This window comes from Rhincodon typus, chromosome 29, assembly GCF_021869965.1.
Source record: "Rhincodon typus isolate 14 chromosome 29, sRhiTyp1.1, whole genome shotgun sequence".
Lineage (NCBI taxonomy): Eukaryota > Metazoa > Chordata > Chondrichthyes > Orectolobiformes > Rhincodontidae > Rhincodon > Rhincodon typus.
Window position 1 is genome coordinate 22979585 of NC_063360.1, and position 72089 is coordinate 23051673.

The 72089-nt window shown below is 38.8% G+C and overlaps 1 protein-coding gene across 3 annotated transcripts; it reads left to right on the forward strand.

Moving 5' to 3' along the window:
- Window positions 1-6928: 6928 nt before the first annotated feature.
- LOC109917664 (BTB/POZ domain-containing protein 2-like) lies at window positions 6929-46418 on the forward strand. 3 transcript variants are annotated; one of them, XM_048614101.1, is made up of 9 exons: window positions 6929-7455; window positions 16649-16865; window positions 19550-19723; window positions 26207-26312; window positions 29696-29893; window positions 36783-36975; window positions 38386-38473; window positions 39982-40128; window positions 41054-46418. In XM_048614101.1, exons 1-9 carry the CDS (start codon window positions 6989-6991, stop codon window positions 41213-41215), a joined length of 1752 nt encoding a protein of 583 aa, XP_048470058.1. In that variant the 5' UTR covers window positions 6929-6988; the 3' UTR covers window positions 41216-46418. The 3 variants fall into 3 exon arrangements, with proteins under 3 accessions (XP_048470058.1, XP_048470059.1, XP_048470060.1); XM_048614102.1 differs by lacking the exon at window positions 19550-19723 and having other exon boundaries at window positions 6951-7455; XM_048614103.1 differs by lacking the exon at window positions 19550-19723 and having other exon boundaries at window positions 6964-7455; window positions 16649-16805.
- Window positions 46419-72089: the final 25671 nt, after the last annotated feature.

Sequence of the window (72089 nt, forward strand, 5' to 3'; positions counted from 1 at the left end):
TTCATTTGCTGTTTTGTGAAAATATTCACGGCCTTGATAAGATAATGCTGAAACAGTCTGCCTAATTGTATCATGTAGTTAAAAAGCAACTCGCCTTCATTTGCCTACTGCACTACTTAAAATGTGATATTTGATTTTAAAAAGCAATTAACTGTAGTTACCAACAGGTACGCCCAATGTCAGCTACAGCAATTAATCCTGCTATTCATTAAGTCTCCTTAAATGGCACTTTCCAAACACAGAGCACTACCATCGAAAAGGATAAGAGAATACTGGCAAGCTCCCTTCCAAACCACTCACCATCCTGACTTGGAAACATATTGCTGTTCCTTCAACATCATTGGGTCAAACTTCTGGAAGACACTGTGTAACAGCACCACAAGTATACCTACACTAAATGGGCTACAAAGGTTCAAGATGATAGCTCGCCACTACTTTCTCAAGGGCAGCTAGAGATAGGCAATAAATGCTGGCCCAGGCAACAATGCCCAGATCCCAAGAATGAATGAAAACAACTTGGATAGGTCTGTCCATTAGATCAATCCATCCAGACAGCCTTTGATGTGTATCCTATTTATCAGGAAATGTATACGAACATAAAACATTTAAAGGTGCAAATATTATGATTTTTTTAAAAAAGTGGCTCCAGGAAATGCAGCTCTTGTCACTTTCAAATACAGTATGGGGTCAGAAAATAGAGATAACATAGTGTGGAGCTGGAGGAACACGGCAGGCCAGGCAACATCAAAGGAGCAGGAAAGTTGACGTTTCAGGTTGGGACCCTTCTTCAGAAATAGGGCTAGGGCAGAGTAAAAGTGTTGGTTGAGGTTGCGAAGAATGAAAAACAGGAGAGGTCCTTTACAGGTCTGGGAAAGGGAGGCTCTGAGCTGGGGTAGGCTTGATTGTAGGGCCAGAAGATGCCGGCGCATTGCTGAGAGCGTGTGCTTGAGGAGCTGCAGAGAAACCCGTTTTTGGAGGATCTGGATTTTATGTATGTAGAGGTTGTCGCGGTCAGGGCCAAATTGGGATGGCCCCAATGTAGATTGGAGTCCACTGGGGATGATCTGGTTCTGTAGGCAGGTACTGAGAAAGGCAATGTGGCTGCAGTACCTGGTTTGCTTCAGTATGTGGCCGAGCAGTTTCAGGGCCGAAGAGATTACCAGAGGGTTGCAGTGGGAGAGAGATCCACTGAAGTCTTTTGGGAGGGAGGAGGATAACTTCTTCAAGGTAGGCATCCCTAGAAGAGGCTTCGCAGTGGGGTTATAACTCACTCAGAGATAGTAAGAACTGCCAATGCTGGAGTCAGAGATAACACAGTGTGGAGCTGGAGGAGCACAGCAGGCCAGGCAGCATCAGAGGGGCAGGAAAGCTGACGTTTTGGGTCAGGACCCTTCTTCAGAAATGGGGCTCTAGGGTCAGAAAATATACATTTCCCCAAAAATAGAACTCCTGCTCCATCTAGTGGCCATTCTAAACAGCAATTTTTCTTTTCTGCGTAGTCACGTTGGGGCAAAAATTGCCAGGCCACGCTGACCATTTACATTCTTACTAGACCTGGGCACTGAGCCAAGATAAATTAGGCCTTTAAGACTGTGTGATTCTGCGTCCCTCAGTCTGGTAAAGCTTTTAAAACAGGAGTGCCTCATAATTTTGTTGTAAGATTAGATGATATCGAGCTTCTTTTTAACAAAAGAAACATTGATACCTTTTTGTAGCCTTTTATATCATATTTAAAGTAATACGTATGAGCAATTTTGCATATGGCATCTTTTCCAATTTGAATTAGTTATTTCTGATTAGTTTCTTCTAATTGGTCATCATGAATTCTGAACAATGCTTCTTTAACACTTTGGAAGCAGCTAAATAGCTGCATAAGACATTGAGTTAAAAGAACTCAAAGACTAGCACAAATTAAATTACTGGATGGTTAATACCTGAATAGATCAATGATCTAAAATTAAGCAGGTTAGTTAAAAAAAAGGATAATGCATTTTTAAAGACTACAGGATTTTAAAAATGGAAAATAATGTCTGCTTTCCTCAGCTCATATTATGACATGCCCATAATATATATTCAATATAAAACACTAACAGGTTCTGTAGTTTAGTGGTAGTGAAACTGACCTACTAACTCACAGGTAATGACTTCAAGTCCTATTTCAAACCATACAATTGAATTCAATTGAGTTTATAAAAACCAAAACAACTACGGATGCTCTAAATCAGTTGCTGGAAAAGCTCAGCATGTCTGGCAGCATCTGTGGAGAGAAATCAAAGTTAACGTTTGGGTCCAGTGTTCTGAGGAAGGGTCACCGGACCCAAAACATTAACTCTGATTTCCCATCACAGATGCTGCCAGACCTGCTGAGCTTTTCCAGCAACTTCTGTTTTTGTATTAATTAAGTTAATGATTACTGGACTAACATCAGAAACTGATCAATAGAAAACCCCAACTGCTTCATTATGCTCTATGTACTAGTCTCTTGACCCTTCCGTGGTAGAATTTCTGCAGTGTTTTCCAATCTCTTGCTTTAATATTGACAGAATGTTGAATGTCTCTTTTTTTGTCTTTCACCGAAGTTGGTAGCTAAAGTGGAAACTCACAACCTCCCACCATCGCCATTACCATGTGAATTGGCAGAGCAAACATCCACGTGCCAAGAACAAATGTTAAAAAGTACAGATTTTACACAACATAGTGTTGAAAATTAAAGACTGTCAGTGTGCAGTGTTAATATGATTACAATGGTTGACACTTGTGGAGACAGGAATGTTTATATCAGCATTATTAAGCTAGAATATGACATGGCCACAATGTTCATACATAGAGATATGAGAAATGAAATCATAATAATGTTTGTCCTCTGCTGAAAATATCCCAACAAAGAAAATGTAATTGTGTATCAAGTGCACAAGATTTTAAATTTACAATACCGGGCATGTGCCATTTTTGTAACTGGATGAGAGAAATAAGGTGCAAGTCAGTGATTGGGTTAGACTATCCTCCCTGACCTTTATACGTAGAAGATGTACACAATGGGATTATTAAGCGCAGAATCTACAGAGGTCTTCAAACATGAGATAGGATCTATTAACAAATGCAGATAAGGAAGGGGCAGGCTGAAGAAACTATTGCAAATTGGATGGTTAATTTTACATGGCAATTGAAGCTTAAGCAATTGTTAAATTTAAATAAGATATTAACTGACGCAGCCTAACAGAAATTTGTTAACCACAAACTATTCAGGGGTATAGATTAAAATTGAGCATTTAGAGTTAGTTCACAGATCAGCCATGATTTTATTAAATTACAGGACAGAACTAAACGGCCACTCCCACTCCTATACTGTGATTAATTACTACATTTTTCCTTTCCTTTAATGGCCACAGGCAGTTGTATAAGAGCTGATCTCATGCCAGATTTTCTGATCCTCAGCCAGTTGTACTAAAAGCTAACATTGTTGGGAAAGCCTGTCATCTATTGAAGTGTATTCAATTAAGTGGATAACTTGCCAGTGAACAATTGAGTCTGCAGTGCAGGGAACGACAAACTTGGCAACTGATGGTCTCAGTTTCATTTTTTTCTGGTTTGTGGAACTTCCTGTTGATTTTCAATTTTCACATGACTAGTCCAATGTGTTCCACATGTAATCAAACATACCTGAGAACTTCAACAAAAATATCATCCTTAATATTGGATAAGACCCTAAGACAAATGAGTAGGTCATTCAGACAATTGAGTCTATTCCACCATTCAATTAGATCATGGCTGATTAAAAATCTGGTTATCTCAGCCTTGAATAAATTAAACAATTCAGCCTTAACAGCCCTCTCTGGTAAGTTGAGAGAAAAATAATTCCTCCTTTTCTCTGTCTTAAATGGGCACCCCTTACTCTGAGGTAATGCCTTTCTTGTCCTAGACACTCCCACAAGTGAACACAAACTGTCTGCAGCCACCCTATCTAGCCCCCTAAGAATCTTAAACGTTTCAATAAAGTCTCCTTTCATTCTTCTAAACTTCAGTGAACACAAGCCCAACCTACTCAACCTATCCTCATAAGAAAATTTTTTCATACCCAGGATCAAGCTAGTGAACCTCCTCTGGACTGTCTCTGATGCCAACATATCTTTCCTTGGATAAAGGGACCAAAACTTTTCATAGTATTCCACAGGTCTGTGGTCTTGCTAGTCCCTTTTATAATTTTAGCAAACACTCCCTGTTTTTATACTTAATTCATCCTGAGCAGGGCAACATTCCATTTGAATGATAGAATCTTTACAGCGCAGAAAGAGCCTGTTCAGCCCATCAAGTTCACACTGACCCTCCAAACCACACAAACCCAGCCTCCTACCGTATCCCTGTAACCCTGCATTTCCCATGGGTAATCCACCCAGCTTGCACATCCCTGGACAGTATGGGCCAAATTTAGCATGGCTAATCCACCTAACCTGCACATTTTTGGACTGAGAAAGGAAACTGGCAGAAACCCACGCAGATACAGGGAGAATGTGCAAACCCTACACAAACAATTGCTTGAGGCTAGAATCAAACCCAGGTCTCTGGTGCTGTGAGGCAGCAGTGCTAACCACTGAGCCACCACGCCGCCCTATTGCCTTCCCTATTATCCCTGTACTTGGGTGCTAGCTTCTTTTTTACTCATGCACTGGGACTCCCAAATCCCTAAGTTGTTCAGCTATCTGCAGTCTATCTCCATTTAAATGATATTCACTTCTTCTATTTGTCCTGCCAACGTGCATAATCTCATTTCTTCCCAAATTATATTCCATCTAATAAGTTTTTGCTTATTCATTTAACTTGTCTAAATCCCTGAATATCTCACCACTTGCCTTCTCACCTACTTTTATGTCATCTGCAAACTTGGGTATAGTACAATCACTAGCATCATCCAAGTCATTAATATATTGTAAATAATTGTAGCCCCAGAACTGAACCCTGCCGCACTCTACTTGTTACAGGTTGCCATCCTGAAAATGTCCCCCAGATCACAACTCTCTTATCTATTAGTTAACCAATTCTCTATTCATGCTAACACGCTAGCCCCAACACCATGGGTTCTTACCTTATTGAGTAGCCTTATGTATGGTACCTTAGTGAATGCTCTTTCAAAATCCAAATATAACAACTGGTTCCCCTTTATCTAGACTGCATGTTATCTTCTCAATGAACACAACCCATTGTTCTAGGAAACTATCACACATAGATGCTATGAATTATTCCTCATGGCTACTCCGCCAATTTGATTTTCCCAATCGACATGAAGATTGAGAGAAGATGAAGATTAAAGTCACCCATGATTAATGCCCTGCTTTTTTTGCATGGACTCATCATCTCCTGATTCATTCTTTGTTCTACAAAACAGCTACTGTTCGAGGGCCTATACAATATCTCCCTGAATGTTTTCTTCCCCTTGTTATTTCTTACCTCCACCCACACATCATCTGACCCAACATCACCTTTTACTAACGTACTTATTCTATCTTGTACTAACAAAGCTAGCCCACCACCCTTAATTTTCTCTCTGTCTTTTCAAAAGGTCACATGGCCCTGAATATTCAGACCTCAGCATCAATCTCTTTGTAACCATGTGCCATAATGGCTATAAAGTCATAACCATTAACCACTATTTGTGTCATTAATTCAGTTATTTTGTTCTGCATACTTTGTATGTTTCAGACCCATTAATTTTGCCTTTTTACTGTGAATATCCTACCACACGAAGTAGATTACATTGAATGGCTGCATCAGTGAAGAGAGAAAAAGAGTTAACATTTCAAGTCCAGTATGAGTCTTCTTCCAACTCAACTTGTTAACTCTGATTGTCTCTTGACAGATGCTGCTAGACCTGGTGAATTCCTTCAGCACTTTATGTTTTATTTCAGATTTCCAGGATCTGCAACATTTTGCATTTATTAAATCGACCACCAGTGGATTTACATATTATGATTTCAGAAGAAGGGAGCTGTGAGCTCACTTATTTATCTTGTATATTAAAATGATAAAGATTTATAATTATTTATGCTTAAATGGAATGCAGATGATAGACATAATGTTAGAGTTGAACCAGAATGCAGTTAAATAGAACACCAGTGGATTTATAAGTGATAATTTCAGTAGATGGAGTTGAGGGAACTCTACCACCCTTTGAATAGATAAATATGGCTCATAATATTTATTTCTTATTGAAAAGAACAGACATAATAGAAGTGGATGGAGGAGTGTTGTTTACCTAACAGAAAAGAATATCAGTGGATAAATGATAATTTCAGCAAAGGGACCAAAATCATTTATCATTGCACATACTAAAATAATAAATATGGTTAATTATTCATTATTTGTGATTGAAAAGGGCAGAGATAATGGAGAGATTGGTGGGAGGTTGTACCAACAGCAATGAGAATGGAATTATTGAGTACCAATAGATTTACAAGTAATGATTTCAGTAAATGGAGCTGAAGTCATTTATCATCCTACATATTGACATGATAAATACGGTTAATTATTTATTATTTGTAATTAAAAGGACACAGCTAATTGAGAGATGTATAGAAAAAGCTGTAACAACAGGAACAAGAATGGAATTATTGACTACCAGTGGATTTACAAGTAATAATTTAGGCCGGGGGGGGAGTGGCAAAGTTATTTATCATTCCATATTTTAATATGGTGAATAAGATTAATAATTCATTATTTGTAATTAAAAGGGGCATAGATAACAGAGAAATGAGTGGGATGCTGTAATAATAGCAACCAGAATGGAATTGTTGAGTACCAATGGATTTACAAGTGATAATTTTAGCAAAAGGAGCTGGGGTTAGTTTTTTTTTAAGGGGACATATGTATTTATGTTTGTGATTAAAATGGAGAAATATTCCAGAGGAGGGTGGTGTATTAAGTGGGGACTTTGATCTGGCTTTAAGGAGGGCCATGCTCTCAGCAGCTGCTGTTTGTAAACAGATGCCACTTCAAGATGGCGGCGGGAGGGAGCAACCTCAGCGCCTGTAACCGAGTCAACATCCCTAATGGCGGCGGAGGCGGCGGCGGCTCGGGCAGCCCGAGCTTGGGCACCAGCTCCTCGCCGCCTTCGTCGCTGTCCGGCGGGGTCGGGCCGGGAGGAGGTGGAGGATCGGCGGCGGCGGCGGCAGCAGCAGCGGCGGCCGCAGCCGTAGTCATTTGCCGGGAGCCCATGTACAACTGGCAGGCCACCAAGACGACGGTGAAGGAGCGCTTCGCCTTCCTGTTCAACAACGAGATCCTGAGCGACGTGCACTTCCTGGTGGGCAAGGGGATGGGGACGCAGCGGATCCCCGCTCACCGCTTCGTGTTGGCCGTCGGCAGCGCCGTCTTCGACGCCATGTTCAACGGCGGCATGGCCACCACCTCCACCGAGATCGAGCTGCCCGACGTCGAACCCGCCGCCTTCCTTGCCCTCCTTAAGTGAGTGCGGCCGGAGGGGAGGGGCGGTTATTCATCAAATTTACGCCGTGGTTGAGGCCTGTCTGGATCATCTCTGCTCCAAGAGGGATGCCGGCCCGTCCTTCAGTACTGGAGAAGTCTTATGCACAGATTTATTTTATTTTATCCCCCCCCCCCCGCTATTTACGGCGTTTCCCTCCCCGCGTGTTTAAAGATGTTATCGTAGTATTATGTTTAAACTCGCAGTCGGGAAGGCGCAGGCTGAGTTTTTATAAGATGGTTCACACCCTTTTTTTGTTGGTGTTTGTGGTGGGGGAGGCTGGACTTTTGTAGCCTAAGGGTTTCATTCATAGTCAGCGGAAGGTTGCAGCTGCGCTGATCTAGATGGTGGTGATGCCTTCTTGAGTAAATGGGGACTAGCTTAAGACAGACTTGTCCTTTGTAAGGTACTAAAATTGCATCGCATCGCTTTCGGATTTTCGGGGGAGACGAGGTTATGTTTTGTGGAGGATGATGCAGCTGTACTTCTGGGTATTTCGTTTTTGGTTTGTGGACCTTCGAAGGGTCTCATTTTCAGTGCTCATTACGCAGGCAGAATGAAGGCAAGATGGCTAATGCACCGCAGAGCATTTAAAGCTTTTGCACATCATCAGTCAGAAGATGAATCAAACTAGATTCCTGTGAAAAGCTCAATATCTGTTTTACGCTTGGATTTTAGCAAGTGTCAGCAACATGTTGTTTATTTTAAAGGGGGCAGAGATTTCTGTTTATTGCCCCACCCAGTTCTTTTTCCACTGATGCATCAATATTTGGAATTAAAAATCTAATTGCTTCCAGATTTCTGTGTACCCCCCCCCATCACCCTTTAAATTGTAGCTCTCAAATTTTTGGTGACAAGTCTGTTTAAGCTGCCTGTTTTTAACGCAGCTAATACAAAATGCACATTATAACTCTTTTGCCAAACTTGTGCTGGGTTAGAGTTTTACAATCCTGTATTTTTTCTTGCTGTTGGTGCGCATCATCAAGTGAGATATTGTGCAATGATGCACAACTTGACATAATAGAGCCCTTACTGTCTTTGAAAAGTGACATTTTGAACTGACTGTCAAATCTGTATGGCTTTCTTGCTTATCCCTCTGGTTATTTGGTGCCAGCCTTTCAATAGCTTTTTTACAATATCTGTTGTCTGTGGTGCTGGAATGGTGGCATTAATCCCATGAGGGCTTGCATGTAATACATGTAATTTTTTTTTGTCTGAGCTGTGACATTGTGTTGCTAGGTTGTTCAGCAGTTGAGCCTGATCTTGCCTAATGTTGGTGCATACTTTCTAGTAGTGTACTATTAAATAGTCAGCCGGAACTGAAATGCCGGATAATGCATCCTAACCGGAAAAGGGAGAGGAGGGCAGCAATTAACCTGAAAAAGAACCCCTGTGACTTTTTCATTTTCTAATCACTTGACAATACTTGGGAGATGGTAGCATGTTGGTAACTAATGCTCTGGGGAATTTGTTTCAATCTACAGCAACCGGTGGAATTTAAATTTCACTTGAGTTGAAATCTAGACTCATTCAGGTGAGTGTGACACCATTGGTTGTCATTTTTTTAAAAATCCTGAATGGGTCACTTCCTTCTACCATTTTTACCTGCTCTGGCTTCCTTGTGGATTTTGTGGCATTATTCTTAAAATTATAACCATATCTGATTAGCTGATCCCTGTTAGGAGCAATAAAAGAATGCTTTGAAGTTACAAGTGGCTTTCTTGGTCAACCACAATATTCTGCCCTCTCGTTCTGAAAGTGGTGACGTATACCTGGATACAATTCATGTGAGCACTATCCTCCTGTCAGGGCACAGTTTCCAATTGTGGATTAGATAAGGCCTGATTGTTGGTTGAAAATGTAAAAGCATTTTGTTTTCACCCAATGTCTATGCAGCTATTATCTGCTGACCAGTTAATCTAGTCACTGTTCTGACAGAATGCAGCTCAGATCAGCAGTTAAGAGTTCTGAGGAAGGGTAACTGGACCCGAAACGTTAACTCTGATTTTTTTTTTCACAGATGCTGCCAGACCTGCTGAGCTTTTCCAGCAACTTCCGTTTTTATCCTAGCAATTACGTAGTTTCTCTTCAGTGTAGGTCATCACTACATAGTACATTTACCCATCAAACCACTGTTTTAAGGGTTGGTTAGCTCAGACAGTTGGTTCGTGATGCTGTGATACCAGTTGCAAGGGTTCAACTCTTACACTGGCTGAGGTTACCTTGAAGGACTCTCCTTCTCCCCTTATCTGAGGCATGGTGACCCTCTGGTTAAACCACCTGCTGATGTGTATCTCTAATGAGAGAGCAAACTGACAGTCCAGGCAAACTATGGTGACATTTTTTTTCTTTAATCCTTGTGGAATGCATGAGAATTTCCTGTCAAGGTTCTTGAAATTTTGTTTCTGATTTTTTCTTTTTTATTGTAAACTAAGTTGGCTTTGATCGCTGTACATATGAATTTGCTGGGCAGAGGTGTTCTATATCTTTGTTTATTGTTCCATGTGGTTGTTAGATTCAGCAAAAAAAACACGAGTGGAACATCTGTTTTGTGATTTGTAAGGGTTCTTTGAAAGATGGTAGACTTCAAATTCAGTGGTCCTTTTTTCAAGCGGATGAACCATTTTTGATTTATGACATGTAACTCCTTTAATCCAACATTCTCTAATCAGGCAACTTCTAGTCTATTACCTGTAGTACGATTCCAGTTTTTGGTTTGGTCTTCTGGTTAAAAGAACCGTATTCATGTTTAAAGCTGCAAAGTGACTATCCTGGTCGCAAGTCAAACAATATTTGTTCTGGTGCAAACTTAACAGTATACAAAACAAGCCAGTAAGCTTAGCAGCTATTGCTAATAGTAAAACTGTTTATACTAGCTGCAGCAAATACTTAATTAATCCTATTCAAAGTTTTCATCTCACCACCCTGTTCCGGCTTGTATGGATTGTTTTCTCCAGCAGCTAGCTCACTTGGCTCCAATCTCCCTCAACTAGGATTAAATAAAACCAAAACTATTGGATTTTGTTAGATCTTATTTTTTTAGATTTGTTTTTTTCTCCCAACATTGAATGAGGGCTGCAGCATAAGACCATAAGAAATAGAAATAGTCCATTTGGCTCCTTGAGCCTGCTCCAACATTTAGTAGGATCATGTCTGTTCTAACATTCCTCATGTCCACTTTCCTGCCTATGCTCTGTAGCCCTGATTCCACTAGTGATCAAGAATCTATCTATCTCATCCTGAAATATGTTACAAGGATTCTGCTCCCACAGCTCTCTGTGGCAAGCAGTGCCAAAGAGACTCAACCCTCGGAGAAGAAATTCTTCCACCAGTTAGTCTTAAACTGGTGCCCCTTTATTCTGAGACTGTGCTCTCTGGTCCCTGAGGGGAGACATTCTCTCAGCATTTATCCTCTCCAGCTTCCTAAAAATCTTGGGTACTATGTCTCATGTAAAGTACCCCCAAGCCCCTTTGTATTGCAGCTTTCTACCATTTTTCTCCATTTAAATTATGCTGTTCTTTTGTTCTTCCTTCCAAAATGGACACCTTCACAATTCCCCACATCATACTGCATTTGCCAACTTTTTGTCCTCTTACATAACCTACCAATATTTCTGTAAAAACTGTTTGTATCCTTCACAACCTGCCTTTCCACCTATCTAGTAAAATGACTGCAACCTGTGCAAAGCCTCTTGATTTTATAATTGAAATGGCTCTCCTTGCATATTTGTGCATTGTGATATACTTAATTTGTCACAACTTTACCAATTATGTTGTGCATGAATAGTTAGTAATTTGTAGAAGCACTTTGCTTGCATGTCATCTTTGCCGTTAATTATGGAGAAGCTGCTAAAATAATCTACACTTCTGCGAGTGGAACTATTGACCACATCAATTGTGGGGAGCTTTGTTAGAATTATATGAAGTGACCATTCTGTCTGAATTTTGCAAAGACTAATTAAGACATTTTCTGTGACTGAATTATTGATATCACCATCAAATAACAGCATAATGCCTTTACTTCATTTTCTTCCTTAGTGTGGCAGTTCTGTCACGGTTTCCAGCTTTTCAAACTCTGATCACTTGCATTGCTTTTGTGATGCTTTTCCATTCCTCTGACTTAAGTTGCTGAAAGGCATCTTGTGTGCGTAATTTTTTTTAAAAAGTAGCAGGAATCAAACTAGAAATATGAATCAAAAGTACATGACTTTTAGTTTTTGTTTTGAAAAAGTAATTTTTCAATCAGTTGGTCAGTGGCAGGTGTCGCTGATACACAATATCCAAACATACAAGTTAAAAGCAGGAGTATTCCTTTGACTATTTTTCCAATCAACCTGTTCAGAGCTATTACAGACTTCTGGAGCAGGTAGACTCCCAGTCCAGGGTTTGGGACATTACTGCTGAGCCACATGAGGGCTCTCCTTTGACCCTGCTCCACTATTGAATAGAGAACTGATTGTAAACTCGTGCATTCCTGCGTACCTCTGATAATCCCACCTCATCAAGAATCCGTCTACGTCTGCCTTGAAACATTCAAGAGCTTCTACCACTTTTCTGGAGGAAGAGTTCAAAGACTCTTGATACCCTTTAGAGATGAAATTTTACCTAATCTCTGTTTTAAATGGATGATCCCTGATTTTTAAGCAGTAACCCCTTGTTCTAGAATCTAGCTATTCCCTTAAGAGGAAACATTTCTACATCTAAGTGTCAAATCCCCTTGGGATTTTTGTTTCAATTAAGAAGCATCTGGATAAGCACTTAAAATGCCAGGGCATTCTAGGATCCGGACCAAGTGCAGTAAATGAAATCAGTGTAGTTTGGTGATTATTGGTCAGCATCAGCATGGTGGGCTAAGGGGCTTATCTCTATGCTTTATGACCTTTTGCTCTTCTAAACTCCAATGGATGCAAGCCTAGCCTCTCCAGCCTTTCCTCATAAGACAGCTCTCGCATTCCAGGTATTGGTTTGGTAAACCTTCTCCAAAGCATTTACATCCTTCCTTTAAATAAACTGAACAGTACTGTTCACAGATCCCCAGATGTGGTCTGTTGGTGCCTTGTACATTGGAAGCATAACTTCCCTACTTTTGTATTCAATTGTCTTAGCAATAAATGATAACATTTTGTTAGTTTTCCTAATTTCTTGCTATAGACCTTGCAAAAAGCTGCCTACAATGATCTACAAAATTTGTGGTATGAACTTGCCGAATGTAATTTGGTTGTGGTGCCAGTTGAAGGAATTCTGAGTGTCCAGTAAGTCATTTTACCAAGCAGGGTAGGCAGCCACTTTGCACTTTGCACTTTGCAAACTTCAAAAGTAAGAAACAATTGGACATGCACAAATTGAAAAAGATGCTGAAATGCCACGAACATGTTTTAAAAAATTAAATGTGGGATTTCTTATAGTAAAGACATTTGATATTCAACAAATGTAAAATCACTTTTTCAAGGTCATCAAACTGTTTTGCAGCAGCAATGAACTTAGGACAGTATTAAAACCGAGTTATATCTCCTTTTAATAATCTGTAACTTTTTCAAGGATTTTTTTACAGCAATACAGAGAGAATAAGAGTGGAAGTTCTTAGTGATTTTCTACTTGATTGCAGTGTAGTAGGCCTTCAGGAGAAGTGTAGATTATTTTAGCAGCTTCTGGATTTTTCCATTTAACTTCACAGGTGTGGACTTTTTAATTTGTTCGTGGGCTGTGGGCATTGCTGGTTCGTCCAGCATTTATTGCCCATCCCTAATTGCTCTGGAGAAGGTGATGGTGAGCTGCCTCCTTGAACTGTTGTAGTCTTTTGGGTGTAGAGACAGCCATGGTGCTTTTAGGAATTGAGTTCCAGGATTCTGATTCAGTGGCAGTGAAGAAACAGTGATTTATAGTTCTGTTTTAAGATATTGTGTGAATTGGAGGGGAACTTTGTAGTTGGTGGTATTCCCATGCATCTGCTGCAGTTATCACACTTCTCCCTTTAGGAGCCACTGGCTTAAGATTGTCACTGTCTGAGAGCTGAAAACATTGAAGTATAAACTTTAGTAGTTTTCTCAATGCCTTTTAATAAGAATATAAGATGCTGTTTTGGCAGTGTTAATGTCATTGAATAGCATTCTGGAGGCCCAGGCTAATTCCTCAGATATGGATTAAATTTCCCCACTGCAGGTGGTGGAATTTAAATTCAATTTATAAAATTTGTTTTGTGGTCACCATCGGTTGTTCTAAAAATATCTAGTTCACTTTTGTCCTTAAGGCAAGGAAGTCTGCTGTCCTTGCCTGGTCTAGCTTGCATATGATTCCAGACACACAGCAATATGATTCCTAACCACCCTCTGAAGGGACCGAGCCAGCCACACAAGGGGAATTAGGATTGGGCCACACATGCTGGCCTTGCCAGTGACATCCATGTCCAGGGGAGGGGAAAAAAACTGTTTTTGAAAAGGTTAATGCATTTTTCTTCTCTAGAGGATTGAATCCTAGTAACAAAGGACAGAAGCTTAAATTACAAAGACCAGAGCTAGTCTTTGCTTATCAAAGGCTAAATCTTATACGTATCGTAACTGTGGTTATTTCCCCTCTCCTAAGGCCTTTTTGGTGGCCAGAGATGGAGCCATCACTGTTCATTGGGATTCTTGAACATGGAGATGAACCTAAAGATACTTTACAGTGATTTGCTAGGAAATGTTTATCCATTCTGAATTATTCCTATTGATTGTGCATAAAATTTAGCAGAATGCACACTCTGCAATCTGACAGTGTTGTTACAATCTTACTAGAGAGCTGATTCCATTTGCTTTGTAGTACCGAATTTATTTCCTCTTCATTGGTGACTGACTGGTATATTACGGTACCATCCTGTCATGGCAGATGGTGGAATTTGAATTCAATAAAAATCTGTAATTCTGAGTCTAATCATGACTATCGATTGTTGGAAAAACTCATCTGGTTCGTTAATGTCCTCTAGGGAAGAAAACCACTCGTTATCTGATCTGGCCTGCGCATGACTTCACACTCACAGCAATAGTAAGAACTGCTGATGCTGGAGTCTGAGATAATCGGGTGTTGAGCTGGAGGAACACAGCAGGCCAGGCAGCATCAGAGGAGCAGGAAAGCTGATGTTTCGGGTTGGGATCCTTCTTCAGAAATCAAATCATTCAGAAATCATGCCTGCTGTGTTCCTCCAGCTCCACTCCTTGTACACTCCCAGCAATGTTGTTGACTCTTAACTGCCCTTTGGGCAGTCACAGATAGGCAATAAATACTAGCCTAGACATTGACGCCCTCGCCTTGTGAATGAATTTATAAAAACACTTCAGATGTACTAACTGGTTTCATACTTAAGGATATCCCAAAACGCAATGATTGATCCAGTATTGATAAGTAGGAAGCAAATGGAGAAATTCAAGGAAGGTTTCCATATAACTTAGGCTTGCATCACCCCATTTTATTTTGTCTGTTTAGAAACTGAAATTTGAACTTGTTGCAGGGATTTGAGTTTGACCTAGAAATTAAACAGTAATGAAGTACAGCAAACCTTTTATTAACTGGCACTTATGGGACCAGGAGTGAGTCGGTTGATCAAATATTCTGGATAATCAAGCAGTACACATAACCATAGTAAACCTTGTCCAAGCAAAGCTTTGAGACGTCAACATCACTCAAAGTAAACTATTAAAACATTAAGACACCACCTAAAATCATTTTAGCAAGTAATAGAGACATAATGCAGGAGGTATACACATCGCTGTTCTATTTTATTTACGTCATAAATACTTGGACAAAGATATTTGAGATACATCATTTTTTGCTAGTTTATCTAGAATGTCGGCAGATTCAGACTCTGCGGTTTAAATATTTTAAGTATGTAGTTATCCAATACTGTCTACCCATGTCAATCTGCTATTTAATTTGAATTATTGAGTAAATTAAATAGCACAGCATATGTTTGAATACAATTGCATAATTGGAGTAATGGGAGCCAAGAGTTGCCTGTTATGGTATTGATGACCTTCCTGTTTTAATGGAAAGTCATCTTTTGGGTGACACTAAACCAATAAGACGATTTGGTACTTTTTGAAACTGTTGCATCCTCTTGATGGATGAACTATACTTGTTAATTCCTGAAGCATATAATGTATAGAGTAGCTAAAAAATGGAAATCATACAAAAGCATGTCAACAAGCAGTGGATAACAGCTTTACCTGTAAATGGAAAAGCATTGAATGGTTGGCTGTTTGGGAACAGGCTTTGTGCGTGAACACTGGCTATGAATAATGTTCTTTGGGAAACCACACATGCTTTCTGAATAAGGAATTATTGAAGAGGATGTTGTCAATAAGGGAAGTATTAGGATTTCTGGGTTGGCATTTCAACTGTTTAAGAGTTAATGGTAACCAGGCTTGTGCATCCAGTAATTCTAATGTATCTTTGATAGGTAATCTGCAAATTTGGTTCAGGAAAAATGTGATAAAATGCCACTGATATAGTATGCCAATGCATTGTATGCTGCATTGTACAGACAACAAGATCGAGGTCAGTTTCCCGTATGTGCTGAATTATTAGAGCTTGCGTGAGGCAACAGTGCAAATGCTACAATTGGCTTCAATGATCCTAAATTGGGGAGGAGAAAACTTTTTTTAAATGTTCCTGTGCCACGCCATACTTAAAACTTTGTATGGATATCATTGGCCTTGGCTGATGCTCCCATCTCCTCTTGCTATTTGATAGTTGCGTGTGTTCTACTTAAGTGGCCTGGCTTTTCTTTGTATTTTGTCTTATCCTGGCCCGATGTTAGCATTACATTGTTCTCCAAATGTAATGAATGTTCTCAGCTTTGAAACTAAAGTCTGTGCATAAAGATCTTAAAACTTGCTCCACAATCCAAGCAGTTTTTAAATAAGTTCCCTTAGCAGAACCTTTAGAGATTGGGCAAATTGAAAAATCTGAATTTTGACAAAGAAGGCAACCATATCATATGTGAACCATCTTATGCCTGCTTACGAATTGAAGAATTACCAACACTGTTTTGTGCAATCAATATAAATTCCAGTCAGATTTGGTGCATTTAGATTAAACAATCCATTGTCTATTTTTAAGCATTAAATTAGTGTTGTGTACCAGACTGAACATTGTGTATATTTGAAGTTCCAGAAAAGTGATTATGTATTTGTTTTTCTCCAGATTCCTTTATTCTGACGAAGTCCAGATTGGACCAGAAACTGTTATGACTACACTGTACACTGCTAAAAAGTATGCAGTACCTGCCCTTGAAGCACACTGTGTGGAGTTCTTGAAGAAGAACCTCCGAGCAGACAATGCATTTATGCTTCTTACACAGGTACGTTGGAACATTCATGTCGTGCATGATATCTGTCTGCAGAAGGAACTAAGAAGGATGGTAAGTGTTGATCCTATTACTCCTAAAGTATATAAGCCTTCAATTTTGTCTTTCTTCCCCCTCCCCCTTCCATGCCAAGAAAATTAGAACATTATAAAAACTTAAAATGTGCAGGTGTTAATTTCACTCTGAAGGTAGATTGCATTAATTACTATTACACTTTTTAATCTACCTAGCTGCGTTATTGAATTGTGGAAATTTTAAGGCAATTTCTGGTTCAAACACGACTGCTTTAATTAAATAAATCACTGGATGCAGTCTATGATTCAGTTGTTCCTATAGTTTAATAAAGAAAAGTCTCGTTCGTTATTCACTTCATTATAAGGATGAGCAAGCTTCTCGAAGCTGACCTACTTAAACCACCATGAGATTTTTGATTGGGAATGCATGAGACATTTTTAGTATTTAGTGATTTAAGTCCAATGTTTGGAATGAGCAGAAAAGATTGTGTATGATTTCTGCCATGTCCAATTTCACCAAGATTCATGAATAGTTAACAAGAATGACATTCCTATGCTTTATTTTCATTTCTGCTCCTTTTCTCTGTCATCCTACCTCCCCACCTCGCGCGTGCAAACACACACAGCCCCCTCCCTCAATGTGCACATGCACACACCCATTTCCCTTCCTTCTTTCCTGAAGGTGACCACTTAAGTCATGGTACCCTTCATTAGAGTCTTAATAGCCTTCTTTTACCTCATTCTCTGTGTACAAAGGCAAGATGCTGCAAATACAAGATATGCTGAAGCCAAGGTTAGGCATCATTTCTAGAGATAAACTGGATTATATTTCATATTTATTATATTTATATTTTATTATAGCTTTTTTCTTGAAGCTGGAAAAATGTTACAGACTATTTCCATGGCTAAGCCGAGAGAGCATCAGTACACTGTTTATCATAACCAGTTCCAAATATGTCAGTCTTTATGGCTCAGCAGCAAAGCTGGGTACATCTTTTCCACCAGCCTTTTCTGGCCCTGCTTATTTGTTTTAGCTGCAGAGATTAACATAGGTTGAAATATCCATCGAGGATCAGCTAGTCATTTTTAACTTTTGAATTTATTATTTAAAAAGCAGATTGTAACCTAAATTGCAGCAGTGTGCTGACTTGAATCTGAGATTGACGCCATCGTAAGGAATCTGCCATCCTTCCCTGGCTGGCCTGCGTTTGACTCCAGACCCACAGCAATGTGGTTGACTCTGAACTGCTCTCTCGGCAATTAGGCATGGTCAATAAATGCTGCCTAGCCAGTGACGCCCTCATCCCATCAATGAATAAAGGGGGCAGAACAGCTCATATGCACATTGTATAATAACTTTTAGAAGAATCTCTATTTGTTACTTTGAATTTTGTTGCATTTAAGTATTTCTGATAACACCTTGCGGCTGGTTTAGAGGATTCAGGTGTTTCATGATGCAACAAAACTTGGAAAATGGATTTTTGTAGGTGTTTAGTAGCTTTGAATCAAAATCTGTTTAGCATGTTGATTTTAGTTAAGGTAATGGAGTAAGAGATGAATAACTTAGCAGGAGGAGTTGTGAGTATTTGGAATTCACAACACCTGAAGATGTTAGGGGCTCACTTGGTGAGTATATTTCAAAGTTAACTGAATTTTGGAGTTTCAAGGAATCTGGCAATATGGGTAAGTGTGGGTTCAGAAGTTGAGGTAAAGCAGATGATTCAAGATCTATTAAATGGTGCGGCAGACTCTAGGGACCCATGGTCCACTCTTGTACCTTTTTGTTTGTTTTTAATTCTAAATATATAAGCTGACTGTTGACAAGTCCCAGATACTTTGCTGTAGGGTGTGGTGAAGCTGTCACCATGTGATTAAATAAATCTATCCTGCAGCTATACTATAAATAAGCAGAACATTTGATACTATGAAGCGTAACCTTCTGTTGGAATCGTTTAGTCCTGAGGGAATCGGGGGAATTGATGTCAAACACCAAAATAACATTTTTAAAATATTTAAATATTGGGATTCCCTAAACCTTTTCATGTTTTATATCCTGATACATTGACCTTGCTATTCATTTATTTCTTGTAAACCTGTTGGAAATTTATAGATTATAGATTAAGTTTTAAGATCCTAGTTTACTAGCGTTTGGGATTGATAGATGGCCTTCATTTTAATAACATCAAGGCGAGCAAAGGAAACATTTTGTAATGGCAAAATTGAATATATCTTGGGAGATGGCACAAGTTGCAGGAAACGAACAATAGGAAAATGGGTATGAATTGACATGACCCCAGTGAAGATGAGGGACACTGATAGATCAGGTGAATTGTTTAGCGGTGTAATCTTGGCATAATAAGTAGGCTGCAAACCTTGGTGCCGAATATTTTAGCTTTGGGAGGAAGGTTGGAAAACTCTTAATATTTAATGTTGGAAAATTTGATTCACTAAAATTCTGCCCGGAATACATAATGCAACTATGGGCCATGACATTTGTTTTAGACCCGAGTGCTTAGTTTAGGGGTATGTGGAAACTGGCAGTGAATTAATAGAAAGTAAACAGTACTATCAAGCACAATGATTAATCATAAGCATTGGCTTGCAGTATGGTTTATTGTGGTAAAATCACTGTTTCCCATTAATTGTCCTTTTTTATACCATACGTAGCTGTGGTATTGAATTTTAAAATTGCAGTTTTTACAACTGTTTTTAATAATATTGCAGAGGCACAGAGCTATGTGTGGTAATACCTCCGTAAGGTCAGGCGAAGCAGTCGTGGGACAGCCGTCTGGATGCCAGGGTTCAGTTTCTGTATGGCCACGGAACAGGGAGGATCAAGAGAAAGCACTTAACGGGGACGAGGAATTTAAGGAAGGAGACCAAGTTGGAGAGGGAGAGGTAGGGCAGGAGAGACTTGAAAAGCAATCCAGTAGAATAATTTGGTGGGATTCATTTTCCAAAGGCATGATGGGGGCAAAGACTACTGAACTAAGGGAATAAAGTCCTGTGTTTTCTCTCTCCTCCACCTGTAATTTTATAACTGCTTTTGTATTCCATTGTGGGAAATTTTGGTGGCAAAATAGTAAACCTCTTAATACACTTGTATAGAATTCACAATGTAATGTCATGCATAAACTCAATAATTTTGCATTGTATTAATCTGTATTATGATGCATGAGGTCACACTATTAAAAGAGCATTCTGTTCTGATTACATTCTGAACTGTCAGAATTGAAAATGGTCATTAGTTTGTGGATAGCAATCTCAGAATAGTGATTTTTATTTTGGGAGTTTTAAAGGTAGATAGAGATCTTGAGGAAGACAGCACTGCGAACAAGCAAGGCTTACATGGTTTTATATTCGTGTATACAAAACATGGCTTAATAAGCCATGTAGAACTTGAGGAATACGTTGACATCAACTTTACTACTGAACCAGTGACAATGATGACAATAGACCATTTAGCCTATTGTTCTTTTGTCCTAATAACATGCAACCCCATTGATAACATCCAACTGCATTTTGGAGACTCCTTAATGTGCTAAACTGTATTATCTGTCAGCTTACAGCAATATTACTAACAATTACTACATTTAATAATCAATCCAAAATAGTTTCCAGAGAGGAAATGAGTTAGGATGTAAAACAAATCTGTTTTGAGAATTTTTTTCTAGATGGGCAACAGAAAGCAAGGTGAAGGCATTTGGGCAGAGCAAATCTGCAGTAAGTATATAATGGCTGAATGCTTTGTTTTGTAACCAAGGACATGTTCTGGAGGCTAATATCAAACTAAATCAGATGTGTAGTCACCAGGAAGGATTTGTATAATTACTCTAAATATTAACCACTCTCTTAGGCAGAAATTATTAGTAATACTTTTTAAAAATTGCATTTCAATCATTTAAGTTTGTCTGACATTAATGGTTTGATTTCTAGTACTATTCTGGAGTTTCATATTTGCAGAACCACCGAGAAAGGGCAGGGAGTGTAACTTGTGGAGTTGCACTTGCAGAGAGCCCACATGGACATGATGAGCTGAATGGCATGTGCTGTTTAACCTTTTCTATAATTCTTTGTCACCTATCATGGCATCCAATGTCTATTCACTTGTTTCCTGTCATTAGACTTTTGTTTTTCTATACGATAACCAGATTACTGTCTACGATATTGTCCTGTTTCTCTGTCAGTCCCTGTGCTTCACTGTTTCTGCTGTTAAGTCTAGTACAGAACTAGCCATGAATTGTCTTCACTTTCATGTTTTTTAAAATTCTGTAGGCTTGAACCTGCATCTACTATTCTTTTCCTCGACTACCAGTTAGATTTCACACTGAACATTCTTCTAATTTCACATTCTAGGTCTTTCTTAAGAGCCTCATTTAAATATATTCACAATATTCTTTTGATTATAAAATGAGCTCTTGATCAATAGCAAGAGTAGACCAAGTGTTCCCTCAAGCTAACCTGCAATTTGTTAGGATCGTGGCTGATCTGCCTCCCCTCCACTCCACTTCCTTACCCATTCCCGATATGCTCTGATTTCCTTTTTACAAAAAAAAAATCAGCCTATCCCAGCCTTCAATCGGGTATGCAGAACCCTTTGGAGTTGAGAGTCACATTGTGTATGTGAAAATTTTTCCTCTTCTCAAAACATTCTTTAGGCTGCTGTAAAATAATCTCCCAACTATTTTTGTATCTGTAACAATTGACATGTCTCAAAAGTTCCTTCTACTTCCGTTTGTTACCTGGTGCTCAAACTCAACTACTGCCACTTCTTTTTGAAATTGAACAGCCTCTATCCTGATCTGTCTGCATAATCGAAGCCATCCTGCTCTAGTTACTAATTAGGGCATGTTTTTCTTGTCCACAAATCACTCATTAGAGTGAGCATCTGTGGCATTCTTTATCTCCCTCCTGTTGTTATCCTTCAGGTGAGAGTTCAGATGGGTAGTGTTGAGGGGACAGTATTGTGGTTCTGTTGCTCTCTGGCCAGATGTGATAGTTTGTTTGATATATGATCAAGAGGAAGTTCAGTATTTTAAGCCTAACTGAATACATTGCCCTGAATGATATCTACTAAATAAACACGAATCAGAAGTTGAATCAATTTTTTTTGGCTGTCAGCAATATCAGATCAATAATGTTCTCTGTCTTAACACATTGAATTTACCAGTTTTATTTTCCAATCTCTGTTGAAATCAACAGTATTGAGTGCTCCTTTTAAAGCATATTTTTGTGCCATGAATACTTTTTAAAATTCATTCCTGACAGGTGAGTGTAACAGTCTTGTACATTTTTAACTTATTTTTAGTTATGTTTTGAAATCTACATAGTGCTTTGATATAATAAATAAGAAAAATGAGCCTTCAGTTTTCCTATTTGTAAAACTGTCAATTAAGTGCAGTTAATGAGCTGTTGTTGAAAAATCAATCTGTTTTTGTTTCCTACATCTTGCTCTTTTTGCAGTTTAGTTTGTAAATAAGAAACCTGTAGACTGTCTCTGTCTCTTTATTTGCCAGTTTCTCAAATAATGTATGCTTTATAAAGTAAAATTTAAGTTTTTTTTTGTTTCATTGCATTTTTTTTGACTGTGTATATTAAGTGATAGCTCTCAGTTGTTGTGATGAGCTCTTTTTATGTTGGAAGTGCCTAATGTGATTTGACCAGACTCTACACTAAAAGCAAATAGTTGAACAGGTTGCTACTTTACCCATGTGAATGTTGAAGCTTGAAAGAATAAGCTAGGAATAATTTGTGCTATTACAGAATGTTTGCTGAAATTATTAATGGAAAGAATGTATGCATTGTAGGGCAGCTGACTAGGCTTACAGTTTGATTCAACTAACTTTTTTTAAAATAAGGTTTCAGGTTCACTTAACCAAGATTGTAATGCTTTTGGTTTGTGTAAATATCTGTCTCTCCTATTAACCATCTGAAGTATTCCTGCCCAAGCTTTTACTTTGTTAACAAGTGCAAAGCCATGTTAACTTAGAGTAAGCTGCTAGTTGCTTGAACTGACGTTGCTTTCATTTAGATTCCAGGTTGTTGACACCCCCAATGTAAGTTAAAATTAACTTGAGCAATGTGATGAGCATTCTGAAAGGTTTATTGTTATTTATATCTCGCAGCATGATAACATTCAAAATTGTATCAAGTGGTTAAATCCACCTGTTGGAGCAACAGAATCCCAACTCTGCACACCTGTAAACGGTTTACAATGAACTTCATATAGCTAAATGATCATGCTATGTGCCAGGCTTATTGTTGTCAACTGATTTAATTCATAGCTGGCATCATCCTGGTGCTACTTGAGGTGCAGAATTATAGTTAATAAGTCAGCAGGAGGCTTTGGCTGGCTGGCTGTAAGTTTACTTGTATGTTTGCCATCAGTCCATGTGAAATAGTTTTTTTTTACAGTTTTGAGGAGGTAATACATGAATTTGTTCAAGCGAGCCATTAGGAAGTCTCTTCACTCTTAAAAACCTAATATTTACCACTTTGATTGCCTTGCCTAAAATGAAAGATTCCCTTCACTGAAAAGACATTGGACAATATCAACAAGAAAAAGAGAAAACTGGAATCCTACTCCAAAGGAAAAATCTGCTTATTCTGACTTAGGACCAGTGGGAACATTGCTGTTAGTTTTTGGTCACTCGTGATCATTTTCTTATGTTGGATACTGAGAATGGAAATGGACTTGAATATCATGTGCATATGATTGAATAGCTTGCCAGTGTACTGCCCATCAGAAAATAGCAAAACTGGGTGAGGCACTGGAGGGTTATTTGCGGTGTCAATGAAATAGTAATGTGATTCAACCTGTCATCTTGTGAGAAGAAAATGAAGAAATTGAGGATGTTGGGAGTGACTTATTCTATTCACTTGCTGTTTATCTTTCTTGTTTTTCTGCTCTTTCACGATAAAGAAGTGCTTTACCTTTTGATGATAATGCATATGCTGTTGGTGCAGTAAAACTTTTACAAACTAAATGCAAAACAGAATTTGGAGTGTGCTTCCATGAGCTGTAACTTATTCATGCCTTCGGATGAAATCTGAGTCATTCAATAAAAATATTTTCTTGTATTGATCAATAGATGTGCCATGGCGACAAGAAGTGAACTAATGGTTGTGTACCATTTTAGTTAAACTTGAACTGGTATTAACATCGATTTTGAAACTTTATTAATGCAGATCTTTATTCTTTTACTAGGGATATATGAGCAAAATGTCACACATGATTATGATACCTTAATTATCACATTATATACCCTCCATTCAAAACCACCCAGAGCATGACTGGGGGAAATTTTTAAAAAAACTACGTTAATAACGGTCAATTTGTGGAGGAGCAATTCTAGGTAATTCCTCTGTGGTTGACTGTAATAGATTACTTTACTTTAGCTCTGGAGAGGTGATGTCTGCCTCAACCAGAAAATGATTGGCTTGAAGGAGTTTAGCAAATTGCCATCATGCAAGATGTACCCAATTCCAGAAATTCATGATTCCTTGAGAAAAGAATAATTTCACCATTTTGCCCAGATCTAGCCTTGTGCAACCGAAGATTTTGTCCCTCAATTTATTTAATTGGCAGAGCTTTTAATTGGAACACAGTACATTTCCTTTATAATCCAACATAACCCACGGCTTTGGTAAGACCATACCTGGAATACTGCGCATAGTTTTGGTTGCTGTAGCTAGGGAAGAATATGCTTGGAGTGGGTGCATTGAAGATCCACTTAATTGATTTTTTTTTTTGGAATCAGAATGTTGGCTGGCCTTATATTGTGTGGAGTTTGGAAGAATGAGAGGTGATTTCATTGAAACGTAAGATTTTAAGACTGCACTAGCTGGAGGCCGAGAGGCAGGGTTTCATCCTCCTACCTACAGACTTTAAATCTAGGGAAATATAGCCAATGTGATCTTGTCCTGAGATGAGGAAAAATGTTTTCACTCGTTGTTTTGCAACTCCTTGGATTTGTCTATCCCTCTGCTTTCTCAGTCATGAAGTATATTCAAGACTGGGATAGAATCCAAGAATACAATCCAAAGAAATTGAGGGATATTGGGATTTAGAAAGAAAGTGGAGTTGAAGTTGAAGATCAGCTGTGATTTTACTGAATGGTGGAGCTGGCTCAAACTCCTGTTTTTTTTTAAATCAACCTCAGTCGTCTTTAAAATGCTGACTCCCGAATTCTTTGGCATATCTTTAACTTTTTTAAGGTGATTTATACTGAGAATTAGTTTATCGGCCCTCCTGTACACTCTTTAAAGCCAGATCGCCCACTATGAAGATACCAAAGTGTAACAGTGTTCCAATTGTGCAAGGATGAAGTAGTATTTCACAAAAACAGGAAATGCTGTAAATATTCAACGGGCCAGGCAGCATCTATGGAGAGACAACAAAACTAAAGCTCACTGACTGGAGACATTATCAGAACTGAAGTCTATAGTTACCCTTGTCCATCTTGTCCCTTTTTAAAGATGTGGATTACATTAGCCTCCTTTTCAGTCTATAAACTGTCTGAGAATGCAGTAAGCTAAGGAAATTATGGATACATGCCCAGCCTTGTTGAGGGATGTCTGGATGGATGTTATGCATCGGAGTTGCTTTTTGTATTTCAATTCCTTGATTCTATCTAAAGTAGTCTATTCATCAAATTTAGTTTCACTGGTTTTCTTATCAAAATAATTTAAATTCTAATCATGGACAATTTTCAAGAATACACTTATTCCTACCATACACAGTAAGTCCTTTGTAACCTGTCCTTGTGTATCATTCAAATATTAGACAGAATTTGTTCTGAGTCATTGTATAGCAGAAAATGCTTCTTTCATTGCTTACACAATTTTCTATAATTCTCTTTTCTATTTGCTTTTTAGTTGACTAAATGGCTTTTGTTTTCCTTGGCTTTTCCTTTAAATTAAACTCTGGTTCAAGATTGCATGTCCTTTTTGTTTTTGTAGAAATGTTTTGTTTACTTACTATGTTTTAAGCTGGATGGAGATACACAAATGTAGCAAACGTAGGAAATTTAAAGGAAAAACTCCTTAATGAAGGAAATCAGTTTATCAGCTTTAATAGTCTTAATTTAGTTCAGTTTATTTTTACTCCATGACTATTTGCACTGCACTTGAAAACACACATGAAATTAAATAACTTAGTTGTTAAAGTAAAAACTTTATTACTTGAATTGAGATTCTATTTTAAACTGTTGTCCTAAAAAGTCTGGTTTAGTATGTATTCAAATGCTAGAAAATGAAATAGCAAATTTTGATGCCTGTAAGATGTTCAGTCTCTCTTTTTTTGGGACTATTTATTTGCAGGAGGAAAATGTATGCTTGAGTATATGTTGTGCAAGTCTAATGCACTTGTTTGTTCCTCAGGCAAGACTCTTTGATGAACCACAGCTTGCCAGCTTATGTCTGGAAAATATTGATAAAAATACTTCGGATGCAATCAATGCAGAAGGTTTTACAGATATTGATTTGGGTAAGTGTATAACTAACTTAATTTAGAAGGAAGTTGATAAGATTTTAGCTCTTTTTTTAACAAAACTGCGGTTGTTTTTTTTTGGATGGAATGAAGAATGATATTTTTGTGGTAGGAGATGGGGAAAAATTGATTTTTTTTGTTTTGGGTTATTTCATTTTTGTTGATGTTGTGATTTTTATGCCACAATTTTTAAATATGTCTTTTGTGATTGAAAACATTGGTTTCAAAATGAATTATTAATTATCAGTAATAATTATTTCACAAATATTAATTGTGGTGTTTCAAACGTTCCAATTAAATTAGATTCCAAACTTAGAGTTATGCAGCCTAAGGCAAAAATTTAAACATAAAACAAAACAGCTGAGTTTTTTTTTCAAGCATTTATTGCCCATCCCGAATTGCACAGAGGGCAGTTAAGAGTCAACCACACTACTGTGGGTCTGGAGTCACATGTAATACAGGCCAGGTCAGGATGGCAGCTCCTTTTCCCTAAAGGACATTAGTGAACCAGATTTGGCAATAATTTCACGATCATCACTAGACTGCTAATTCCAGATATTTGTTGAATTCAAATTCCACCATGGCAGAATTGGAACCAGAACCCCTAGAACATTGCCAGGATCTCTGGATTAATAGTCTAGTGATAATGCCACCAGGCCATCACCTCTCCTCCCTAAATGACGTGACGTGATACATCTTGAGAATGAAGGTTATGCAGATGTATGAGATGTCTTCTGAACCATAAGATGTGCTGCTGCATTTATAGTTGGCTCCAAATTTTTTTTTCCAAAACTTTTTGTCTTGATTAGAGAATTCTGATCTAGCAAACCAAATTTATTGGCAGTGATGGTTGATATCATCCAGGGTGTCTTGGCTGCCTTGTACATGTTTTACTACCGTGAACAAGTTCTTAAAAATTCTTTTTAACCTTTGTAATTACTCCAGGTTCTCTTTTTTTTTTAAGTTCTGTGTAATATTTCTGATTATGACAAAATTTATATGTAGCCGTAAGACTTCTGATTGGATAGTCACCTAGACTTGAATTTCTGTAATATTTTGGACCTGACACATTCCAATATTGCATCCCATATTTAGTCCCTCTATCTAGTTTTTTAAGCATAATGCAAAATGTTAGTACCAAACCATACAATAGCTGTATAGTATAATATCTTGCTTACACTCAAACTTAAGAATTAATTTTCAACGATTGACCTGTATAACACAGAATGAAACCACATAATGATAATGAATGTTACTGCCATTTGAGCATGTACCACTTTTCCTGAAGTGTCTGGTACAATCCAAATGCCTTTCTCTCCCCGCACCAATGTCTTCAATGGGTTTACAAATTCCTGAGTGTATCTTCCTCCAACAACCTTATAATACCATCTTAAATACTGCATCTATGTCACTTTGCTTGCAAGTTTTACTAGAATAAAACACCAATCCAAAACTCCAGACCTATGGTTGTCATTTAGAATAGAATTAGCTTTTATTGTCACATGTATTCACTGGCGTGAGTACAGTGAAAAGTTTACAAGTTGCCACTTATGGCACTATCTTAGGTACAAATATACCTAGGCACAGAATTTTAGTACAAAGCAGAAAAATAAAGCATGTTAAGGAATTAAGCATCACAGTTCTTCATACTAAAGCACAGAAAAATAAAGAAACACAGTTAATAGTTTAACATCATTGTCCATAAGTGCCTGGCCGTGCTGTACTCGCAGTCTCTCAAAGACTTGACCTCACCCTCACCGCCGCCTTGAGCTGCCTGCTCCTGCTCTCGCTGCCTTGGGCTGCTTGTTCCCACTCTCGCTGACTGCTCCTGCTCTCTCTGCCGGCCGCCTCAGGCTGCCTGCTATTTAATGCAAAGTTTAAAAGCTAATTGCACATGAAAACATTTAAAGCCCGTTTATAATCTAAATTTACGTAAAATTGGACTTTGTTTGAAAGAATAAAAATAAATCTACAATCTGATTACCTGTGCATTGATTTACCATGTGCCCACATATGTGTCAGTTTGCCGCATTCGGTTCCCAAACTATTCTTAGTAGAATGTTTAAAATTTCTCATTGTTCTTGGTTAAACTTTGTTAAACATCCAGTCATATGAACTATATAATTTGCAGTAGAATATCAAAAAGAGAATTCAACAGATTTGAGAAATCTAAATTATGTTACTGTACATGCATTATTTTGATTCTCCTCTAATTAAATCAGGATGAAAGAGACCTCTTTGAGATCTTGCCTTCTAACTTAATCTTTGTTTAAACAATTACTATAATTAATGCTGATTTATTTCCCTTGTGTTGTCATGTGAAAAGTATAGGGTTTCAGTGATTGGGTGATCCTACCAGAAAGATATCAAAGCATTTGGAAGCAGTATTACTCGTTGGCTATAGAATTCTTTTTAAAAAATCTATCGTTTGATTCAACAGCAATGAAAACCCACACCATCACTTGCAATCTAAAATTAATAACTCATCAGCTATCAACTAAATTTTTGAAGACTATGCAGTGTCCCAATATCTCGTGGTGTTGTGTCTGGACTTCATCTTCTTCATCTCCAGCTTCCACTTTCCCTTCCGCAACAAGTTGTTGTAGATTAGCTGTAGAGAGGTCTTCACAGTGCGACTCGAGCAGCTGTTCAACATCCTCACTCTCCACTTCTTCAAATCCAACTTGCTTTACACGATCAACACAATGTTCGTTCATTCTTGGAAGCTCATCTGATAGATCAAAGTTTTTAAAGCTTTGAAAAAAAGCTAGGAGAAGCTTCTGCCAAATTGCATGATTGATACTGCCTCAAGGCCACTTGTGAAGAACAAACAAATTTTAATACTTATTTCTTTATAGTACTTTTTAATACTAGTTCTCCTTTTTATAAATTGTTTGCCCCACACTCTAACTTTACAGAAATGTGCTGAGGTGAAGCATTGGTAACAGGATGCCTGTGTAAAATTTTAAAAGTTAGTGCACTTTAGATTCCTGTATACGTTGCCTGTGAATTTTGCTAATCTTATACAATCTAATTGCCTTCTGCCATATTAACTTGGGACTGGCTTACTTTGGATAGTTAGACAAGATGGAAATTGCCCACATGGATTTTCAACAGTATATCATCGTGCTGTAACTCTGCAGTTGGCACTTAAAGAGCTCTCTAACATTTTGATGTTTGTCTCATAAATTGAAATTCTGGGCTTTGACATTGGTCTCTGGACTTATGAATTACAATATAGGTACTTTATGTATTGGCATACAGGATTGACAATAAGGATTTTTCAATGTTATTTTTTGAAGTGGTGTATTTGTTACTAAGAAAAACATCTCATCTGGAAGCTTCCAAGTTGCTGACTTTAACATTTGTCTCTGTCACAGATACACTAATGGCGGTGTTAGAACGCGACACTCTTGGAATTCGGGAAATTCGGTTGTTTAATGCTGTGGTTCGCTGGGCAGAGGCAGAATGCCAACGACAACAGCTTCAACTTACTCCTGAAAACAAACGTAAAGTTTTAGGAAAAGCATTGTCACTCATTCGGTTTCCTCTAATGACCATCGAGGAGTTTGCAGCAGGTAACCGTGACTATGGTGTGATTTATCTCTTGAAAGTTTGAAATGAATTTGAAAGATTTTACTTAGTGCAGTTCTGTTGCGTATGAAACAGTTGAACTTGTTTTAATTTAGTAATCAGTGCTTCGGACGTTCATGTTGTGCACATCTAGACATTGAAGAAATGTAAAAAAAAAATTGGATATGTTTAGACAACATCAAGTTACAGTTGGTTCTGCAATGGTTAAGTTCCTGCGCACATCGCGTAATAGAAAATCGTGCTACAGAAATGGGGCTTATGGGAAAAGTGGGGTTAGGGGCAGACCACCGAAAAAATCACTCAATCACTCAAAAGCCTAACACAAAGGATAGCGCAGTTTGAATAAATGCTTAATTCATATCTAATAATGAAATTAAAGTAAATTTAACACCTTATCTTGAAAAAGTGTCAAGATGACTTGATGGGGGAGGAAGTTTTGAGGTTGCTCTGTTGCTAATGCAGGGGGTGAGGGTCGTCATCATCCCCTTCAGGTGCAGTTGTGGTTGCAGTGTTCGGGCAAAAAATAGTTAATCCAGAAGTGGGTGGCTATGGTTCATTGTCTTCTGACTGTTTCTTGGGGATGGCTTAAAAAAAGACATCCAGTTTTTGCTGCTTTGCCCTTTTTCTTCTTTCATAAAGAAGCTGTTCGTAGGGTGCCAGATAAGATTTTATTCCACAAACTGCTACCCTACTGCTTTCTGCATTGCAGTCGTTGTCCTTTTAAGAGCTGCAACTGCTTCTCAATTTCCCTCAGGATAGAAGACAAAACAGGAGTGGACAGTTTTCGTGGTGCTTTATCTTGGACTTCATCTTTTTCTTCTTCAGCTTCCACTTCCCTCTCGTCAACAAGTTGTTGTAGATCAGCTAAAAAGAACTCTTCACAATGGGACTCGAGCAGCTCTTCAACATCCTCAGTCTACTCTTTCAAATCCAACTTGCTTTGCAAGATCAACACAACGTTCGTTGATCCTTAGTTCCTCTGATAGGTCAAAGGTTTTAAAATCTTGAAAAAAATACTGGGAGAAGCTTCTGCCACACTGCATGCAAGCAGTCCTTACTGACATCACCCCAGGCCTCCACGATAATGTCAATTGCATTCCTGATGTTAAGGCTCTTCCAAAATTTGAAGAACACTGTCCTAATCCCCCTCAGTGGCTGCAATCAGCCTCTTAAATGTGCGCCTTAAATAATAAGCGTTAAAACCTGCTATTGCACCCTGGGCCATGGGTTGAAGGAGATAGATAGGTTGTGTTGGAGGTAGAAATAGCACTTTTAATGTTTTCAGAAAGCTCACCAATGGTGGGAGGTTGGCTTGGCGCATTATCCAGGATGAGGAGAATCTTGAAGTCCATGTGATGCTGGCACCGAGACTCTTTCGAAGCTAACATTGCACGTGCTCAGGACACAGCCTGCAAAACGATCATGTGATGTCAACTCTTACTCCTCCGCGCACCAATAGAATTGCACTATAGCTAACACATGTTTGCGTTTTAGAAATAGTGGTCCCCTATTCATCAGTCATGTTGTAGCCAATTCACGTTGCTAGAACACGTGTTATAGCAGAACCAACTGTATTGAAAAGTGCAATTTTTCACTTTTTTGGACCAAAGCAAATAGAGTTTGTAATGGTGATTTGTGCAGGTTCATCTGTTAGGAACCTCTTGTGTGAATTTTACTCTGTTTCCAAGAACTATCTGCTCCAATCTAGCCCTGGCCGTTTTTGTTCAAAGCCTGTGTAACACATCTGACCAATGTATAACCCTTCCTAATAATAATCTTGAAGTATTAAGGCTGCAATTTTTGGAGCGTCAGGAAGATTATGCCAACTTTTTTAAAATGACAGGCAGAACCCTGATGAGGAATTCCCACCCCCGTTCCTAATGCAGCCCATTTTGTTTGGTAATGTGGACGGGGATGGGGTGGATGCAGTGTACAATTTACGTAGGGAATCTAAACTCAGCAGAGCCACTTGGACTTGGTGCTGAGTTCAAACAGATAACAATTTTTAGTATTCCAAAGGTCTTAACACACTGTCGTAGGAGTCTCAAATTAATGTTCTTTAAGGATGAATGGGGTTTGTTTGAATGCCACGATCCAGATTTTAAAGAAAATAAATCTGTAGTTGTTGAAGTTTTTTTTTAACTTTGATTTGTCAGCGTTTGCAAAAACCACCATTTGCTGGCACACTTCGATTGGCAGACCGTCTGGTCTAGATTAGAAGAAAAACATTACTATCTGTCAATACATTTGCTAGTTAAATCCTTTGACATTTCACCATGGCTATTATTTTGTTGTTCTGAATCTTTGACTGAGTTTCAAAACCCACAGATGCCTCAGCAAGGGATTCAGAGTTCACAGTTTGACAGTTTAAAGAAATTATTGAAAGTTTACTTGCTTTTGTGTTTTCTAAATGTAAGTTTCTCTTTAAGAGATTGAACACTTGAGAGTTGAGGTTGGTTGGCTTGCCAAGCTGGTTTGTTGTTCCGCAGACGTTTCGTTACCATGCTTGGTAACATCCTCAGTGCAGCCTCTGATGAAGCGTCGGTGTGTTTTCCCGCCTGGTTTTTAAACTCTGGGGTCCGTTGCGATGGATTGCCTCACTTCTGGGTCTCCTCCGTAGTGGAACGTATATGGGGTCGAGTTCAATGTGTTTATTAATAGCATGCTTCGTGGAGTGCCAAGCTTCCAGGAATTCTCGTGCTTGTCTCTGCCTAGCCTGTCCCAGGATCTTGGTGTTGTCCCAGTCGAAGTTGTGGTTCTCCTTGTCCATATGGATTGAGATGAGTGAGTATTGGTCGTGTCTTTTTGTAGTCAGTTGGTGTTCATGTACTCTTGTTGTTAGTTTCCTTCCTGTTTGTCCGATGTGTTTCTCGCAGTCTCTGTAGGGGATCTTGTAGATGACATTGGTCCTGTCCGTGGCGGGGAGTGGGTCTTTAGTTCGGGTGAGCACTTGTCGTAGGGTTGATGTGGGCTTGTGTGCCACTCTGATGCCCAGCGGTCCTAGAAATCTTGTGGTGAGTTCTACATGTTCCTGATGTAGGGTAGTGTGATGTGTGTCGGGGCGTGTAGAATCCTTGAACACTTGGAAGAGGAATACCTCCTCCTCTTGGCATGGTTCCATGTTGCTGCTCTGGCATGGTTCCATGTTGCTGCTCTGTGTTTTTGCCCTTTTAAATAGTGTTCGCCCCGACACACTCATCACACTACCCTACATCAGGAACACGTCAGAACTTACCTTCTATGACCGCTGGGCATCAGAGTGGCACACAAGCCCACATCAACCCTACGACAAGTGCTCACCTGAACTAAAGACCCACTCCCCGCCATGGACAGGACCACTGTCATCTACAAGATCCCCTGCAGAGACTACGAGAAACACTACATCGGACAAACAGGAAGGAAACTAACAACAAGAGTACATGAACACCAACTGGCTACAAAAAGACACGACCAATACTCACTCATCTCAATCCATATGGACAAGGAGAACCACAACTTCGACTGGGACAACACCAAGATCCTGGGACAGGCTAGGCAGAGACAAGCACGAGAATTCCTGGAAGCATGGCACTCCACGAAGCATGCTATTAATAAGCACATTGAACTCGACCCCATATACGTTCCACTACGGAGGAAACCCGAAAGTGAGGCAATCCATCGCAACGGACCCCAGAGTTTAAAAACCAGGCGGGAAAACACACCGACGCTTCATCAGAGGCTGCACTGAGGACGTTACCAAGCACGGTAACGAAACGTTTGTGGAACAGCGAGCCAACCAACCTCAACACCCACAACCCGAGCTACAGATCTACTCCAAAACCTTAGTGAATACTTGAGAGTTAAAACCTTTCAATAGCTTTCACAAATGGGAGATTTTTCACTATCAAGTATGTATATGTGAGAGCTGTATTAGGTTAGTGTTTTTCCACTTCCATATAGCCATTGAGGTCTGCCCATGGTGTTTGATACGCAGTAGCCATGGAATTGGGACTGAAGGGCATGAGGAAGCACTGACTCCTTTTGAAGTAAAAGTAATGTGGATAATGGGAAACCTGTAGATGTGGTATACTTGGGTTTCCAAAAGGCATTTGATAAGATGTGACACCAAAGGTTACTACACAAAAAAGTTAGTAAAAGGCTATGGTGTAGGGGTAACATTTTAGCATAGAGGATTTAGCTAACAGGAATCAGAAAGTAAAGATAATGATTCACTTTTTCAGATAAGTAAGTGGTTATTAGTAGAGTGGCATTGAATCAATGTTGGGGTCCTAACTATTTATGATCTCTGTCACTGGCTTGGATGAAGGGATTAGGAAAGCAAATAGAATATTGTTGCTTATTGCAAGGAGAATGGAATAGTTTTTTTTATAGTCAGCCTATTCAGATATTATTTGCATGCCTATGAACCCAGGTCTCCTGGCCTAGAGGTATGGACAGTACTAATCTTCCACAAGAAATGGAATATAAAAATAATGAAGATCTAGTGCAGTGTACAGTCTTAATGATACCAACATACAATTTTGGACTCCTTATTAAAAATATAATTGTATTGGAAGCACTGACGTCTCTTGCCATTTAAAGGGTTGTTATAATGTCCATGGATAGTAAGCTCTGATCAATTGAACTTAAAATTGTAGCATTTTTTAAAAAATAAAGACCAGATACCACCAAAAGGTGACAAAATATAAATTCAGTGGCCACCTGTAGAGGAACCCTGGAATGTTGCACCTAAAGGTGTTACCCAAACTTTAAAGTGAAATGCGTGCCAAACTGAAATTAATCAGGCCGTGATGGGAGAAAAACAGTCTGGACAAGAGACAGGCTTGCATTTAGAATGCAAAAGGACAGCAGTTTAAAAATTATTTTCACGACTATTGTGTGTGTGCTGGTGGGCCCAAGCACTAGTACGCTGTGAAAATCAGTCAAAAACCATTCACTCATCACCCACATATTGCAGGTAAAGGACAATCACTCTGAGTACTACAAACCAGTAAGCAAGCCAATTCAAAAGGAAATAGGAGAAAGGAATTTCAGCTAACCTGAAAGGCAAAGAATGTCTATATATATTGCTCAAGTATCAATATTCCACTGTCTCCTCTTCTAAAGCAACCCCAGAGATTGATCTATATATCTTAACTTTTATTTTGGATGCTCTTCTCATTTCTGATCTGTGTGTATATGTGGTGTGTTATTTCTTATCCTGTTTAATAACTAATAAACTCAAGAAAGGCTAGTTAAATGGACTTCTTTTAAAATATAAATTCATTTAGTATGGGGAAACAGTTATCCGTAAAGGAGGAGATCCTTCTAAATTATCCATGTTGCAGCCAACCAAGGGATCAAGTGAATTAAGTAGTGGAGCCCGTTCATCCCTTCTCACCCAGAAGCTTGACAAGTTGGTGCATCCCAGCTGGAGCTGCCATAAATTACAGAATTTGCCCCAGGGATTTTCCATAACATCTTATGAATAAGAGCCTTAGAATAATGAGATAATCTTATTGAAACATAATGCTACTTGTGACTTGACAGGGCATATTCTGAGAGGTTTTTTTTTAATAGGAGAGAGTATGGCTAGGACATAGTTTAAAATTAAGTGGTTGCTAATTTAAGGTGGTGATGTGGGAAAATAATTTTTCTCTGAAAGTTTTTGGTATGTGAAGTTCTCTTTCCCCAAAAAGCAGTGGTGGCAGAGTCATTGAACATTTTTAAGACTGAGTTAGATTCTAGGACTGTAAGGATATAGGGGATAGGCAAAGAGATGAAGCCACAAATGGATGGAAGTGGTGGAAAAAGTTCATGGGGCCACATGGCCCCTTTTGGTGTAATGAAAGGCTGCCTACAGTTGTTGTTACCCAAAATTTGTGACAAGCGTATTCCTAAAGTTGCCTATCTCAGTTCTTGTCCTACTTCCTCCCTGCCTCAATTTTCTCTCTTCCTTCTGTGACACTGATCAAAGATGCTGATCCATGAGTGTGCACATCTGCAAAAGGCATATCCTTTGATATTGCGCTAAAATATCCTTTCCTTCTATGAATATAGCCTGAAAGTACGAACGAGCTATTTGACTGTGAAGAATACTGCAGTGTGGCCTGATCCTAGTCTTTCATCCTCTATCAGAAATTTGCAGGAGTGTAAAGATTTAGATTTATTTAATATTGTCACTTGTACAGAGGAACAGTGAAAAATGAATAATATCACAACATTCTGGTGCCATCTTGGATCACTGAATAAATTGTATAAATATCAAAATACTGAATAAATTTGGTATTAGTAAAACTGAAACGGCTTCAAAAGTTCATCGCTCCCTGTGTGTAGACTTCACCCTCTGTGCTCCTCCAGTTGCTGCTGTCCAACATAGTCCCCGGGGTCCTGGCAACGTGCTGCTTTTCTGTCGCCACCGGTGCAGTCACTTAAGTGTCTGCCTCTTCTGAGCTCAAGACCATCCATGCTGCATGGGTCTCGCACCACCTCCAACATTGAACATCAACTGATAAGGTCCTGGCTCAACTTCTGATGTCATCACCTGAAATGATTTGAGACTAAAATTAATTCAGTCATTACTTCATCGAAAGGCAGAGCAACCTAGAAGGGCCGAGAGCCCTACTCTCCTTCCTTGTTCATGAGGTCCAGTCATCACGTGGTTTCCACTTGCATTTTTCATAGGGGCCCACTGAATATCGAACAATTCTTTTTTGTTGTGGTTCCTCCCCGAAGCATAAAGATGCCAAAACCAATTGTCCGTTCCCTACCACCACCATGGCTTAGTTTCTTGATTTGTCTGAGTCAGTGCCAAATGGAAAATTTTAGTTCTAGTGATAACTAATTTCTAAAATCTGAATAAAATCAAGTAATAAAATGTTTTCCCTCCCACAGGACCTGCACAGTCAGGAATTTTAACAGACCGAGAGGTGGTTAGTCTTTTTCTACATTTCACAGTAAATCCGAAGCCTAGAGTAGAGTTTATAGACAGACCCCGCTGTTGTCTTAGAGGCAAAGAGTGTAGCATCAATCGTTTCCAACAAGTGGAAAGCCGTTGGGGCTACAGTGGTACAAGCGATCGAATAAGGTAAGGTGTTTCTATACAGGTGTATCCTTCTAACGATTCAGTGGTGACTGGAATTAGTGATTTGATATTGAGAATCATAAATTCTGGATGCCCCATGTGTTTGATCGTCCTTCATTTGTGAGAATTGGCCACCTAAACTGAGGTAGTTTAGTGCACAAGAGTCCTTTTTGTCTGCTGTAGATCTGTTAATCATCCAGGATTCCTGTTTCAGATGTTTACCCTATGATCCCTCAGTAGAAGGTTGACTGTAAGTTCCACCTTTTTGTTTCATCACTCCCCAAACCACAGCAAGTTTTAATAAACTGCTAATGGTGTCTGGACTTTAATGAAGGACTGCAAGTGCAATAATTGGATATCCATCAGCACAGTATGAACAACAAAGAAGGGAACAAAATGTGAGAGAACTTGTACAAAAAGACAGTCTTTTCAGAAACATTTAAGAAGCCAAATCTTAATAATATAAAGTCATTTTTTTAGACATCTTTACCTAAGCTTGGAACTTCAGTGTTCCTACTTAATCAGTAATTAAGATCACTTTCTAGGGGATATATACCAATGTGTTGCAATTGGGAATGTGCTACTTAGGCATTAGCCAGGAACTGATTTAAGAACTTTCAAATGCCTTATATACTTGAAAAGGGAAAATTTGCGGGTTTAGGGGACAAAGATTAACTTATTAACTGTTTTAAAGACATGAGGGGCAGAATTGGTCACCTTCTATGCTGAATGATTCTAATGCAGTTGTGTTCTTATTCTTGAAATTCTATTTGCAAGTCACTGCCCCATTAAAACTAGGGTATATGAAGTTTTTGTTGTCTTAGACCACTCAGTTGACTTAGTTGGAGGAACCTCGCAGAATGTGTGTAAACAATTTAACAAAGAACTCGAAATTTAAGGACTATCTTGAGCCCAGTTCTTGTTTTTTACTTGCTTAACCAAGCCAAAACAAAATTTTGTTTAATACTAATTGATAAATGAGAAACCTTTTCATACTTCCGAAGTGTGGAAAAATCTGCTATTTCGTTGGTGGTTTTAGGTCCCCAATCCACTAATTTGACAACTATGTTTTTTAAAAAAAAAAGTCTAATAAATTTTCACCAATTGAAAAGAAACTCTGCAGCTGCAGAGTAGCTTAAGCTGAAGTATAGTTTGGAAAAGCAGCATTAGGCCAAAGGGACAGTCGTCCAGATAGTCAGAATGGATTGAGTGCTTCAGTTAGGACACTTTAGCATCAAAGTATGATTTAGCAATTCATATGAGGAACATAGTATACTATTAACAGTTGAAGTATATTTCCAGTGAGCAATATAGATCTGACATTTGGGAATTGACTGGTCAGTTTTGCTCTGATTGGGAGATGATTGTATTTAAACTGTTCTAATATGATCTTGTATATTTTTAATCCTACAGGTTTACTGTGAATAGGAGGATATTTGTGGTTGGGTTTGGCTTGTATGGATCAATACATGGACCCACAGACTATCAAGTAAATATACAGGTAAAAGAAATACTTTGGATTTATATAGCATTGTTCAATAATAGAACTAGGCCTGTCCTATAATGTTTTACAGCCAATTATGCACTTTTCTGAAGTGTAGTTATTGGTATGATATATGAAATATTGACTGTTTGCTAGTTCATAGAGGGGGCTTGGACATGAATATAACATTTGAATGTGCAATCTGTTCGTGATGCTTGTTGAGGGCTAAATATTGGCCAGGATGCTATAAAGAACTCCTGTTACTGTTCAGCATAAGTTATTGGAATCATTTGCTCATTTTAAAGGGCAGATGTGGCTTCTGTTTAACAGCTGATCCAAAGGATAGCCATGTAACAGTCTCCCAGTATTGCACTAAGGTGTTAGTTTGGACTTAAGTGTTTTGGAGTTGGACTTGAGTCCACAGCTGTCTGATTCTGAGTTGAATGTGCCACAGATGACATTGTGAAATGATACCATAATTATTCCTAATGCTAACACAAGTCACTTCGTGCAAACATAAATTATGAAGAATCAGCAATTACATAGTCTATTACTAGATGAGTTTAGAAATATATGAAAGAAATGTGGTAAAATATATTAGAAGTGAGAGTGTGAGTGTAGCAGTAAATGGAATTAACCGGGTAGGGACAACTAATTTGCATTATGAAAATTTTAAACTTTGAGAAAACTCTTGCTCTTCAATTAAACTTCAAATTATTTTCTAGATTTCTAAAATTAATGAAATGTAAGAATAAAAGAATTCTACTAGCTCATCAGACTATCTTAAAGGTCTTAAACTTCAAAAGTTATACACAAGCACCATGTTTTTAAAAATATAAATTGTCATGAAATGTGGACCTGGCAAAGCTACTGTTATCACCTATCCTTTGGGTGCCTTGAGTAGGTGGTGGTAGGCTCTCTTCTTAAACTTAGCAGTCCTTCTGATGGTGATGCTCAGGTGGATTAGTTGGAGATTATGTCCAGTTCAGGATGGTTTTGTGATTGTTTGTTTATAAGCTCGTCTCAATCAACTTCCTATGATGGCATACCACTTGCTCTTCATAGTACTGTTCATAGGCCTGGGGTATGCCAAGAATAAGCTTGGCTAGAAACTGTAGTGTTCTGTAGCGAATATATCTTCTCTTTACTGAGATTAGTGAAATGTTACTATCTGTATAAAGTACAGCTGTCTGCATTTTCATGCATACATTGTTTGGATGCTTTGGAATGATTTTGCTCCTTCTGTATTTTCGTCTTCAGAATAACTCAGTTTTTGGAGTTTCTGATATCCAATGCTTGTAAATTTCTTGATTGGCAACCTGTCATCTGTTACACATTTACAACTAGCATTCTATGGAACTGCTTTTAATTTAATGCGCATTTGGCTGTGAAGGATTTTAAATTGTATATGTTTAGCCTGTGTTCATACAGTGGCAGCGTTGCTTAAAATGAGTTCTAAACTTACAGATCTTCTTTGTTGATGGCATTTATATTTATTGTGGTTTATTATGTTTGATTCTTCTTAGATTATACATACAGATAGTAATACGATTTTGGGACAGAATGACACTGGTTTTAGCTGTGATGGGTCATCCAACACTTTCAGGGTTATGTTCAAGGAACCAGTGGAGATTTTACCCAATGTTAACTATACTGCATGTGCTACATTGAAGGTATGTCATGAAACTTGTTTGGTTTTAAAATTTTGCATTTGCCTTGTGTTTATTGCTACGAGTCAATGGTACATCTCTTTCAAAATTGGCTGTCAAGTTGTTGAAATTCATTGTCAATATCTGTGGATGGTCATTGGTCTAATAACTGCTGGCAATAACAAAGTGGAAATTCAGGCAAAATGTGGCCCGTGAACATAACAGTTTATTGTTAAGAATATAAAAAAACTTCTACTGTTACTTAATTTTGATGTAACATCACTTGTATGTCAAAAGCAAAGTATTTCATTTTCATCCAAACATTATCTAAGGTTTAAGATCTTTAAATTATTCCCATATGTGTCTTAAGATTTCCTTCCTTTTTGTCGCTTTTACCTTTATTTCTGTGTATTTTTTTAAAAATATATATACATTTCTCTTGACCAGCAATACGGAATTTCTTGGGTAGACAATACTTGTCAGCTAGTGATTGCTGATGATGATATTTCTCTCTGTTTAGATTATTTGATCTGGTAGCTGTTCTGTACCTTTTATGTGAATAGAAGTTGTACTCTCTGAAGTAATAAGCAGTAAGAGAATCTTGTAGCCCCTCCTTTTATCCCATTCCTAAACAGGAACGTGCCTCCATTTGTCTTCTCTTTCTATCCATTCCTCAAAATTGTCACATGATGAATGCATTAAACAGATGAGAGTTCCTCTATACTCTGATTCAACCTGCATGGTTATGTGACAGCGCAGCCTTCTGTGTCTTCAAGCTTGTTAGAACATCACTTTTACAGTTTTCAAAATTACTTTCCATTAAGTAATTTTCACAGCTAAAATTTTTAAGTAGATGGATTACTTTTTATTCATTATAGTTTAGTACAATTAATTTTTGTCCCTGAAGATTATTTGACTCTGATTCGTTTACATGTTTATACACGTACAGGGGCCAGATTCACACTATGGAACAAAAGGACTTCGTAAAGTCATCCATGAATCTCCAACAACAGGCACAAAAACAGTCTTCACTTTCTGTTATGCTGCTGGAAATAATAATGGAACATCAGTAGAAGATGGACAGGTTCCGGAGATTATCTTTTACACGTAGTTGAGCTCAGCAAGTCCTCAGAAGAGACCTTGGCTAATCTGTCAAATACAAACTGGTTGTATGCTACTGTATATTTGAAATGAAGAGTAATGTGCCTACTGCTAGGCACAGGTTTTGAATATTGTGCTTTATTTTTAAATGTTATTGGCTGGCAGTATAAAGAAACAAGCTTTTTTTTTTCCTTGCTCTCCCCCACCCCAGCTGTGTATTGTCACAGAATATGGGAGTATTGATATTGTGGTGCCAATTCTAAGCAAACATATTGCTTATTGATGTGTGAAAAGCACTTATGTAACCAGGGCTGTAGCAAAACTAAGTATTTAAGCCTTGAAGTTTCAGTTTAAACAACCAAAGTGTTATGACAATGAAGAAGGACCTTTTTGTGATGGTGGTCAAGGCCAAAGACATTATACTGAGGAAAGGAGAGCTTCAAATAAACATATATAACATGTTCTGTAAAAACTTTGGATTGGACCAGAAGCCTGTGATACAAGAAACAATATCAAGACTTTAAAAAGGGAGCGTGTTAACTTGTAATGTTTAATGAAGTGAATTAGTAAATAAAAACATGAGCATGTTCATCAGCATTAAATTGTAATTAGAAACCTGCAGTATGTACTAACCCATCTACAGCTCAATGCTGTTAACATTTGTAAATGGTGTACCAAACATTTCACTAGGAAATTAGTTCAGACTATTACCATAATGACATGAGTTTGTCAGCTATGTGTGGGTCCAATTTCCAGGAACATTACCTAATTACTAGCATTGTCAAATTGTGATCGATGGTATATTCTGATGTTGATATATAATTAAAGCAAACGTACATATGTTTAGTAAGATTATGGCAAAATTTGCATGTTTTTCCAAGTTAAAGGTGATTTTGTATTCAGTTTAACAACCTGTCACTTAATAACTATAGTTCAAAATAAATATAGGTTGCCACTTACTCCGCATTCTATTTCTACCCTTTATACTGCCAACTGCAGAGTCATGCACTTTGAATTTCAGTGAAGATGCTATTGAGTTGTCAAACCTGCAATCTCCTTAGCTTTCATGATCAAGTGGGATCAGAATCAGAACACTGGCAAATCTGTGAACATGACATAATTGACAAGACAGTTTGAAGCAGATGATGTCCTCTGATTAGAAAGGAGTACAAAAGCAGATTAAACAATGTCAGAAGAATGTAGAGTGCTGTTTTACATCTCTAGGACAGATTATTGTACCAACCTAAAGAATGTAAACAGTTGAAATGAAGAACCCATTCCCCACACAACTGATGCACCTAAGAGCTGCTTATGCTAACTTCAAGCATTTCCTGGAAAATGTGTTATGCACAGAATATCTTGTGGACATTTATTTGATTATCTTCATTTTTCTCCCTCTGCCCAACTCACATTTTCTCTCTCTTCCCTGCAACCCCCCCTCCTCCAACCTGTTAAGCTCAGGATAATTGTGAAAGTCTGTTACTATAGGAGAATGTAACTGATTATTATGAACTGCTTTATTGTGCAAATTTTCCATGAAAGGTTGAATTTGGATACTGCATTGGTTTCAAATTACCACTAGGGCAACATTCACTTCAGAATTCATTTATAATCAAACACCATTGAACAGAACTGTATATACCTTTTCAACACTGAAAGCAGCTCATTGGCTCATGTATCTATACAGTGCTGGTTCCACATTTGCACCCATTTTCTCTAATCCTATAACCCAGCTGTTTCCCCTTATAGCTTTTAAACCAGCTGTGGAATTGAACATCTGACCTGGCTCCATTTTGGCAATTAAACAAATATCTATCAATGATTCTTGCGGAGAAGATAGTGTATGTTTATTTTTAATTTTGTCTTATCAACTGTGAACAATAGTGCAGCAAATATTTTAATGCTTTCTAAAAGGTTAGCCACTCTTAGTGCTAGTGTGATTGAGCTAATGCATAAATAATTGCAAATTGTTATATTCCGAACAATTTGCATTGTTTTGTTCTTCAGTTGTCTTGGTGCTCTATTCAAGGGTGCAATTCTAATGTACATGTTGCTCTGCAGGCACCATTTGATAATGAAACTAGGTGCAGAAAACGTTCATAACTAAAGGCATTGTAAAGCATTTATATTGTTAATATTTGTATGTGCAAGGCTGAACAGACAATGGTGCTAATTGGCCAACTATATTGATGTAAAACTGGTAGTTCTGGCCATTTGAAATTTAATCCTTGCTTTGTAAAATAAGATTTGGCATTATTTTCTTTTATCTAACAGATATCAGGAAGACTATTTTGGTGCCTAAGCCCATGTATAGTTTTTCTTTCCATTGGGATTAAATCTGGTTTGTGACAATGAGGAAATGGATTGCCTTCATTTAAGATCTTTTATTCATTTTCACCCCCCCCGCCAAAAAAAAACAATCTGTTGGCCACTAAAATTCTTCTGATTTGCAATGCTGTCAACCATTTTATCATAACAATTCCAAAAATACCTTGGAGTAGAATTCAGGGACTTGCAAAATGCAGATTCATTGCCAGTACTGTGAAATAGCTAAGATACCAGTTTGCTTCTTTAAAAAGTGTACATATTTTTGGTATGTTCCTTGTGCTTAAACAATCAGTGTTTTTGATTTTTTTTTTGTGGGGGGTGCGTGGTGGGGGCTTGGATTTGATTTCCTTTTAAACTGAAGTTAAGTTTATGATTTAGTATTGAACTGTAGTATGTTGTGATACATAGTTGTCTGCCAGAAAAGTACACTTCATTGCTGTGACTGCAAGTTTTTAGGTTCAAAACCATTTTAAAATGAAACCTAAGAAAATGTTCATACCTTTGTGGTTTGTGAAGCAATTTACATTGCAGTACTAAATTAATAAGTACTTAAATATGTACAAAAATAAAAATAGCTAAATTAGAGAAAGGTAAGAATGTAAGTAGTAAGATACGAATGAAGCCATTCTTTTTGTTCCCCTACCTACCATTGTTAAACTGTCTTCTAATCCTTAGATCACTTGAGATGATTTTAAAGATGGGAGACAAATCTAAAACTAACACAATTCAGCTGAATTCAAAATAGTCAATTGTGTATCTCTCATGACAGTTTTTCTGTAGAATGTATTTTATGTAACAATTTCAGCCATATGGAAGTTAGATTTTGTTCAGGAATGTTTATTTGAAGTGATTAGGCTTTCAAAGGTTGTAATAGGAGAGCTGAAGATCTGAAGAAGGCAACTTTTGCAAGTAGGTAGGCTGATCGCCTGCTAGTGGAAACAAAGTTGTGCCAGATTTGCAGATAGGAGGCACCTCCTTAGTTTCTGCTGATTTCTGAAGTGTCATTTCTGTGCAAAGTTTGATAAACTAATACACTTACTTAATCTACTGGAATCAGCTGCCAAGTTGAGCTTTATATAATTGGAAAACTGGAATAAGAACATCACACATCTGCAGTTAGCCACCATGGTGATGCACTGAAACTTAAAGGCTTGCTGAACAGCAACTTTGTTGTGGCCCTTTCATCAACCAGTACACAAACCGTGGCATTACTTAACAAGATGATGTTTGCTTATTTTAGACTATGAATGTATCAGTAATTTTATTTTAGAAAACTGCCTATTAGCATTCACAAGCAAATATATCATGTAAATTAAAATGTAGTGCTTAAGAATCTTAGATGCTGTACGATGAATGTATAAAATGATCATAAGTTTATCCTAAACGTATTCTGACTTCATAAGCTTCGAGAGCCCACTTTGTAAAGATGCCTACAATTCAGGAAGACAAGTGGAAGTGTACAGTGTGGTATTGTGTGTGATTGCATCAGTGTGGAAATTCACCAATACAGTATACAGACATTTTAAGGCTTTGTATTTGAAAATGTAAAAAGTAAATTAAAAGTCATGCAGATAAGCTTTTGTTGTAAACTGAAACACATTTGAGTATCCAAATATTCCCAAAATGGATAAAGTGACAATATAATTCGGCTGCATCCGACGTGTGAAGCCCTATAGCATTGATCCCAAAATGTGTTCCTCTAAATTTTGAAGTCAAAACTCTAGCATAATTTGGTAAAGTCTACAGGATATAGTTGCAACAACCTCCTTGACGCTTTCAATAGCCCAGTTTAAGAAAAAGCACTACAGTGGGGCTATCTGTACTTGGCTTGACTGGTGATTTCCTGCTCTTGGAAACTTTAGGTGATACCGTGATTTCAATTTATTCCGGAAATTTTATGTATTTTCTGTTTTTCAGTGTGGTATTTTTGAGTTTAAAAGGAGAAAACTTGAGTCAGTACATGCAGTAGCTCCATTAGCTTTTATGGCCATTTAGCTTTTTTAAAACTGAATTTCATGATCATAAAATGTAGTTACTCTATATTAATATGCACTTTACAAACCATTGTAGAACCATAAATTTATAGAAATCACTTTTTAGCAGCACCATTAGTTGACCGTAAGTGGTACTACAGTGCAGTCCTGGTATACAATGTAGAAAACTTAAAACCACAGTGTATTTTGTTTTTAATTCTATTTTGTGTGTCTATGACTTCGTTTGGACTACAGGTGCCACAAAGTTCTTGGGATGTATAGTAATCTAATCGCCTCATCCAGGAGGCAGGTAAGGAAGCAAGCCAGTTGGTCAGTGAATGTTAGGATGTTTTGAGTAAGAAATTGAAAGTTCGTTATGGTTCTCCTCACTTGGCACTGGAAATTCAGCCCCGAGTGTAACTGAGCAAGCATCGTTTTGAATATTTGTACATGGATTGTGTTAATGGCATAAAGTGTATAAGAATGGCTCCTGGTAAAGGCCATCTGTGATTCTTTGACTATAGTGGTGAGAGGTATAGAATAATGAATTGGTAGGAGGGAGTTAACCTAGCAGTTTTACCATCAGGGGTTCTGACTGAAGCTGGAATGCTACATGCATAGTATCGACCCCAGAGACTGAATGCTTTTACTCCACTCCTATCTGTTATTTTTATATATAACACAGTTTGAATCTTATTCATTGATTTGTATGAATTGCTGAATTTAAAACTGCTTCAAATCCTCAAGAAATGTCAATGTGTGCATGTTACAAGTAGTATGACACCATTTTAAAAAAAATCAGTGGCAAACATGTTGTTTGATACATCCGAATGGTATGATAGTTGAGTACAAGCTCAGAAAAAGTTGTTTCACAAATCTACTTTGTTACAAATAAAGATTTTAACAAATCAATCCTGTGTAATTCATCTTATTGTCCAATACATCTTGCGCATCTGCAATCTAAATATTGTTGTGCCCCCTAAAATAAAATTTGCAACCAAAATGGATTTGGATCGTTCTTTGCAGAAATGTCTTGGATTTCAAAAACATTTCCTTTTTATTTATAAGCCAGAGCTGAACAAAAAAAAAACTCCAAAATAAAGCAAAACTATAAGATGTTGGATATCTGCGGCAAACAAAAAATGAAAATGCTGGAAAATCTAAGCAGGTTTGATGGCATCTTTTGGAGAGAAAATAGTGAACAATTTGAGTCCAGTGACTCTTCCTCAGTAGAAGAGTTCTGAAGGGTCACAGGACTCTATGAATTTTTGTTTTTAAAAAAGCAATCTTCTGCAGTAAAAGGACAAACTTAATTTCCCATGCTAAATCTATATCCAGTTTGAAATGCATCAGTAATGTAGGAAAACATGGTAATTGGCTTGTACATAAAATGTAGGAGAGACTATGGTGATAATGCCATTGGACTTGTATTCACTGACTAGTACAAAAAAGGAGCAGATGCAGGCCATTTGGCCCATTTGTTTTCAAACAGATTAGCCACAATCTCACTGAATGTTGAATTTCACTTTCCCATCTGTCCCCAAATACTGTTGATTCCCTTGCCTAACAAAAATCTAACTCCGCCTTAATCATATTTAAATTTTACTAGTTCCATTGTCTTCTGAGGCAGAGTTACAAAATTGCACAACCTTCGGAGGAAAAAAGATCATTTCACCCCTTGATCTCGACTGATCCACAAGAGGATCCTATGTGTTACAATGGGTTTATACACTACAAATCTATTTCTATGTCTCCAGGTAGAGGAGAAAGCAGGAACAGGGTAGTGAGTTGGATGATTAGCTGTGATCATATTGAATCGCAGACGAGGTTTCAGAGGGCTTAATAGCCTACTTCTGTGCCTTTTTTCTGTTTCAGTCAAGTTGTCCATTTAAAAACAAGCCTGGACTGTCCAACCTGGCCTTGTTAGACAAGGCACTCATTCCAGTTATCAATCTAGAAGACCTCTGATATGCTTCCAATGCATCTACATAGAGTCATAGGGATTTACAGCTTGGAAATAGGCCCTTTGGTCCAACTCGTCCATGCTGACCAGATATCTTGCATAAACCTAGTCCCATTTGCCTGCATTTGGCCCATATCCCTCTAAAGCCTTCCTATTCATATACCCGTCCAGATGCCTTTTAAATGGTGTAATTATACAAGAGTCCTCCACTTCCTTTGGCAGCTCGTTCCATACAGGCACCATCCTCTGTGTGAAAATGTTGGCCCTTACATCCCTTTTATACCTTTTCCCCTCTCCCCTTAAACTGATACCCTCTAGTTTTGGATTCCCCTACCCTGGGGAAAAATCTTGCCTATTTACCCTAGACATTCCCATCACGATTTTATAAACCTCTATAAGGTCACCCATCAGCCTCCGATGCTACAGGAAAAATAGCCCCAGCCTATTCAGCTTCTCCGTATAGCTCAAACCCTCCAACCCTGGCAACATCCTCATAAATCTTTTCTGAACCCTTTCTAGATTCACAACATCCTTCCTATAGCAGGGAGACCAGACATGCACAAAATACGGCAAAAGTGGCTGAACCAATGGAACTGTTGAACCTATGCAGCTGTAACATGACCTCCCAACTCCTATACTCAATGCACTGACCAATAAAGGCAAGCGTACCAAGTGCATTCTTCACTATTCTTTCTACCTGTGACTCCACTTTCAAGGAACTATGAACCTGCACACCAAGGTCTCTTTGTTCAGCAACACTCCCTAGGAACTTACCATTAGATGTATAAGTTCTGTACTGATTTGCCTTCCCAAAATGCAGCACCTCACATTTATCTAAAATAAACTCCATCTGCCACTCCTTGGCCTATTGGCCCACTGATCATGGCCCCGTTGTACTCAGGTGACCTTCTTCACTGTCCACTATACCTTCAATTTTGGTGCATTCTGCAAATTTACTAACCATACCTCCAATGTTCCCATCCAAATCTTTGCTTAAATAAGAGATCCAAAACAGTATCCAAGGTGCAATTTTAATTTCCTGTGTAATTGAAATGTGACATTTTTATGTCCAGTTACATAGGATTACATCCCATTTGGCTTCTTGATTAGATGCTGTATCTATTTACTAACCTTTTGTGACCCATGCACTAGAATACCTAGATCTTTCTGCACATCAGAATTCCATTGCTGTTTTCCATTTCAGAATTATCTGCTTTTACATCCTTCATATCAAATTAAACAATATCATATTTCCCAAAGTATATGCCAGAATTCTGTCCACTTGCTCAGCCCATCATTATCTTCTTCACAACATACTTTCCTACGTATAATCAGAGAATGCAGTGAAAACTCAACAGGTCTGGCAGCATCTATGGACAGAAAGAAACAAAGTTAATTTTTCAAACCATTTCAGTTAATTATAAATCTGAGACAAATTTTTGTTAAGCAAAGATGTTAAGGGATATAGGCCAAAGGCAGATATGTGGAGTCAGGCCTCAGATCAGCCATGATCTCATTGATGGAACAGACTTGAAGGGCTGAATGGATTACTCCTGTTCCTGTGTTCCTAAACCCAATATGACTTCATTGGAACTGAAGGGTGTTGGAAAATGATGTTTTCTAATGCTGTTGACATGGTGTGTAGTGAAATACGTGGAAATGCTTTTGAGGGTGCCCAGAGCAAAAGGCAAAGGATAATGGTAGTAGAGGAGTGATATGGATACAGAATAGATGTTAATAGCATAAAACAGGTCTGCTCTGCTGAGAACAAATCCATGCAAACAAGATAATGAGAGGAGGAAAGGGTTGTAATTTAAAGGAAGGACGATATTCATGGACTGGTGCTGTTGGACACAACGTTGAGTCCTGAAAGCTGTAAAGTGCCTGAGTGGAAAATGAGATGCTGTTTCTTTGGGCTTGCACTGGGCTTCACTAGAACACTGCTGCAAGCCTAGGTTAGCATGAGAACAGGATAGATTTTGAAGTGGCAAGTGACTAGAAGGTCAGCGTCATTCTTATGGACAAAGAAGAGGCTTTCAAGCAAGATGTTCCCTAATCTGCGTTTAGTTTTACCAATTGGAGAAGGTGTAACAATTGCCTTTTTTCCTCCTCTGAGTTCATCGTCCAAGGCCATAAACACACCTTCCAGTTGAAGCAGGAATTTACTTATACTTCTTCTAATCTGGTCTACTGTATTGGTACCCTTCTCTACATTGGTGAGATGAAGTGCAGATCTCCACAGTACTTTGGTTTTATACTTTCCTACTTACCTTGATTACACCTGTGAATCTAGCTACCATGCCATCACTTCCCTCATCTAAGTCATCGATATAAATTGTAAAATATTTAGGACCCAGCACAGACCTCTGTGATACTCCATTTATCACAATCTGCCAATTAGACATGGATCCATTTACACATTTTGGCAATATCCATTTTGACCCACTTTATTTTCTGCCAGCCAGAAAATGTTCCATTTATGCTACCTCTTACAATGTGAGGTTATAATTTCTTCAATAACTTCAGAGGTGGCAATATCAAATGTTTCTGGCCTTTCAAACACAGTATGTCTTTCTGTGGATTGCTATCTTGCTGTGGTGGAGAGGCTTGAGCATTCCATTGATCCTGCCAATGCTCTCAGGAGTTCTCAGCTCCTGACAGGGTCACCCGTGACAGTAAGGTCAGAGGGAAGGAACTAGACTAAGTGCAACCCAAAACAAGTCCTCAACTGTGATCCGGATGGAAGATAATTGTGTATGATATCAATAGCTGCGATGGCTGGTGAAGGCTGCAGTAGTAGGGAGATCCCCATTTGTCATGGTTTCCTTGCCAATGGAACTTGATGTACCTTCTATCAAAGGCAGAGTGTCTGTTGATGTGCAACAACATTCTCATGTTCAAAGTCATCCTGCACAAGGCATCTACCTGAATTAAATCCACCTTCTGGAAACACCTGCCAAAAGCATGGTTGGAGAAGTGGCTCTAGGATCAAACTCATCAGCCATGCAATGACCCACAGAACCTATGACCAGTGACATGGAATTTCCTAGGTGGACAATCATACTCGTTAATGAGGGATTGCTGACGATGACAACTGGCTACTATTTATCCACAGCACGTTACTCCTTCAAAGAAATTGAATAAATCGGTTAAACACAACATACCTTTCACAAAATCATACTTATTCTCCTCAGGTACCTTGAGTTTATCTAAGCACCCAGTTTTAATCTCTTTAATGATTGATTCTAACGGCCTATAGTGTCCTGTTTTAAGCCTCCCTCCCTTGGAAATGGTTCTGGAGACAGGGGTTCAAAACCCAAGCAGCTGGTGGAATTTAAATTCAATTCATCCAAATGTAGTAAATGAAGCTAGTGAAACACATCAGTTAACAGGTTGAGACAATACAGTGTAGAGCTGGAGGAACACAGCAGGCCAGCCAGCATCAGAGGAGCAGGAAAGTTGACGTTTCTGGTCAGGACCCTTCTTCAGAAATGGGGACGGGGAAGGGAGCTCAGAAATAAATAGAGAGAGGAAGGGTGGGGCTGGTGAAGGAGGTGGGATGGTGCTAGGTGAGTGCAGGTAGAGAGTGGTGGGGATTGGTCAGTGGGATATGTGGGGTGGATAGATGGGACAGAAGGTTGTGTCAGGACAAGGAGGCGGGGATGAGAGAAAGGGTTGGACATGGGATGAGGCCGGTGGGTGGGGAGATTTTAAAACTGGTGAAATTCATGTTTAGGCCAGCGGGCTGTAGACTCCTGAGGTAGAATATGAGATGCTGCTCCTCTAGTTTGCGGGTGGTGTCATTGTGTCATTGGAGAAGGCCCAGGGTGAACATGTCACCAAGGGAGTGGGAGGGGGAATTAAAGTGGTTGGCAACCGGAAGGTGTTGTTTGTCGTGTACAGAGCACAGGTGCTCTACGAAATGTCCTCCGAGTCTACGCTTGGTCTCACCGATGTAGAGGAGGTCACATTGAAATATGCATTTTAGTACCACTAGAATATGGTTTTCTGAAGTTTGATGACTAAGAGATTTTGATGTTACAGTGTGTTTGTCTCACTGAGGGGCCTAAAAATGGAATTCACCAGTTTTAAAATCTCTCCACCCACCGGCCTCATCCCCATGTCTAACCCTCCCTCTTATCCCCGCCTCCTTGACCTGACACAACCTGTCCATCTTCTCTCCCACTTATCCGCCTCACACGTCCCACTGACCAATCCCCACCACTCCCTACCTGCACTCACCTATCACTATCCCACCTAATTTCCCCAGCCCCACCCCTCCTCTCTCTCTATTTATTTCTCAGCTCCCTTCCCCCTCCCCATTTCTGAAGAAGGTCCCAACCTGAAACATCAACTTTCCTGCTCCTCTGATGCTGCCTGGCCTGCTGTGTTCCTCCAGCTCCACACTGTGTTGTCTCTGGCTCCAGCATTTGTAGTTCTTACTATCTCTGAATTAACAGGTGGATCTGTTTTTGGCAGTGTCAATTAAAGGATGAATGGTGGTGAGCTCCCTGCTCTTCTGATTGTGTTATGGAACATTGTACACCTATCTCAAGAATGTAAACAATAGTACAGTTAGGTGTGAAATGTAGGGAGGAATAATGACATAAATATTCTATGAATGAAATTGGAGTAGTTATGATTGAAGTTCAAAGAGATTCAGGGATGTTAGCAAATCCAATACTCAACTGTCAAATCACTGTGATAGAATGTTACTGTTGCAAATAGAATGTAGAATTATAATGCCAAATATCATTTTGAGTGAGTCCTACTTGAATTGTGAAATTACACTCTAGGGTTGTGCAAAAATATATGGATCTGGCTTGCAAACCATTTTCATTAAGTTTGCAAAGATCTGGTTCCTTTGTTCAACTACTTTGACTGCAAAAGCTTTGAGAGAATGCTCGTTTTTAATTTGGCTGTCCTCGACCTCAAAATCTAAACTTTTGAAAAGTAAGGAATTCCCATCCATGCCACATACTGAAGCTACAGAATATGAACTCCTGAGGTTTATCAACCTTATGGAAAATCCACAGCCTTTCACAAAAGGGGGAAATATGCAAAGCACCAAAGATATTTGAAAATTTGTGCCAGGTATGCATCAGTCAAGTTTATATGCAAACCCACAGATTTCATGAAATACAACTGAGTAGCCTACAAGTTTAAAAGGTTTGGATATCTTCTTTAAGAAGGGATGAAAAAGAGACAAGGCAGAAGATTAACCATCCATGAAGGCTTTTTGTGGGAGTAAGGGGCGTGATGCAGATCTTGTAAAAAGCATTCATTGAAAATCTACAATGCTTTTGATGGTGAAGTATTTTCCTCAGTTCAGCAAAATGAATAGGATTATACCTGAAATCTTAACTTATTTGCTCTGTGCACAGATGCTCATTGATCTGCTAAATGTTTCACCATTCTTTGTTCTTATTTTAAAATTCTTTATGAATAAGGTTATAGCTGGAGCAGGTCTATGGAACGCAACCTGGGTATACCTTGGACCAGCAATCCTGTAAAATTATGTTTCCTATTGTAGGTCAAAATGGCCTTTGATGCTCGGTGGACTCTTAGGATTGGAGTGTCAGCCAGACCCAAATTGACCCCAGCAGGTTGGCTAATTGAAGTGATTTGAAGATGCACCATGCACATACTCATCATGCACAGAGACTATTGTTCTAGTTGAAAGGGCAAGCATTGAATTTGGGTTGTTTAGTGTGCAGCACTTCTTGAAGGATTACCAAACTTCTTCATAGGTTTTCGCTTGGAAACCAATTAAACACGGCTGGATGAGTTCCCAATCTTAGCACGAGGGGACATAGCTTTAAATTGAGGGGTGATAGATATAGGACAGATGTCAGAGGTAGGTTCTTTACTCAGAGAGTAGTAAGGGCGTGGAATGCCCTGCCTGCAAAAATAGTAGACTCGCCCACTTTAAGGGCATTTAAATGGTCATTGGATAAACATATGGATGATAATGGAATAGTTTAGGTTAGATGGGCATCAGATTGGTTTCACAGGTCGGCGCAACATCGAGGGCCGAAGGGCCTGTACTGCGCTGTAATGTTCTATGTTCTATGTTCTATGTTCACACGGAAACGTCTGAGTAAAGATGGCTGTGAAGTAAAAGCATATTTTTGGAAGAAGGGAAATCCAGAAAATATTGCTGCAGTAAGAAGCCAGGTTGAAGCTGTCCAATCAGACAGGCGGATGGCTCATTGGAGTCTCCTGTGTGCTATCTCCTTCTGTAGACTGCTGAAATGACAAGAGGCCAGTGGTTAGCCATTTACAGCAAGTGAGATTGCTATATTCTACGTGCACCTACTGCATGAATCTAAATTTTTCACGCTGCCTATGAAGCATTGTCTCCAAGTTGCTCATATTTTCTATTCTAATGGTTCCTGATTCTGTACCTCCAATTTGGTGGCTGGCAAAGTGGCTGAGGATACGTGGCAACTAGCAGTTGCTGACTAGCTTCTACAGTACTCATTTGTGCTAACATGAAGGAAACTTTTTTTTTTGATGCAGGCACAAATAGAACAAGCGACAGCTTCACTTGAATCTGCAGCCGACCTGCAGCTAAGAATCAGTCCACAGCTAAGAACCCACCAGACATCAATCAGTAATGGCAAGTCTGCAGAAGCACGTACTGCAGTCAAAGGGGCAGAGAATGAAGACCCTCCTAAGTAGTAGCTACCAGACAGAGCGTTCTGCCATTAGACTAGTGACCAGCACATTGAGGGAATGAAAACCATTCTCGTTGAGTAGCTGAGGGGTTGTTCAATGGAAACATGCAAAGCAGCTTGGGTGTAATCCTGTAAAACTACTCCCATGACTAACTGCTGCTACCTTGCTTGGATGCCAAAGCTGACTAATTAACTAGGTCTTCTGTAAAAGGAATCAAAAGCAAATGCATGCCCTTACAACAGTCTGGATAACATTGCAATATGTTCAATAAGTGTCGTAAAATTTGCGTACTGTGGATATCTTCAAACCACAGAAGTCAGTGAATGCAGATGAATGCATCATGCAACAGATAAAAAACCTACTTAGATGGAATTGTTCCAGCACAATTCAATCCGAAGGATTTCCAGTCTCTGGGGAGTTTTAAGATAAAATCAATGCTTAGTTATGCTACAGCCAAAAGAAAACTAATTCTTTCACTATTTTCTCTGTTCCGTCATAAATTCCCAAAATATAAATAAGTTTCCATTAATACTTCAGGAGGATCATTCAGGTTTAAACCCACAGTTTGGGAAAGACCAACCTAGTTAATTTTTAAACCCCTTCATGAAAGTAGACCAACACGAAAACACCATTTGTTTGAAATCCAAACTCAAAAACCGTTCATATGTAAATCACACACCTTTCATTACAATGGTACATTAGTAAGTTGTGAAGAAAACAAACAGTCTGCAAAGGGAAAAAGGTAGGTTAATTGAGTTGGCAAAATATTTGCCAGATGGAGTATAATGTAAGAAAATATCAACTTGTCCATTTTGTCAGGAAGCCTAGAGAGCAATAAATTATTTAAATGGAGAGAGTTTGCAGATCTCCTCAGTACAGAAGGATCTGGGTGTCCTGGTATGTGAATCACAAAATGTTAGTATGCAAGAACAGCAAATGATTAGGAAGGCAAGTGGGATGTTATTATTTATTACAAGGGAAATAGAAGATAAAATTAAGGAAGTTTTACAATGATTGCATAGTGTGTAGATAAGGCCACATAGACTCATAGAGTCATACAGCAGGAAACAGAACTTTCGGTCCAACTCGTGCATGCCTACCCAAATCTGGAATACCGTGAATAGTTTTGGTCTCCCTATTTAAGAAAGGATATAAATGTATTAGGAGCTGTTTAGAGAATGTTCACTGATGCCTGGGGTGAAATACTTGCATCTTGAGAAAAGGGTGGGCAGGCTAGGCTTTTGTTCATCAGACCTTAGAAGAATGAGAAGTGAACTTATTTGTGAGATCATTAAGGGTGCATAGTTCAGAGACTATGCTTAAATTAGACATAGATCAAGTGATCAACAAATTAGGGTCATGAGGGAGTTTGGTGCATAAATGAAAGAGGTGCTTTAAGTGAGGTTTATTGTAATTTGTAAACTGTGTTACATTTTAGTCAGATTTATCTATACTGGAAAGGTTTATCAGTAGTTTTACTGATCAGTGTCAGTAAGGTTTATTAGGTTAAGGCCAATTAAAATAAACTTAATGGAAGTAAACTAGAGCAAAATAAACTTAATGTAAGTGGAGTAAAGTTAAGACATAGCAGATAGCCCAGTCATATAGAATGAATGTCTTGTGGTACTTGGGAAATCATGCGTGCTACCAGTGATCTAGACAACCACATGTGGAGGAATTGTCACCATCTTCAGAAAATTGAGCCCTAGGATTTGAAGCTTCAGTGGTAATGGAGTCACTGCAATGTATCTGTGAGTCTAAGAATTGCGTGGGTATTCCATTCATAGAGGTGGGCATACCACATGCCTGAAACATGGAGGTAGAAGGAGAATGGGCACCACGAGAGTCTAAGCAAAGCAGAGAAGCAGTGCAGGAGTCCCTTGAAGGCCTGTTCATTACTTAGCTTTAGATACTGAAGAGGCCATTTGTTCCTGAGAGGGTTACAGTTAGATCTAGGCTCATGGCACCATGGGTGGTTTAGCAGTGCAGGAGAATAGGAAGAAGAGGGGAAGAGCAGTGGTGATAGCAGTTTCTTTAGTGAGGCCAGAAAACAGACATTTCTGTGGCAAGAGACATGATTCCATAAACAAGGACATCAGTGAATGGTTGCAGGACAGCCAGAAGTCATATTCCATGATAGTACCAATGACTCGTGTAGGAAGGAAAATGAGGTCCTGAAAGCTGATTTCAGGGAACTAGGAAAGGGATTGAAACTCAGGCTGTCCAAAGCAGTAAAGTCCAGATTATATCCTGTTCCACATGCTAGTGAGCTTTGAGAAAGGAGGATTGAATGATTGAATCATGGCTGGAAAACCAGGAGAGGAGTGAGAACATTAGATTTCAGAGGCATTGAGACCAGTTATGGGCTAGATGGAATTTCTACAATACAAGCAGGCTGTATCTTAGCAGGACTAGCATTAGCAGGGGAGATTCATTGATGCTGTTTAGGAAGGTTTAAACTTGATTGACAGGGGATGTGAGCCTTAGAGGGAGCTCACATTAGAAGGAAGCAAAATTAAGAAAAGGAAGTAGAAAAGTAGAAGGCAAAAATAGAGAACAGAGGAAGTAGGGGCAAGTCTGAAATAGGATTCAATCAAAAAATAATAACACAAAAGCAGACTTATAAGCTTTCTATTTGAATGTACATAACGTTCGCAAAGAGGTTGACGATTTGAATACCCGGACTGAGATATGATTTAATTATCATTACAAAGAGCATTGCTACAGGATAACCAAAGTTGTGAACTGAATACCAAAAGTTATTCAGCATTTAAAAGGATAGTCAGAAAGGAAAAGGAGATGGGATAGCACTCCTAACAAGGAATGAGATCAATACATTAGTAAGAGAGGAGCTTAGATTGAAGGAACAAGATGTAGAATTAGACAATACAGTGTGGAGCTGGAGGAACATATCAGGCCAGGCAGCATCAGAGGAACTGCTTGGCCTGCTGTGTTCCTGGCTTGCTGTGTTTCCCCAGTTCCATACTGTGTTGTCTCTGACTGCAGCATCTGCAGTTCTTGCTATCTCCAAGATGTAGAATTAGTTTTGTTGGATCTAAGAAACAATGGTGTTAATGGCCACCAAACTGTAGTAGTAATGTGGGCACAGTATAAATGAAGAAGTTAAAGACACATTTCATATTGGTTAGACAGCAATAATGTGTGACTTCAATTTATGTAGCTGCTTGTTAACCAAATCAGCAGTAATATGATGCAGGATGAATTCCTGGAGCAAGTAAGAGATGTGTTTGTGGAGCCATATGTTGAAAAGCCAACCAGGGATCAGGCTATTTAGGATTTAATATTGTACAATGAAAAAGCCTAATTCATAGCCTTGCTATAAATAAATCTTTGGGAAATAGTGAACATAATATCACCGACCTGTGAAAGCCCATACATTCAACTTGCTCAACACAGAAATTGTTGGATTTCTGGAAACCAAGGCATCAAAGGAATATAGGGGTAGTGTAGAAAAATAGCTTTAGAGTAGATAATCAGCCATGATCTAGTTGAATGGTGTAGTCATGTTGACTGGCTGAATGGCCTATCCATGTCCCTTATTGAAACATATGGCAGGGTGGATGCTGAAAGGATGTTATCCTTTGTGGGACAGACAAGAACTAAAGGATACAATTTATAAATAAGGAGCTCCCATTTAAGAAACAGAAGAAGAGGATTTTTTTTTCTCTTGTGAGGGTCATGAGTCTATAACCATGAGTTGATTACCTAGCAGTAGAGGCAGACTCATTGAATACTGTTACGGCAGAAGTAAATAAATTCTTATCTAACAATGGAGCCATGGTTATCGGAATGGGAATGCAGAGCTGAAGCCACAATCAAATCAACTATTATCCAATTGAATAGCAAAGCAGGATGAAGGGGCTGAATGGCCCACTCCTGCTCCTAATTCATATGTTTCATATGTTTGCATCATCCCTGTAAATCTTCCTGATACCTAGTCCAGTTCTTCAATCTATTTTTCGGAATATGTTTCCTCAAGTAGTTAAGGAAACCACATTGGACGTGGACTGTACCAAGATCTACAAAGAAAAGGGAGGAATAATATCAAAATATTTCCAGGTTGGTTTTTCAATTTTGTTATATCACAGCTATAATCTAATTGACAATTGTCCAAGTTTTAGTGCCAGTTTATTTGATTTAAAATCGGTGATGCATTCAGTAATTAACTTTTCTCATAATCAAGGATTATTGGGTCATTCCGTTTTAAACACAAGGTGTTTATGTAAAAGAAGATTTTCTTCTGTTTTCATTGGGTTCAATTCCGTCAGCATGTGGATCAATATTTTCACAATCCTTTTCACATCTGGTATGATGACTTATTGCATGCCGTGTTTTTATTTTTGTCACTAAGTGATTGCAATGATGTTAATGCCTTTCTCAAGCTAATTTGTGTATTAGAACCAAATTTACAAACCTAAATTTATTAGTTAAATAAAAGAACACAACTGGCTCAGTCTCTGTGGTTACATTGTCTCAAAAAATTAAAGTCTATTCATTGGGCATCTTAGTTATAAATATGTTTTATCCATGGTATTTAAAGAAGTCTTTTTCATGTTTTCAGGTTATCCATTCTTGTCTGAAAGTGTAGTCTATAGGTTACAGTGGGCTGCAAGATCATTTGAAACTTCACGGACATATTGCACTTGGCTATTTGATGGACTAGCTGAAATCTACAATGAGAATCTGCAGCGTTATTTATCATCAGTTGCAAGTGGCAAAGAAGTCTGGATTGGTGTGTCAAAATGTAATTCAAACTGGTGCTACAGTGGCACAGGTACAATGGTTTCATATACCAACTGGGCAAAGGGAGAACCTAACAACTACTACTCCTTCGTGTTTGGAGAAGAGAACTGTGTTTTGATGCTCAGTAGCAGCAAATGGAATGATGAAAATTGCTCTGCGGAATACTATTTTATGTGCCAAGAATGTAAGTACTACTCCCTCATTTCTCTATCACAAAAAAGTGTTTTGTAGCTACAAGATATCTATGAAGTTGTGTCATTATAACTGTTTATTTAGACGTTATTTTGTAACATCGTTAAGATAATATACTAATTATCTATAAATTGAGTGTCAGTTGTTGCTGTGTACCAAGACAATTCAATTTCTTGTAGGAATAAGTTTGTCTTCCCTTCAATTGCTTCAAAAGTTATCAATATTTGGAGGGAACTGCCCAGGTGAAAAAGACTTAAAATCGTTGCAGTCAGAGTTTGTATATGGGGTTTGTAATAGCAGATCATCAAGGCAATTGACAAGGAATGAAGAATCATTCTGAGCAGGAGGAGGAGAAAAAATAATAATGGTAGGAGAACCAACATAACAATTGAAGAAATAGCTTCTAAGAAACTTTGGCAACAGTAGATTACGAAGTAAGCAGTTTAGTGATTTGTGATGCATGAGAGGTGAATGCTGATTGGTGCATACAGTATAAAAGTCATTTGCCCTTTATTTTGGTATTTCTTTCGAATTGTCCTGATGAGTACAAAACAAGAAGTTTCAATCAATTTTGTCATTTCTCAACAATGACTAATATACTGTACTCAACTGTTCACAATGTGGTTTCCTCTACATGGGAGAAATTAAATGCATACAGGAGGAGCACTTTCTGTTCACAATTGCAACCCAAAACTTTCAGCTGCCAATTGTTTTAATTCTTTACATCAATCCAACTAGAACAGGTCTCCGGGCTGTCCTCGGCTTGATAAAGTTTTCCAATGGAAATCAATTTAAACTTAAGGAAAATCGTATTTCAACTGAGCACTTTACAGCCTTCAGGACATCAGTGCCACTACCAACAAAAACTTACATTTGTATAGTATCCTAAGTGTAATGAAACACACCAAGGCACTTTCCAGGAGTATTATTAAACAAAAACAAACCCACATAAGATGATGTTAGGTCAGATGATCAACAGCTTGGTCAAAATGGAAGTTTTTCTTAATGAGGATCTATCTCAAAGGAGGAAAATTAAGTCTAGAGGCAGAGAGCTGTAGGGAGGGAATTCCAGAGCTGAAAATCTGCACAAGGAACATGGGGCAGCTGCTTTGGATGAGTTGACACATAGGCAACAGAGTTTTGAATTATCTTGAATGTGGGAGATGAGTCAGGAAAACTTTAGAATAGCCAAGTCTGGAAATATCAAAGGTGTGAATGAGGGTTCAGCAGCAGGTGAGCTGAGGCAGATGACGTGAGGTTATTCTAGAACTGTATAAAATGTCAGTTAGGCCACAGGTATAGTATTATGTGTTGTTCTAAAATCCACCTCATAGGAGGGATGTGATTGCACTGGAGAGAGTGCAGAGAAGAGTTACCAGGATGTTGCCTGGGCTGGAGAGTTTTATTTTTGAAGAGAGGTTGGGCACAGTATGGTTATTTTCCATGGAACAGAGGAGACTGAAGGGGGACATTATTGCAATATATAAAATTATGAGGGGACTAGACAGGGTAGACAGGAAGAAATTTTTCCCCTTGATGGAGGCATCAATGACCAGGGGGCATATATTTAATGTAATGAGCAGGTGGATTAAAGAGGATGTGAGAAAAACCTTTTTTCACCTAAATGCTGATGGGAATCTGAAACTCACTGCCTGTAAGGGTGGTAGAGGCAGAAACCCTCATAACATTTAAGAAGTATTTAGACGAACACTTTGTGATGCCAAGGCAAAGAAGGCTATGGGCCAAGTGCTAGAAATGGGATTGGAATAGTTAGGTGGGTGTTTTTGACCAGTGCAGACTAGATGGGCTGAAGGCCTTTTTCCTCTATGACTCTAAGTTAAGTGATGTTATGGAGGTTGCAAGGAAATGAGATGGAATCTGTGGCAGGTACTGACAAAAAAGTGTTCAGCCCTCTGAAAGAGACCATATACTTTTTTTTTATTGAACTGTAAGCTGAAATGAAAGTTAAATTGCTCTATAGAGTCATAGAGTCATACAGCATTGAAATAGACTGTTTGGTCCAACCAATCCATGCCAAACATAGTCCCAAACTAAACTAGTCCCATCTGCCTGCTCCTGGCCCATATGCCTCCATACCTTTCTAATTCATGCACCTATCCAAATGTCTTTTAAACATTGTAAATTGTACCCACATCCACCACTTCCTCAGGATGTTCATTCCACACATGAACCACCCTCTATGTCAAAAATTTGCATCTCATGTCTTTTTTGAATCTTTCTCCTCACACCTTAAAAATGTGCCCCTTAGTCTTGAAATCCCTCATGTAGGGAAAAAATAACTGCCATTAATTCTATCTATACCTCATTATTAGAAGAGATACCAGGAAAGTTTTGTAATTTGGAAAAAAAAAATCAGGTGGTGATTTCTAACAGTGCAAGACAACACAGTGTTATTTTTTTCAAAGCACTGAGGTTGCTACTTTGTAGTCTGAGTGGCATCAGGAGTTACTGAGGTAAGGAAGTTCTGCCTGACAACAGCCCTTAGATTGATCTAGCTGCAACTTGCTTTCGATCTGTAAGTGCAGAGCAGCCAGAAATCTTCGGAACTGAAACCTGAAAATCTCTCTTTCTCTCTCCTTTTCTCTCCCCACCGCTCCCCACCCCCACCCCACAACCCCCCTTCTCTTGGTTTGAGTGAAAAGACAGGAAATCAATTAAACTTAAAGCAAAGAATTCTAATAAAAGGAAAGACCTAGGTCCACCAGCTCAATTATCAAATTGAAGAATGGCCATCACTTTACAGACAACACTATGCTACTGGGAGTTGGTTAACTCAGTTGGCTGGACGGCTGCTTTGTGACATCAAGGTTCAATTCCTGCATTGGCTGATGCTATCTCCTGACATTCCTGCCTTCTCAGCCTCACTCCCTCGCCAATTGGTGACCCTCATGTTAAACTCACCCCCCGTTATATCTCTCTGTAATGACAGAACAGTCCTCTGGGACTGCGGTGACTTCACCTTAACTTTGCAAAAATAATTGGAACCTGGGCTTTTGATATTCAGAATGTTTCTCCTGTCTATATTTTTCCACCCATAATATTTGTGTCAAACCCTCCGTCTCTTGTCTGTTTTGTTTGAAAATGAGTGTGTCTGTTTTTGGAGTTTTAAAGGGGTACAGTTTATGTCGCACAGTAGTTGATTAGAAGTCCTTTCTTATCTCCGCCATTGTCAAAGTTAAGTGTGTATAAAATAAATAGTTATTTTTTGTTAATGACAACTCTCCACATATACCGACATTCACTCCTTCTACCACTGACACTCAGTTGCAACAATGTGTACCGTTTACAAGATGCACTGCAGAAATTCTCAAAGGTTCTTTAAACGGCACTTTCCAAACTCATGACCATATAGGATGACAAGTGCAGTTTATACATGGGAACACCATGCCCTGCAAGATTGCCCCTGAGCCATGTACCCTCCTAACTTGGAAATATATCACCATTCGCTCAGTGCAGTTGGGTCTAGGTTCTGGAAGTTCCTCCCTAACAGCATTGTGGATCTACCGACAACAAATAGACAACAGCAGTTCAAGATGGCAGTTCACCACCACCTTCTCAACAGCAACTAGGGATGAGCAATGAATGTGACATCCCATTAATAAAGAAATAAATCAGTGACTGGCACTAAATGCTCACGTCCCATGAACAAATAAGAAAAACAAATCACTTCCGTGAATGTTGCTGTACTCCACTCCCGGTGAACATAACTCCAGACACTATTTTTCCATTGACTACCACCACTCCTCAGTTAGGTCTCTTACCTTGATGCTCACCTGCACCTTTCTGCCACACTTCACCACTGTGCCATGTGATCTATCAGCACACCTTTCATCCTAATAGCTGTTTATTGGTGTTTACCTCACTGATTCCCTCAGCCCAAACCTCATGTCCTCTATCCCTGGCATTAGACCTCCTTGGAAATCCTCGCTTTGAAGTGGATACCTCATATTTTGTTGCAGTCATGAGCTAGAGAATCCACTAAGGCAAATATTCCCTGAAATCTTCATTAAAAAGCTAAAGCCTTATTCCCAGCCAAGGTGAAACAGTCACAGTGTTCAAACACAAATATTGGCTACATCCTTCAATACTTTGAACAGTGGACAACAAAATATGATACCATATATTTGAGGAGAAAAGACCTCAATGATAGACATATCTGATAGATCTATCTGAATGCTCGGAGCATTTGAAACAATGTGGATAAGTTGACGGTGCAAATCATGGCAAATGGGTATGATTTAGTGGCCATTACAGAGACATGGTTACAGGATGGTCATGACTGGGAGTTAAATATCGAGGGGTATCAAACTCTTTGGAAAGACAGACAAGAAGGTAAGGGAGGTGGTGTTGCTCTGATTTTTAAGGATGATATCAGGGCGGTAGTGAGAGATGATATAGGTTCTACCGAACAAAATGTTGAATCCATTTGGGTGGAAATTAGGAATAGCAGGGAGAAGAAGTCTGATAGATGTGGTCTATAGGCCACCAAATAATGACATCGTGGTGGGACGGGCAATAATCATAGAAATAGCTAATGCATGTAAAAATGCTACAGCAATTATCATGGGGGATTTTAATCTACACATCGATTGGTCAAACCAGGTCGGTCATGGCAGCCTTGAGGAGGGGTTCATAGAATGCATCCGCGATAATTTCCTTGAACAATATGTAATGGAACCTACGAGGGAGCAAGCTATCCTAGATCTAGTCCTGTGTAATGAGACAGGAATAATTAATGATCTCACAGTTAGGGATCATCTCGGAAGGAGCGATCACAGTATGGTCGAATTTAAAATACAGATAGAGTGTGAGAAGGTTAAATCCAGTACCTATGTCCTGTGCTTAAACAAAGGAGACAACCAGAGCACAGCCACGCAGACAACATGCAAACTCCACACAGACAGTGGCCCAAGGGTGGAATTGAACCCAGGTCTCTGGCACTGTAAGGCAGTAGTGCTAACCACTGAGCCACCATGCCAGCCCTCCCATGACCTTGGCGCTGTTTAATTTCAGGTCTCTGTTTACTGGTAATCATGCAGCATTATTGCTTAATGAATGCACTCTCAACAGCTAATCAGATTTTATAGAGTAAATAATTAAGCTGAAAATGATTCATGAGTGAGCATATCACATTTGAGTGCTTAATGCACGTGCTAATATCTTTACAGTGCATTGCAAAGCAACAACCTGCAACAGAAGAGGTTCATGTGTTGAACTGGCTGGTGGTTTTAGATGCTATTGTGACCACAGTTTCTATGGAAGCAATTGTGAAAATGGTAAGAGCTGGAGAAAACAACTGGCAGTAAGTATGTATCCAAAATGCTAATCTCAGAACACTGCCACCCCTGAGGACACTGACTCATGTTGGAGTGGCTTTCCAGTATCTTGTTCAAGTGGTTATTCTCCATGACCAGCTATTGATATTGACAATCTATTGGACTGTGGGCAGCTTCAGAGTTGATCCTAATCCTGTCCTCACTGACATCCGCATACACACATTCTCTAGTACAACTTGGAACCCTGGCTGAACTTTCCTTTCTCAAATAAAGTCTCCGAATGTGATGATGCCATTGATTTCTGTTTACGTTATATTAATGGTAATGAACAACATTTGCCTGTTACGTGAGGAAGTACAAATAACTCCATTTGGATTCAGGGACTATCAAGGACTGACGTTAAAACAATGGTCAGCTGCAGTTTTCCAGTTCGCTGGCTAACTAAGCACAGCCCATGAATGAAAGTAGGGATGGGTAATAAATGCTGTCTTAGCCAGGAATGCCTATACCCCATGAATAAATAAAATTGATGTTTTTGGCCTCCATATATCAGTATCACACTGGACAGAATCTTTACTCATTAAGGCAGTGCATTTCACTTAGGTAAATCTAGATCGCAAATCCAAAATGATTTCTCATTTGCAACCAATGCACCTGCTGAAGTTAATTTTGTTAGCCTTTATCCATTTGCTCAGATTTCTGACTCCATAAAATAGGTTTCCAAATCCCCTTCCCAACCAGAACAAGTCACCAGAAAAATAACATAATCCCAGATTTTTGTTCAATAACATTCAACTTTCTGCCTTCCCTCATTTTTTAATTTGCCATATACTAATAAACATTCTCTGAGATATAGCAACAGTTTCCAGCACTGTCATTCAGAAGTTGTAATAATTCCACACATGTCATAGAGTCACAGAGATATACAGCATGGAAACAGACCCTTCAATCCATGTAAAAACGGAAAGAACTGCAGATGCTGTGAAACAGGAACAAAAACAAAGTTGCTGGAAAAGCTCAGCAGGTCTGGCAGCATCTGTGAAGGAATAAACAGAGTTAACAGTTCTGAGGAAGGATCACCGGACCCAAAACATTAACTCTGTTTTTTCCCTTCACAGATGCTGCCAGACCAGCTGAGCTTTTCCAGTAACTTTGTTTTTGTTCCTTCAGTCCATGTGTTTTGTATTCTTAAGGCTGCAGATTAAGAAAAGATAGTAAAAATTCATAAAACACTGAAAATTTGTCACTACAGCCACAAGGCTGTAGAGATGTACATGTATAATTAGGACAGTTAAATAATAAAAACTAGAAATATGGTATTTACCACATCCAATACTTTGCTTTGGCTGTATTCAGAATACTTTTTCCGATCTCCTCACACACTGTAGGATTCTGGAGAGCTAACAGTTGTTATCATGTCTAAGAATGACAGGAGTTGGGTCATATTTCATTTGAATAGTATTGAATAAAATTGTGTTTTTTAAGTTAAATGTAGGGAGTGTAGTGACTATTTACCCTGGATGGGTAGGAGGATGGTGTCGATTGAGGGAAACTGGGGAGTGTGAAGACATCAGAATCAGAGCAAAGAGATAATTAAACAGTAGGAAGTTTCCTTTTTACAGCAAATCATAACTTCGAGAATAGAGTATTAAAGCACATAGTGAGTAAGGATTTCTTCAATGACTTCAAACAGGAGGGGAATGAAGTTCTGAGAGTGGAAAATATCTTGAATGGTAGGAAGTAAGTAGTGCCCATGGTGATTATTATTCTGATGAAGGGGGTCACTGGACTTGAAATGTTAACTCTGTTTTTCTATCTACAGACACTGCCAGACCTGCTGAGGTTCTCTAGCAGTCTCTGGTTTTGTTTCAGATTTACAGCATCCACAGTTATAGAGTCATAGAGATGTACAGCATGGAAACAGACCCTTTGGGCCAATTTGCCCATGCCGACCAGATATTCTAAATTAATCTAGTCCCATTTGCCAGCATTTGGCCCATATGCCTCTAAACCCTTCCTATTCATGTACCCATCCAGATGCCTTTTGAAATGTTGTAGTTGTACCAGCCTCCACCACCTCCTTTGGCATTGCATTCCATACACGCACCACCCTCTGTGTGAAAATGTTGCCCCTTAGGTTCCTTTTAAATCTTTCCCCTCTCACCTTAAACTTCTAGTTTTTTTTTTTTGTTTATATTTTAGTGATTATTGTTACCAGCTTCCTCTGTCTACTGGAACTTGCCTGATTTCTTTGAGAATCAGAAGAATTTCTCAGAATATTTTTTAACACCCCTGAAGTGACTTAGGGTTTTAGCTTCCCTGAGAAGGTTGGATTTTGTGCAGATGTTGATGTTATATAGGCTGCATCATATCAGGATAGGACAAGTTGTCATTTACTTGTCCTGATGGATATATTGGTAACTTGGTAACTTGGTACTTGATTCTGGCAATACTTTTAATTTATATCATGATTGCTGAAAGCTACTGGAGCATAGAATTCTATTATATTTCATTCACACCAATCACTGATTTAGAAATAAAACAGAAAAAGCTGGAGAAAACTCAGCATCTGCGGAGAGAGAAATAGAGTTAACATTTCAATACGAGTCTTCTGAATTCAAGCATTTCTGCTTTTATTTCAGATTTCCAGCATTCACACTATTTTGTTTATATACTAGTGAATTAGACAGTGCAAAATTGAATATCTGGTGATTGCTGCACAGTGCTGTATATCCAATTGGTATTTTACTGCTCAGAATTAGAATTAATTTACATTGTGGCATTGGAATTGACTGCATGTCTTTATCAGCTAAAGGTCTTTACCCTACACAGGTCTTGAAAATGAATTTTTTTTTATTCATTCATGGGATGAGGGCACAGTTGCCTAAGCCAGCATTATTGCCCTTCTTTAAATGTCCTTGAAAATGTGATGGTGAACAATCTTTCTTTGAGATAGTGAAGATTAATGTATAAAGACTTGAGTAATGGAATTTTTCCACATACAGGGAGAACTATTGCCTGTATTTTGTTTCTGAAAGATGACAAATAGATTTGGGTGAACTGTAATGCAGCTAAAGACTATAGTAAAAGTCTTGTCATTAAACACAAAGCAGTAAACGACCTGTAACACATAATATACACACGTAGGATTTATTTTGTAGAATCACACAGTGGTTTAAAACACAGAAGTTGGTTCTTTATGTCTGTGCTAGCTCTTTACAAGAGCAACTCAGCTATTCCAATACTCTGACATAATTTATTGCCTCTAGTACTTAACTTCTATCATTGTCATGTATTCAACTTTGGTTTATCTTTCAAACTGAAGATCTTGCGGTGTAGTGACAGTGCTCCTGTACCTGAATCAAAAACTCCAAGTTCAAAACCCAATCCAGGATTTGATGGTCGAGGAAGATGTGGTCATAATGCAGTCAAACAGGTTGAGTATCAACTTATATCTCATCCCAGCATACGCCAATGGCAGATGGTCAAAGTGTAAGAAATTGGAGTCTCTATCTTAGAACCAAGCTCAGTGGGAGCAGGCAGCATAGTGGCAATATCACTGGATTTATAATAGAGAGACCTAACATAATCCTCTGGGGACATGGGGTCAAATGCCACCTTGACAGATGGGCACAACTATCAACAATAGTTTCATAGTCACCATCGCAGAGACTGGCTTTCAATTCCAAATGTTACTTATTTGATTTTAAATTCCACCAGTCGCCAAATCCAGTGATACCACCCTGTTCCCACTGCGCTTGGACCTACAATAGAGACTCCAATTTCTTACGCTCTGACCGTCTGCCATTGGCATAAGCTGGAATGAGTTACAAGTTGATACTCAACCTATTTGACTGTTTTATGACCGCATCTTCCTTGGCCATCAAATCCTGGATTGGGACTTGAACCTGGAGTTTCTGGTTCAGGTACAGGAGCACTGTCACTGCACCACAAGATCTCCTATTCGAAAGGTATATCATTGCTGTAAAAGCCCACGTGGTTCACTAATGTCCTTTAGGGAAGGCAATCTGCCATCCTTACCCAGTCTGGCCTACATGTGACTCCAGTCCTGCAGAAATGTGGCTGACTCTTACCTGCCCTCTGAAATGGCCTAGGAAGCCAGCTCAAGGGCAATTAAGGATAGGCAACACAGGCTGGCCTTGCCAACAGTGTCCACATCCTATGAAAGATTTTTAAAATCTTTACATAGCTGCAAACAAGTGTGTTTCCTCAGAAACTCAGACTGTTTGAGTGCCATTTGACTAGGCAGTCTATGTGGATCAGATTGCTGCCAACAGCCTGGGGTTTGATCTCCATTCCAGCTGGCGTGCATTCGGGATATTTGTCCTTTGCCACCATACAATGCTGTGGATTGAACCTGTGAGTTGGAAGAGAATTTAAGAGAAAAATACTGGAATTTTTCAATTGCATTTTTTTTCTTTGAGCCTCAGCCTTGAGGTTTTGTAGGACAAGTGCTGTTTTGTACTTATCTGTGATCAGCACAGTAAAGCAGAAAAGATCAATATAATAAAGATTGGTTTAATCATGTATTATAACGGACAGGACTACATCCCATCAATAAAGGGTTAGGAACTGCTTATTCTGTGAATATGTATATCGTGAGCACCTTCCACAGACATTACATCATTTCTTCAGTTCTCAGTTTTACAGCAAACTTTATCTTAACTGGCTCCTTATCAACCAGCACTCTTGACAAACCAGTAAAAGTTATATGCCTCAAATACTGGAATGTTTGAGTATTTATGTTATAAATAACAGTGATGTGTATACCCCCCTGCATTACATTTCTATTACTTACTGTGTTTTTTTTTACATTGATTTTAGGAGGTGTGTTGACATTTTTACACACTCTTTTTAAAGGATGTTGACATCACAAAGCTTCCCTTGGTCAGGGTTTACTGCAGTGATACGTACAGCTTGATTATCTGGAATATTTGATCAACTGGGCACACTCCTGGTCCCATAAATGTCATTTAATAAAAGTTTGCTGTACGATAATCTATATTTGGTCCTGAATTATCATTTCTAGAAGCTTCCCCATGACTGAGGTCAAACTGATTGGCCTGTAGTTACTGAGCTTATCTTGACATCTTTTTGCAATAAAACTGGAGAGGTGGGTTTGTTGGACAAAGCAAGGGGGGAAGAGAGAATGAGGGGCGGCAGATTCCCTTTGTCTGATGAATAGGCCATAGGGTCACACCTGCTGGGCCACACATTTGGATTCTCCCGCATCCTGTTAAATGGAAGATAGAATTGGGCTGGGCCCCTAGTTTACAGGCGTCATAGAATCCCTACAGTGTGGAAAGAGGTTATTCAGCCCATTGAGTCTGCACCAACTCAATGGTACAACAGTTTGTTTTCCTGTCCATGAATATTCTACAGAATTCAGCCTTAATGCACATGTTGTCTTTTGTAGGATAATCTCAGATGTACATTTTAATGCTATATTTGTGTTTTTAAATATTTATTTATTACTGTAATAAAGATTTGTTTAAACACTCACTCAATAGAATCCCTACAGTGTAGAAGCAGGCCATTTGGCCCATCAGGCCCATGCCAACCCTCCAAAGAGCATCCTACCCTATCCCTGTAACTCCACTTTTCCCATGGCTAACCCACCTAGCCTGCACATCCCTGGACACTATGGGCAATTTAGCATGGCCAATCCACCCAATCTGAATCGAAGCACCTGGAGGAAACCCATGCAGACATGGAGGGAATGGGCAAACTCCACACAGACAGTCAGCCAAGGGTGGGATTGAACCTGGTTCCCTGGTGCTATGAGACAGCAGTGCTAACCACTGAGCCATTGTGCTGTCCCCTCATGCATTTTAAGTCCTGAGACACTTTGTCTCTTTAAATAGTTTCATTCAGATCTTTGTTCAAAGTGACAATGTTCAGCAGATTCCCCACACACGTACATCACACTTGTAACATGTTAAATGCCATCTAGCAGATATGGAACCCCTGCTCATGTTTGTGTTGCTGTCTCTACAGAGAAATGCGAAGCAACAAGCTGCAACAGAAGAGGTAGATGTGTTGAATTGTCTAATGGCTTCAGTTGCATCTGTGATCAAGGCTTCTATGGAAACAATTGTGAAAATGGTAAGAGTCAAAGAAGAAATGTTTTTAATAGGTAATTTTGAAACTAAACTCCTGAGGTCACTTGCTGGAGTTGCATTCCATATATGTTCTTGTATGTATGTGTTTTTTTTTTGTCCAAGTGGACATCCTGCACAATGGAACATGAAATTTGCACATACAGATTGTCCAAAGATCAAAAGGCAGAGATTTTCTATTCCACTGGCATCAGGTCATTACAAACTTGGAGGGAAATTAAGGTTAAACAAGGAAGATAAAGTATGTCCCTAGAATCAAGTCTGTGGTTTACATCTGAGCAAGAAAATGTACCTGCGTGCCATGTCTGGGGCAAATGTCAGGAGCCATACTGGGCAGCTCCAGACTGTCAGCAGTTGTCTAGGTGCACAATGGCGTTTTCAATATGGTGCCAATGCCAGAAATGTCAATTAATTCCAGGATCTCCAGTGAGTGGCGAGTTGCTCCGAGAATAGCTGTGGTAAAATGGGGCAGAAATTGGACATGATACTCACCATAAAAGCTGAAATGCCAATTCATGTGGGGAGTTTGGTGAAAGCACAGTGAGAAAGCTCCCTTAGCCTTGCAGTGGGAATCATTCCACCAAACTCGACCCAACTGGCACTTAGCCCAAAAAAGGTAAGACTCAGCCCAAAGAGCTGATTCCCATGGTCACAGCCTGGTTATTTCATTCTACACAATATCTTAATCAAAATCACCCCTGTAGTGTACACTGTTCCAAGATGAATTTCTGAAATCTTCAAATCTACTCTGTTAACCCAGAGTGTTTAAATTACCCTCAATCTTATGACCCCATTTTGACCTAACTCCAAGGATCCTTTATCACCCACCTGGTAAGGATCCAGAACTGAGCACAGTTTTCTTAACGAATCTAAACAAGTTTTGGTTCAAGGCCACTATGTAACATATTTTGTCCTATACAACTGAGCTATACGTATGCTCTTTTACCATACCTCTTCACCATTGAAACTAAAAATTTGCGGTCATGATGCAAGTTTATTTAAAACTCATTGTAACCCATTTCTTCCAATAAACATCAGTTGTGAACTTTACTTAATGGGAACATACTTGGGTAAAGCCCTACTTACATTTATTACACACGTTTGCACGTGTTAAATGCCACTAGACCATGTTAATGCCACGACCTGAATATAATTGACATATAATAATTACATTTTTCACTCCCTCATTCTACATAATCACTGTATCAGTTTGGATCAGTGCTAAACTTCCCAACTGACATTGTGCTTTGAGGGTTCATGTCACACCCCAGGACTTGGGAATCTACCCTGACACTGCACAAAACTAAATAAAACACAGAAACAGGGCATTCAGCTCATGCCAGTGTTTATGCTCTTGTAATGTCTCGTCCCATCTTCCTTTATCAGAATTTCCTCTGTTCTCTTGTCCCTCATACACTTGTCTATCCTTTCCTTAAATGCATCAATACTGTTTACTTCAACTGCTCCTTGTAGTATTGAGTTTCACATTATCACCACTCTCTAGGTAAAGACTTTTCTTCTAAATTCCTGATTTGATGTCTTCATG

Coding starts and splice junctions, on each gene's coding strand:
- LOC109917664 (XM_048614101.1), top strand. CDS start 6,989: ATGGCGGCGGGAGGGAGCAACCTCAGCGCCTGTAACCGAGTCAACATC. Junction 26,313..29,695: donor TTTTACAGATATTGATTTGG/GTAAGTGTATAA, acceptor TCTCTGTCACAG/ATACACTAATGGCGGTGTTA. Junction 40,129..41,053: donor CTGCATGTGCTACATTGAAG/GTATGTCATGAA, acceptor ATACACGTACAG/GGGCCAGATTCACACTATGG.